The 67,555-nt window shown below is 42.3% G+C and overlaps 4 protein-coding genes across 4 annotated transcripts; 3 read left to right on the top strand and 1 right to left on the bottom strand.

Annotated features, from left to right (window-relative positions):
* The first annotated feature begins 4,071 nt into the window (after positions 1-4,071).
* LOC127762028 (uncharacterized) lies at positions 4,072-4,591 on the top strand. The gene is made up of 3 exons (XM_052286372.1): positions 4,072-4,123; positions 4,221-4,333; positions 4,412-4,591. The coding sequence occupies exons 1-3, from the start codon at positions 4,072-4,074 to the stop codon at positions 4,589-4,591; spliced, it is 345 nt and encodes a 114-aa protein (XP_052142332.1).
* Positions 4,592-36,590: 31,999 nt separating this feature from the next.
* On the top strand, positions 36,591-40,535 carry LOC127763315 (trihelix transcription factor GT-2-like). Its single transcript, XM_052287970.1, has 4 exons — positions 36,591-36,792; positions 37,065-37,454; positions 38,649-39,924; positions 40,001-40,535. Exons 2-4 carry the CDS (start codon positions 37,087-37,089, stop codon positions 40,244-40,246), a joined length of 1,890 nt encoding a protein of 629 aa, XP_052143930.1. The 5' UTR covers positions 36,591-36,792; positions 37,065-37,086; the 3' UTR covers positions 40,247-40,535.
* Positions 40,536-47,226: 6,691 nt separating this feature from the next.
* On the top strand, positions 47,227-48,961 carry LOC127763316 (salt tolerance receptor-like cytoplasmic kinase 1). The gene is made up of 2 exons (XM_052287971.1): positions 47,227-47,927; positions 48,037-48,961. Exons 1-2 carry the CDS (start codon positions 47,537-47,539, stop codon positions 48,735-48,737), a joined length of 1,092 nt encoding a protein of 363 aa, XP_052143931.1. The 5' UTR covers positions 47,227-47,536; the 3' UTR covers positions 48,738-48,961.
* Positions 48,962-53,846: 4,885 nt separating this feature from the next.
* On the bottom strand, positions 53,847-59,586 carry LOC127764536 (aldehyde dehydrogenase family 3 member F1-like). Its single transcript, XM_052289425.1, has 10 exons — positions 59,202-59,586; positions 59,014-59,082; positions 58,811-58,907; positions 55,689-55,895; positions 55,432-55,556; positions 55,231-55,335; positions 54,967-55,127; positions 54,801-54,891; positions 54,558-54,707; positions 53,847-54,472 (listed from the first exon to the last, which is right to left on the bottom strand). Exons 1-10 carry the CDS (start codon positions 59,433-59,435, stop codon positions 54,236-54,238), a joined length of 1,476 nt encoding a protein of 491 aa, XP_052145385.1. The 5' UTR covers positions 59,436-59,586; the 3' UTR covers positions 53,847-54,235.
* Between the last annotated feature and the right edge of the window lie 7,969 nt (positions 59,587-67,555).

Below are 67,555 nucleotides of genomic sequence, written 5' to 3'. Positions count from 1 at the left end.
TAGTTCGATGAATCTGGACATAAAATGTGATACATTCTAGTACAATGAATCTGGATACACATCTGGTACGAGATTGATTTATTTTAGAACGGAGAGAGTATCCTAGTAGGCAGGAATCTTTTATTCTAGTATGAATGACGTAGTTGTCGACGGGTGATACCTGCAGTCCGTATTCTGATGGTATAGGGGTACGTTGGTACGAGGATCTACACGATACGACATCAAGCACACGGGACACAAGGATTATACTGGTTTAGGTCCCTCGTGAGGTAATAGACCTAACCTATTTTATATGGGATTATGGAGAAAACCACGGAGATTACAACAGAGAACAATAGTACCCCGAGATTACCGAAGATCCATGTCGAGAACGGCTCGACGAGATCCACCGGCCAGTTGGCTTCGAATCCTCTGGATTGCTTCTACTATGGCAGGCGTCTTGCGCTAAGATTCGATACCCTGCACCCCTCTAGGGGTCATGTATTTATACCACAGGTTACCTTATTCTCCAAGTAGAATTCGAAGATACATTTTTATGTAAGAAATCATAAATCCCCTATCTTCCCCAAATAGGACCCTAACACCTTTTATTCGGGGAGACGGATTCCTTGCGCATCGGCTATTTTCGTTGATCTGGAGGCAACCTTCTCGTGTACTTGAGGATATACCGTATTCGTATACCTCACAACCTCAAGAATAGGAGGTATATCTTATACATAACCCTGACAGTAGTACTTACATAATTTTGGACTAGATATTTGTACTAAATATAAAAGATGGTAGTGGGGGTGGTGCTGTCACCATCACTACCACCCAACTATCATGCGAGATCTACGAGTTGTGAGGCAAAAACTTTGCTTGTTTCTGAACCCTCACATGCCATGGACTTCGTCGAAAGAAAAAAAAATGATAATATAATATTATGGAGCTTAATATTTTTTGAAATGATAACAAAATTAGCATCATACCAATATATTAGACAAGGAAAAAAAACCTGCTGCAAGCAATATGCTAGTTTTGCAAACTTTGTTTTAGTTGATATTTTTATTAGAGGAAGTTGGGAGGGTCTCCCATCACCTTGTTTAATTTTTACTTCTAATAACTATTTTTAGTTGTGCCCTTTGGTAAAAGCCAGAAATATAATCCATTTTTATTATTAAAAAAATTGGACTGTTGTCTTTTGGATGGGCTAGGCTGTTCATTTCGGCCTGTTTGGTAAGCGATCATCCAATTATAGTTTGGGCCTTCAGTCTCACAGCTATTCATTTCGGCCCTTCCCTTGTTACAGGCTCCGCTACCCTCGCATTCTCTCCTCGGAATAAGTCCACTTTGACTCCCTTAAAAGTGACCGGAATCTAATCCATAACTCTAAACCGTAAAACCGGATATCTCGACCCCCGAACTATTGAAACCGGTACAATTTGACTCCCTTGGTGGTTTTAGAGGGTGGTTTCGCTGATGTGGCGGTGTTGACCTAGTCTGTACGTTGACGTGGCGCTTAGGTGGCATTTGAATTAAAAATGTATACGTGGGACCCGTTTGTCATTCACATGCATAAAAAATTGTGAGACTGTTAACAGCGAAATTTGGTAAAGCCCCGAGGTTATCATCAGCCTAGAGCCAGTATCGGCTTCAGAGTTTTGGAATCGGCCGATGGAAGTCATCAAGTCGCCATAGTCGGATTCTTGCTATATTCGGTTAAGGAAATCAATCTATTAAATGAGCTTATCCAGAAGTGACCGAGTTTAAGGAGGATGCGGCATAGCAATTTATCTATTAATTAGGAATAGTCTATTAGTTTTCTTTTTATCTTTAGGAAAGTATGTTCAGTGTCCGATTAGGACTTTATGTTTTCCTTTTATCTTTAGAAAAGTTTCTTTCTTGTCCTACAAGGACTAGTATCTACTCATGGGTATAAATATGTCAGTGTTGTGGAAAACGAAATACGGGTGTTGGACGGACGAGGTGCCATCAAGCGATTAATCGAAATACGGATGATTAAACGGAATTGTACGGATTTTTGGCGTTCGCACTAAGATGTACATAATTGATGTTAATGGCAACGGTGGAGACAAAACGCATCATCTTAATAAAAAAGTATTTGTATAAATCTCTAACTATATTTTGAAAATACCATTTATTAGTTCAATAGATATCAATACTGATGGTTAGTACCGCAATAGCATTGGGCTTGTTAGTCAAAATACTGCAGCTGAGCTGCAATTTGCAAGTTTATGTTAGTTCAATAAGCAGACATCTGATTTGATGATAAATAACCCATTAATCATGCCATACTACTGCATAATTACTCTGAAATGGTAATGCAGCTCCGACTTGATGATACGGTACGGTCTGGCTACCGTTTCCGTTTTGACGGCCGATTAAACGGTTGTGCCGGCCGACTTCCACAACACTAAAATATGTACACCGGTCATTGTAATCTATCATCACGATCAATACAATTCGGCGCATCGCCAACTTTTACCTTTTCTACTTTATTTTATCGATCGGCGGAACTTGGCACCTGACGCGGGGCTGTATCGGTGTTCGATCTCCGGCTAAGGGGTAAGTCCAATGTTCCGTCGGTCCAGGCAATTGTATCGTCTACGTCGGCGTCGTTCAAGGCTGCATCAGGATATTTGACCTCTTGGATTACTCTGGTTTGGATAATATATTTGCCTGGCTATTTATCATATGTCTATGTTAATCTAGTCCTAGCATCTCAATTTAGCTCTATCGGCTGTCTCTCGCTTTAGGTTTCTGCCAGTATCGGCTAAATTGCCTTGCTAGATTAGATTAGCCTAGGCATCTACCACCCTGAAAATCAGTCATCGGCTTGATTGTCTAGATATTATGTTTCTTTTCATACTTAGTGTTGCATCAGTTAAGTTTGATCTACTAAGTTGTGCTTAGAACCATAATCTCTGGCCTGCTTCTTGATTGCCAATAAGGGTTTCATCGTGGTTTTAGCCGGTGAGTTATTTGGACGTTGCATCGGCTCATAAGTATTGCATATACATATAAGTTGGATTTAGCCGATGACAACAAAGGTTTCACTGTTTAATCTAATCTTGTGGATTTCATGACATCAGACCTTCAGCCGATGTATGCTTTAACCTTCGGATCGATGCTTATTTATCATATCATTATTTGCCGATTGGTTTATACTGGATTATATTGTTATTTCATTACATCGTCATCAGCCGATTGCCTTTATATCATTATCTACATTGGACATATAGCCGATTTCTTAAACTCTATCGCTATCGGCTGGTATCGGCATCGGCTATTATCGCCTATCGGCTGGAACTACTCCATCGGCTTATCAGCCGATCGGCTGTTTTGATCTACTATTTACATATCTTGTCAGTTGCAGGATCAAACTGACTGGCACGCCCGCATCTCACTAAGATTTGGACCTGCACATGAGCTAAGCAGATCTCCCAGGCCGATGTGTTCAATTTTTCGTCAACAGAGACCCACCGACATGTGGGCCCCACGTGTCATCCTCTCTCTCTTTCTTCTTCCTCCCCTCTTCCTCCCTTCTCTCTTTCTTTTTCTCTCTTCTCTCCCCTTCGGCTGGCCGCGGGGAGCACGAGCTGGAGTGGCGGCGGGCGGAAGCTGAAGCGGCGACGGCGGCGGAACTGCAGCAATTTGCTCTGGATGAACCTGGCCGACAACCAATTGACCGGCAGGATTCCGCCGGAGATGGCAGAGATAGGGAGAAACCCTGCTCCGACTTTCAAGAAGAATCGGAAGGATGTCAGCGTGCTCGCACGCCTCCCCGCGCACCCCGCCGCCGCATGGGGCAGCTTCCATGCCACACACTCCAGCGCCCGCCCGCCAGCCCTCTCGCCTGCCGCCGCCGCCGTCGCTCCGGCTCCCGCCCACTTTCGCCGCCCCTGCCCGTCGATTGCTCCACGAGAGAGAAGGTGAAGAGAAAAGGGGGAGACATCAGCTAAGACACCGATTCCACAAATCCCCCGTGGCCGTGATCTGTTCAAGGATTCACAGCTTCTCTTACGCGTCGTCTTGCTGTCCGGCGCCGCAAAGGGTACATGACTTACAGTCATGGCGGCAGCGGCGCTCTGCTTTGTCACCCTCCCCGCCTTCTGTTTCTTGGGTCAGTTACTCTGAATCTCTGATCAAGATTGTCTTTGTCGACAACACATACTACGTCTTGCTATAACTTGCTTTGATCCTTTACATTGATGGAACAGCGCCGGCGGCGTTGATGTTGGGGTACTACCACGGCTCGCCGGAGCTAGTCGTCGTCGGCTCAGGTTGCTCGAGGCTCGTGGAGACGAACTCGTTCATTGTGCAGGACATCAAGGTGATCATCCTCCCGTAGCTCGGTTCTGCACAAGCTCAGTCAGGAAGAGTGTTTTAATGTGTGCACTCGCTCTTGCAGGCGAGGACGGAGGGAGGGTCGCTGGAGAATGGGTTGGTGCTCTACGGGATGTCGGTCGCTCCGCCTCTCGGCATCCCAGCTGCTTGGTTGGAGGCTCGCCGCGCCGTCGTACCAGCCAATTCCCACATGTCAAATTTTTTTTTTTGTGAATCACATATGAGTCCTAAATATATTTTTTAAAATTCTAATACCACGTAAGCGCCACGTGGGACGAAAAGTATGTCAACATTACCACGTCAGCGCCACATCAGCAAAACCACCCTCCAAAACCGCTGAGGGAGTCAAATTACACTAGTTTTAATAGTTTGGGGAGTCGTCCTATCCGGTTTCATGGTCGAAGGTTACGGATTAGATTCGGGTCACTTTTAAGGAAGTCAAAATGGACTTATTCCTCTCTCTCCTCTTGTGTTTCGACGACAAACCGGCCCAGAGACATGCGTGGAGTTCCGCTGAAAAAATATTAAAATAAAAAACTGGCACACCAACATCAACACGAGAGCTGTCTGATGCAACAAATAACTGCAGAGAGGAGAAAAAAAAAAAGGCTGAGCTGCCAAGAAAGAAAACAACCGAACAGCAAATCACCACTTGCACCTATCTTCGTTTTCTTCAGAATCACACTGAGGCTGAGTTCGGATGGGGGAGATGGGAACCTAACTCCTGCGCACGGAAAACGGAGCGGTCCATTAACACGTGATTAATTAAGTATTAGCTAATTTTTTTATAAAAAAATAGATTAATTTGATTTTTTTAAGTAACTTTCTTATATAAACTTTTTTTTTTTGCAAAAAATACACCGTTTAACAGTTTGAAAAGCGTGCGCGTGGAAAACGAGGGAGAGGGGATGGGAAAAGGTGCATGCGAACACAGCCTGAGTGAAGCTACTGCCAACGCTTGTTTCTATTCATATCGTTCATGTTCTACATGACGCCACTACATATACACCTTCAGCTAATTCTGAGTTCTGACTGTAGATCAAACATGGTCATGGACCATATGGTTTCTGGCTTTCAACCCTCCTGGTCGACCAGGATACCGATCACTAGTGATCAGGGCATACAGTTAATAACTTTGTCATCAACACCAGCAGCTGATTTCAACATCACCGGCAGAACAGTCGTCAGCTTGGCTTCTGGCAGTAGCCATCTTCCCATGGAAAAAGCAGTGGGCCTGAACCTGAATCTCCCATCGGCACAAGCGACGGGCTAGCCAAAGTAGAGCAGCATCAGATAAGCACAAACTAGTCAGGCACATTATCTATTCCAAAAGGTTCTTCATATTCTCCATTCCCCGGCCCCTCCCCAAAGCACAGGAACACTACAGTATTGGCCATAGAGGCTTGCAGCAGGTACTGCTGAAATGAAAGCCTGAAAGGGACACAAACAAATTTTCTCAAGGGCTGCAAGGAGCTGTCAGCTGTGTGCCTGTGTACCTGTAGGAATTCCTTGGATTTTTTTTAAGAATTACATGGTACAATACATACACTCACCCCTATGAGCGCATGTACACAAACTCTATTCCTATGATCATCTTCGAAGACTGAGCCGGTAAATCCTGAAGATCGACGAAGTCACCACAGACGTTTCGCTGTCAACGGGTACGTTGAACCTGCTGCTTCTTGGTGCACCCTAATACGTACTCAAGAATACTGTACAAGACCGAAATATTAAAGGACAGAATGAAAATTGTTTCTTTTATGCGGTACAGTAGCATTGATTCTGCTTTTACGTGTAAGAAGACATTGCCGTGTCGTGAAAATCAAGTATGTCGCGCTCTTCGTACATGTCGTATGCCGTTCGGTTCGCATACACAAAAAACTTCTACTGCGTACTTTTTATTGCAGATAAGATTGGACATTGCATATTCGGTGATATGCTAGTGTCATCTCATCACTCGTCATATCATGTTCTTTGCCTTTGTTTCACTGATCATATATCATGTTCTAAAAAAAAACATCATGTTTATACCAACAATCTGCCCAACCCCGCACGAGAGATCAAGAAAGAGAGAACACCCTTGTAACCGGTCTCGTTCGGATTATAGAATATAAAAAACATACGATAGAATAAGTATAGGAATAGAATAGGAATCTAAACGTAAAAGAAAGAAATGGAAAAACAAATGAATAAAAGAGTTGAGGACATTTGGACCACAGAAAGTTGATTGCTTAGGATTTGTATGTATGAAGGAAAAAAAAGAGTTTGAGGTCGTTTGATTTTTCATGTACTTATCTTATGAAATCAGCATCAAAGGCCAAGTTTAGTTACCAACTTTTTCTTCAAACTTTTAACTTTTCCATCACATCAAAACTTTCCTACACATATAAACTTCCAACTTTTTTCTTCCAACTTCCAATGTTAGTCAAACTTCTAATTTTGACGTGGAGCTAAACATAGCTAAAGAAACTTTTCTTTGGATTTCCTATAACCATTTTTCATGATTCGAACGATAGGAAATGATGAAAAAAATCCCATGCTAGTGTTCATCCGAAAATCATGTGAAGATTCTCTAATCTGAATAAGCCCGCCTGGTGAAGTAAGCTATCTAAATGTTCTTAAGGCACAGGTATTAAAGCTACTGCATTTTCTGAACTAAAGATGATTTCTGAATCTACGTACTTGCAGTTAGCTCAGTGGTGTGGATACAATTCCCTCACTTTATTTATGTTCTTTGGACCCATCCTACCAATGTGTGTCCATAAACTGGCATAAATAGGGGAAGACATTGAATAGAGCTTGCATCTTTCTTTCCATCAAGTACTTCACATATGAAGGACAACATGAACCATCGCTATGCTTAGCTCATTCGGTTTTGGTGCACCCAACTATTTCTTGCCCCAAGTTACTTCGCACAAGACAATTACAGCATAATTCCAATGGCGTGCACTTGTCTGTCAAGCTAAACTGCTTACAAATTACTGTTAGTTGCCAGTGCTATATTGCACCCCAAAACAATTAAAATGTCTTTCATTTCGAATATAATGAATGAAAGTTGCAAGTTGGTATTCCAATATGGACAGTAACGCGCCGTTTCAGATGACTCATTACACATGCAAGATGCAAAGATGTTCCATAAGAAACGAATTGTATATATGCAACACATTATCATGGCTAACTATTCGAAGTCTATATCTTTGAAGTCTTATTTGTACTGATAGGAACATTTTCCTCAGTTTTGCTACTCCTATTTCACAACATAAAAGTATACTTGATGATGTTTTCTTCCAATGAACCGACACTTAGACAATATGAAGTTTCATTGGATGTAACAAGAAAAAAAAATTACAGAACTACAACTAGGAGGTTATAGTCCAGAAAAGAAAAAAAAACACCTCCACTACGCACTGACGCCTTCCCACACTACTGAGAAAAGGGCTAGTATAGTAACAAACCGACTACCGCTAAGAATGGTTGATCAATGCTAGACCAACAAGAAACTACAGCTGTACCCCATAACGCCTAAAAGTAAACTTGATTAACTTGTTAACATTATGCAGTACAAACATACGTACCTTCGTTGTCTTGTAGTTTTTTTTTCTAAGACAGCTATAAATAGGTCATGACGAGACAAATCTTACAGGCATGTACTGATCATGCACTTCTGGCAATTCAGACATAATCGTGAACAGTAAACCTGTGACATCTGTTATATACATATATGAAACCACGCCATTGCTTGTCTCCTCTTCCAAGAAAAATTCACCATTACCTGCCATATGACACATGAATTGGTTCTATCCCGACCCCGAAACAAACACAAGACCTGTGAAAGAGGAGTACTCCCAGCTAGCACAGCCTACTTTTACTAGTGTACTACACGAAGTAGAAAAAAAAGATAGACTAATTGTATGCCAGCTCAGGATCCTCATTTCCACATTGGTGGATTAATTATTAGCAACTATACATATAGTTCCAATGCAACATTGTGAGAACACCGAATTTATATTAATTAGCCTGCCAGGTTATATTCATGTTGAGTATACTTAGCTCAATGCTCATCAGAACATATATATCTCAGTAAATGATTATATGTATATACGCATGAAGGTTCCATCATAATGCACACTATCTTCTATATATGCAGAATCCTAGGCTACCTCCTAGATAGCTAAAGAATATAAATTACTTGTACATTGAGGATTCAGCTTGTGTTACACTGCTAGCTATTCAGAAAGCAGCATTAACATTTGGTCCCTAGCTTTTTTTTGTCTCCAATCACCGTGGTATACATTCATAGAATGTTTCAGAACTTGATTGGAATAGCACATGCAAGGAGATAAAATTGCAAACTTACCGCTGTCTACTCGCTAGACAAGATGATCAGTCGCATGTGTCCTGTATTAATGGATGAAGAAACAAAAGGGAGAAGACAACTACCAAAACGAATGAACAAATATAGATCATGGATGGTATTTATGATATTACCTGTAATGCTTTATAGCATTTGTCCTTCTGAATTGAAAGAACAAATCTGCACAGATAATATATATAGACAGAGGTTTTATGTGCATCAAGGAAGAAATTAAATGTATGAGTAAAAGCTGTATATGTTCCTCATGAACTTCTTCCACACTTGAACAATAAACACATCAAAAACTTCTCTGAAATCACGAGTTAATACCTTGAGAGTTTCGCTTGTGCGTCGTATATGTAAACTTAGGGAACAAGAAACAGTTGTTAGATCAACAATTTATCAAAAGTAGTACTTTTGATAACTGTACGTGTCTATGATACAACTACATACAGTACAATTGAATGAAACATATTAAACTGTACATATAGTTTGACCAACGAAATCAATAGGTGGATGCAAAGTGATGGAATCAAAGGAAGATAGTAAGTCCCCTCCATGTAAAAAGCAAACTTTTCCCCTTTGTTTCTCCTACCAGATTAGATATCATATCAAAAAGCAAACAGGAATTAAAGAGAGACCGCAACTACAAGATAGATGCCCATATTTTAGAGAAGAAAAAGGAGAAAGCTTTCAGGCATCTGTGTGTCAAAAAGTTCATGATTACACCAATCTGCATGCCATACTACACGAAAACCAACACAAGGAGCGAGAAATTCGCCGGGATAATCATACCCTAATGATTCCTGCGCACGCCCAAACCAAGAAATCGCCCAAGAAAAGAATCGTTTGATGTCCAATCAGAGACTCACCAAAATCTCGGGTATGCATGCGGTCCAAGAACCGCGGAGATCGATCGATCGATCGACGAGACATAAATAAATATGGGAGCTTTACTTGAGGGGAATGAAGCCTGGTCCGAGATCAGTCTCTACAGATCAAACCTGATCGATCAGAGGTTTCTCCATGCACCTCGAGCCAGACAACATTCCCCTCAAAGTGAAAAAGCTTCCTCTCTCTTTCTCTTCCTTGTTTCTTTCTCCCTTTTTGCAGTGATTCTTTCTCTCATCCTTCTCCTGTTCCTCTCCCTTGTTTCAAGGGGGGAGAGAACTCCTGGGATGGGGAGGACGATGACGGTCTGTTTGGTATCTTAAAGAGGTAGAGAGATAGAGAGAGAGAGAGAGAGGAGAGAGAAAAGGCGGAGAGAACAGAGAAGATTGGGGTTATCATAGGTGAAATCATTGCATTTTTTTGAGGTCATATTTGGGAAGGGCAACAGATTCACAGGGGGAAAAAGTTGATGAAACACACATCTTCAACTGATGACGTACTACGTAGCTGTACAGGGACGCAAGTACTGACACAGTTAAGTGTACTGAAAAAAAGTGTTGATTCATAGTTCTAATTAATCTTATTAACATGGGAACATTATGTGGTTTAAGACTTTAAGTATCTCTATATGGGGCTCAAGTCTCAATCTTTTGGTGTAACCCTTGCTCATCCACTTTTTTTCTTTCTCTTTTTTTTTTTTTTGCTTCACTGTGCACCACAGATGACAAAGGTGTAAAGAAGAATGGGAGATGGAAAGCTATAAAATTCTTAATGGAATAAGCTAGAGGGGACCAGTTGAGCGTTGGCCATCATTTGAGACATCCATTTAATTGACATTTGTCCTTTTTCCTAAAAGCCAATTTGTCTTGCCTCCAATCAGTACGTGCAGTACTTCTCGCCTTACATTTGACCTCATAATGTGTAGGTACTGTACTACTTATCTAGGAAAATTATAATGCCATAAAATGCATCTTGAGCAAAAGAAATTCTAACTGTATTCATATAACAATCTGAATGTAAAAGGGTATGTAGCCTAGTGGTTGCACTGACCTGAGTAGCATCCTAAAGTCCTGAGTTTAAATCTTTATAGGAGCGAATTTTAGATTGGGTTATTTGAGGGCTAGTTCCCTGTTCGATAGGCTAAATTCCTATTAAAAATTATTCGGTTGGATATAGAGGCCAAAAAAAAATATAACAATCTGAATATATAGTCTCAAACATATTGTCGACCGTTTGACTTTTTGACTGCACCGATCTTACAATGACAAGTAAAAGATATAAGGTGATGTTTCTATGCTACTAGAGTATCACAGACACACTTTTCAAGCTACTAATTAAATGATGAGTTTTTTTTAAAAAAAAACTTTCTTCATCAGCATTTCTTAATGTTTTTTTAATATCTCAACCTTTTAATATTTATTTTTTGTGCCTTTTAAATAATTGTTATAAAGTCATAATAGTCTACCATACATTATATGCCCTCACTTTAGAGCAGGAGTAGGGATGAAATTGGTTCGAATAGTTTCTGTCCGTCCGGACCATTTTTTGGATTCGGATAGTTTCGGTCGGAACTATCCGGAAATTCTCGGATTCGGAAATGAATTCATATAACAATCTGAATATATAGTCTCAAACATATTGTCGACCGTTTGACTTTTTGACTGCACCGATCTTACAACGACAAGTAAAAGATATAAGGTGATGTTTCTATGCTACGAGAGTATCACAGACACATTTTTCAAGCTACTAATTAAATGATGAGTTTTTTTTAAAAAAAAAACTTTCTTCATCAGCATTTCTTAATGTTTTTTTAATATCTCAACCTTTTAATATTTATTTTTTTGTGCCTTTTAAATAATTGTTATAAAGTCATAATAGTCTACCATACATTATATGCCCTCACTTTAGAGCAGGAGTAGGGATGAAATTGGTTCGAATAGTTTCCGTCCGTCCGGACCATTTTTTGGATTTGGATAGTTTCGGTCGGAACTATCCGGAAATTCTCGGATTCGGAAACGAATTCAGATTTTTTTCTCGGAAACGAAAACGAATACAGTAAGGGTGCTATCCGTCGGAATCGGAAAACGGTCGGAAACTATCCGGAATTTTTTTTCGGATATCCGCAGACATTGAGCAAATTTTAGAAAAAACACGTATATATACATAACTTTTTCATATAGAATCAGACGAAGACAAACTTTATATCAAAATTGTAGAGCTTGATGAGATCTACAACTTTATTATTGACTATTTTATTATTTGAGGTCATTTAAGGGTCTAAATATTCATTATAATATACCATATTAATTTTTACAAAATCTCAGATCTACAATTCAAACGACATCTGATGGAGATGTGTTCCATATCAAAGTTGTAGAGCTCAACGGGATCTACCGCTTTGTAGTTTATAACAATTGTATTTGAAAGCATTTAAATCATAAAACAAATATTACAAGTTTCGAAGATGTGAAGTAAAATAAATAACATCTCCAATTTATACAATGGCAAGTAAGTTATACATCTAGTAAAAGGTCTTGAGAATAGAAAATGATAATCATATTTGCATATGGATCTCTTAGAGGAACAACCATGAAAATCGATTTTCACATGCGGTTGTGAGATCATCTACAAAATTGACAATATAAATATTGGAGATGTTGAACTAAAATAATAAGTGATATCTCTTCCTTATCAAGAAACTCAATTTGAGGGGCTTTTTATATACCGGTAAATATTCGCTACCGTATTCGTTCCGTCTCGTATTCGCTCCGTATCTGTATTCAATAATATTCGATTTTATTTTCGTATCCAAATTTTCGATTCCGATTCCGATTCCGAAAAAAAAATGAAAACGAATATGATAAAGCTGGTTTCTGTCCGTTTCCGATCCGTTTTCATCCCTAAACAGGAGTGCAATTTTTCTGAAATTTAAAGAAAAAATATTTTACACCTTGTGAAGTTACCAAGAGAATTTGTATTTTTTTATTATATAATCTGGCTCCACGGATACTAAAATTTAAAAATTTGGTTTCTCATCACTACTTAAAAAAACTGTTTTTACTGGCAGCCAAAATGGGTTTTCGCTGGAGGCCGGCTATACTGCCAACAACCAAAGGCAAGTGAAAATAATTCATTTGTGCTGGCGGGCAGTCGGCTCGCTAGCGGCCACGCTAATACAGCGTGCCAGTGAAAATCATTTTCATTGGCGGCCAAGCTAAGACGACCACCAGTGAAAATAGGATTTCGCTGGCGGCAATGTTAAGATACTCGCCAACGAAAACATTTTTTTCGAGCAAAAAAAAATTCCAATAAAAAATCCCTAATCCCCAATCGTCGGATGCCGTCATCGAGCTGCGTCGGCGAAGGAGGGAGCTTGTTGCAGACGTCACCGTGGCTGCTGTGGTTGCCATCGTCGTCGCCAGCCGAGCCACAGTCGCCGCTCACCGAGCCACGGTCGTCAGGTGACCCCGACCCGCTGCATCGTCGGAGAGGCAAGGGGGTTGGAGGATCCGTCGTCGTCGCGACCGGATCCGCCGCCTGCGCTGCTCCCGTGGCCATCCGGTGGCCGGTCGATGCAGATCCATGGCGGTGTCTCAAAAAGGAAGGAGGCTGTCCACCATCTGGACTGAAGAGGGAGGAGGCCGACCACCACCGTCTGCACGCGCCTCTTCTATGACTGGATCCGCTATTCGGCGGCCAGATCCGCCCCCCGGGCCAAATCGATGCGGCTCCACGGCGGTGGCTCAACGAGGAAGGAGGTCGTTCACCGTCGCCGTCTCTGCCTTGGCTGCCGAGAGGAGGAGGAGAGGCGTGGGGGGAGAGGGGCTAGGGTGAGGAGGAAAGGCGCGGGGAGAAAGGAGGTGAGGAGGAGTTGGGGAGACGGGGAGAGGTGGGGTTGAAATTTTAATATAGCAATTTTTTTTTGCAGGCGGCGGCCATTAGCAGCCGCGAGCGAAAATCATATTAAAATATCTCTATTTTTGTAAGCGGATTCTTAAGTGATCACCAGCGAAAATTGATTTTTGCTGGATGTTGGTAACGGAATCCCTCTCATTTATTTTCACAAGTGTATTTTTATAAAACCCACCAGTAAAAATGAAAGGGTGATGCTATGAAAAATTATTTTTTAAGTAGTGCATGGTAGATTTTAAGGACCGTACAATTTCTTGTTAAAAAAGGCATAAGATCAATCTTCTTTTTTTTTGCAAAAGAAGAAATTAAGTAGGTGGCACAATAAGAACAACCATGTGGTGCAGAATACTTTTGGCCTTGTTTAGTTGGAGAAAAATTTTGAGTTTGATTGTCCCATCGGATATACGGACACGTATTTGAAGTATTAAACGTAGTCTAATAACAAAGTAAATTACAGATTCTGCTAGGAAATTGCGAGACGAATTTATTAAGCCTAATTAATCCATCATTAGCAAATATTTACTGTAGCACCACATTGTCAAATCATGACGCAATTAGGCTTAAAAGATTCGTCTCGCAATTTACACGTAAACTGTGTAATTGGTTGCGTTAGGGAGGAGGGGTTCCCAACCCCTCCTCCCTCACGCAAAACGGAGCACACATTATTGCATGATTAATTAAGTATTAGCTAATTTTTTTAAAAAAATGGATTAATTTGATTTTTTAAGCAACTTTCGTGTAGAAACTTTTTGTAAAAAAACACGCCGTTCAGTAGTTTGAAAAGCGTGCGTGTAGAAAACGAGAGAGAGGGGTTGGGAAACTGAAGGAAAGTACACAGAATGTACACGCATGCCCTCCACAAAACTTATCAGCTTAAACATGCATTTCAACAAATTAATCCGCCGTCCTGACAGCGACGATAGCTAGCATTGGGAGGCCATAAATTGAAGTACAACAGTATAGCACGAGCACAACTGCACCGAATCTTAGGGAACCTATCTTGCTGAACACAAAAGAAAGTATTAGTACCTTTGTTCCTAAATAAGTGGTACATTTCTATCCCATGAAACCAAATTAGCAGGGAATATAAATGGTATATATGTCCCCAATTAAATAAGGATGGTCATAAACGTAGTTGGTTGGGATAAGATGAAAAAAAAATTTAACATTCTTTTACGAAAGTACGCAAAACAAGTAAAGGTTGCTAGTTACCCCGTACAGCTGAACGGAAAAACACGACGCGGGGGGGGGGGGGGGGGGGGGGGGGGGTGGTGTCACTGGCTACAGAAGTAGCTGCGGAGTACCGCAACATTCGCCAATCGTCAAAGAGATGCTTCTTTTGCCATTGCCTTTGAAATGTCAACCCAATTCGTGAAATTTAAACAAGAAATGTTTGATGGGACACATATAGTAATTTGAACGTGTATTTATTTTAGGATAAAACTAGAGTGTTAGAAATATATTTATATAGGGACAGAGAGTATAAAAACAGACAATGACATCTTAAAAAAACTTCGGTTACTACTCTGTCTTAAATATGAAGAACAGATAAATATCAAGAACACATAAAAACTTCGGTGGTACGTTTCATGGCCGGGAGCCGGACGGTGGTAGGTGGTTCGTGTGGGATTCCGAATTCGGAATCAGCTACAGTCACTTATTACTTACTTTCTCCTGCCGTAAGAATCAATCTTTCTTCATTCCATAAAAACCGAAAATAGTAAATAATGAAATATGTTTTATTGTTATGAATTTATTTAGATTCGTAGAACTAAAATGAATTATATCTATAACTAATATAAATATTCGTATTTTTTCGGTCGTCACACCTAATTTTTGTCCGTTTTTCGTCCATACACAATCCTATTTGGTTAGCAATAGCGATAGAAAAATTAAAAAAAAAACCACCGCCGCCGGAGAAGAGAGGCGGCGGAGGGAGCGCCGCTGCCGGATCCGCCCGCGGTGGCCACCACCGCCGACGGATCCACCCTCGGACGAAGCTGACGCCGTCGTCGCCCGTCGACGCCGTCGTCGCCGCCGTCACCATCGACGCCGACGGGGAGAGGGAGAGGGAGAGGAGGAGGGACGGCCGTCGCCACCGTCTCCGCCACACCCCGCCGTCGCTGCGCCGTGCCGGCGAGACGGGAAGGAGAGCCGCCGCTGCCACCGCCGCTAGCGTGGGGAAGGGCACCGCCGCCGCTCGCCGTGTGGGAAGCCGCGGCCGCTAGCGTGGGGGAAGCCGCCGCCGCAGCCCTCCATCACCGCTGCCGCAGCCTGCTGTCGCCGCGCCGTGCCAGCGAGAAGGGAGGGAGAAGGGAAGGGAAGCAGCGCCGGTGGTGGGAGAGACGACCGGCTGGGGGGAGGCGGAGAGGCGGGAGATAGGGAGAGGGAGCGGCGCCGCCGGAGGGGAGGGGAGGGGAAGCTCCGGCGGCGCTGGTGGGGAGAGGGGGAGGGGGGAGAGGCGGCGTCGGGAGTGGGGAGGCGGCTAAGCGGCTGGGGAGGAGGGGGAGGGGGTGGGGGAGGGTTATGGTTAGGGTTTTCATAAGGCCGTGGGCCAACCGACAAGGGACGAAAAAAAAGTCTACTTTAGGTCCCTCGGGCCGAAGAAAAATAGAAGAAGTTAATTTGTGGTACTTCATTTTTTCAAAGCATTATAACAATTATAGTTATTATAGTTATTGAATATGTTTAATTCGAAGCAAACCTAAAAAGAAGTAGTTTCTTTCCTTTTTAGTTAAATAATTGTTAAATAATGTTTGTATTATTAAAATTAGCAATTAAGCTCTGAAAATTCCAATAAAATTTTAAAGAGTGTAACTAGTCATGGAGAATTTTTTAAAAATAAATTTAACCATGTCATTTTGTTTCTCACACTTGCTTTACTTGTAAATTTATTTGATCATATACATACCTACTTAAAAATACCAAATATTTCAGCGAATTTGTATTTTAGTTAATTGCATATTTTTCTGATCTGTACGCTTCCTGTTGCAACGCACGGGCACTATTGCTAAACCAAACAACACTTTTAATCAATATACACACTCCGTAATCACCCGGTGCAACGTATGGGTACTTTTGCTAGTTCTATATTAGATTTGTTTTTAATGGGGCGGAAATAGTACGCATTTTAATAGATGCAAATCGGATCGACCAGGTTGTATACGGCACAATAATAGTGCTGTAATAAAAGTAACACATTATGATTTTTGGACCGTTGAAGATGGTAAAAGAAAGCGCATTGTGCAGTTACAAAAATGACTGCACCGGAGTCCGGATATGAATTTGTGTGGGTGTGCACGGGCCTAGCCGCCTACTCCCTCGGTAAAAAAAAAAAAAAAGACAAACTATGGGTTTTCGTGTCCAATTTTGACTGTCCGTCTTATATGAATTTTGTTTATAATTTATATTTTCATTATTGTTAGATGATAAAACATGATTAATATTTTATACGTGACTTGTCTTTTTAATTTTTTTATAAGTTTTTCAAATAAGATGGACGGTCAAACGTTGGACACAGAAATCAAGTTTTTTTTTTTTTTTTTTTTTACGGAGGGAGAGGGAGTAGCTACTAGCTGGTCGGTCGATTTCCCTGCGTGGCTGTGGCTGTGGCTGTGGCCGCTTTCGCTGGCGCGCCTGTGCCGTGCATGCATTCATCATCGGGTTTCGTTTCGGAGACGAACAAATTGGAGGGGACGTGACGAGGTCAGGTTTGTCCCGCGCACAGCATGGGCGTACGTCACCGCGTCAGGAGTCAGGACCCCCCCGCCCCGCGCGGGTCTTCTGCGCCTTCCCGTCCCGGCTCGGCTCCCGCCTCCCGGCCCGCGCGTCTCACGGGGGAAAACCGGAAAAACCCCGTGCGATCCTCGCGAAAACCACGCGGTGGCCACAGGGAGGGAGGGGGGCGGCGCTGGAGAGCATCGTGTCTCCCTTCGTCAACCGGACCGGTGGGGGTGGTGGCCGGACAAAGCGGCAGCACGTAAACGTCGCGTCGGCCCAACTGTTTCCCATGGTTGTGCGGGCCTTAAATAAAAATAACCCGCGACTCGCCCAGGGCCCCGGATGGCCTTCAACTTCTATTACGAAGTGAATTGGCTGTTTTTACCGCGATAGTTTCTTTTCCTTCCTTGTGGCTGCGGTAACAATAACAAGTCCAATAAAAACTCCTGGAGCACTTCTCGTGTCTCTGGAGTCTGAACTCCCGTCTGTAGAAACCGAATTACTCTACCGTCATCTGTAAAACTAGGGTCCGTCTAAGGCCCGGTTATAGATGGCAAAAAAAAAAAAAGTATCACGTCGGATATACGGACATACATTCGAATTATTAAACGTTAACTAATAACAAAACAAATTATATATTCCGTCAGAAAACAACGAGACAAATTTATTAAACCCAATTAATCCGCCATTAGCAAATATTTATTATAGCACCATATTGTTAAATCACAGTATAATTAGTTTTAAAAGATCCATCTCACAATTTACACGCAAACTGTGTAATTAGTATTTTTTCACATTTAATACTCTATGCATGTGTCCAAACATTCGATGTGATGGGTGAAAAGTTTTTGTTTTCGGAACTAAATAAGGCCTAAGTCTACCAAATTATTACTCCCTCCGTCCCAGTATATAAGAAGTTTTAGTGTTGGACATGATTATTGAGAAAGTAGGTACAAATGAGTGGTGGAGAGTTGTGATTGGATGAGTAGTGGAGGTAGGTGGGAAAAGTGAATGGTGGAGGGTTGTGATTGGTTAAGAAAATAATTTTGGTAAAGAAGTTGTTATATTTAGGATAAATTCTGAGAGCCAAAAGTTGTTATATTTTAAAACGGAGGGAGTAAGATCTTTTTACTGTGTTTTCTTATACTTCGAGGTCTTGCTCCATGGATATCACAGTTGGAGACATACCGGAGTAGTTAGTGATATCATAAACTTTGGACAGACTATGTGGGTGTCGATTGCTCGAGCGATTTGGCTGGAGTAAAGGCAGGCTCTGCCTATGCCAGTATATACCCTTTCCGTAAAAAAAAAATCATGTGTGTCTAGATTTATTGTTAAGATTATTTTTTAATCAACTGGTATGCTCTAATATCAAAATAAACAATGACGCATTGTAATCTTCCATTTATTACTACCTACAAGTTGACAATTGATGTTTTAACTCGTCCGGTAGCATCTGTACTACTGTATATCTATCACGATGACCAAGTGACAAGTTCCTGAAAATGACGTGCAAGATGGACGCCATCATGTTAAAGTAAAAGGGTCACACGTACATCCACTTGCCGATTCCGATTAGCCTCGCCTTCCTACTTCGAGGCTCGAGCAAGCCAATTACTACCATGCATTTTAGCCCTTCCCTTAACCGCTTCCATGCATTGCATGTTATGCCTATGACCACCAAAGAGCCTTTTCTTTCCTCTCGCTGCAGCATGCACGCAACAAATAAAAACGTCTAGTTTGATGACATTCTAAAAGGTGACAGGGCGACAGTGAGAGTGGCACTCTACTATAAAAACGATTTTTAGCGACGTTGACCTTTTATTCTTTTAGACGAGTATAACCCTCATAGACAAATGTCCATCTATAAAAATATAAATCAGGGTGTATTTTCGTCATCCGCCTGCGAAAATCAATTTTTCCAGGCGGACCACTTAAGAGTCCGCATGCGAAAATATATATAGTCCACGTGCAAAAATGTCAAAAAAAAAATCTTCATCTTATCTCTCCTACACCACCATCCTTATCTTCTCCTCCACCCCTCCGCACCACTCATTTCCCCATCTCCTCTCTCTCCCTCTCCTCTCCATCACGCGCGGGTGAGCAGCGGCCGGCGTTGGCGCCGAGTAGGAGCGGCAGGATAGGGCGGCCGCGGCGGCGGCTCTGCTCCTCGTCACCTTCGAGCGGCGGTGGCGGCTCCGACAAGCCGGCGGCGACGAACATCGACGGCGCCGACAAGCTATGACGACGGCGGCTCCCCTCCTCACCTCCTCGGGCGCCGAATCCACCGCCGACTCTCCTCCTCGCCGCCGGCCGGTCTCGGGGAGGGGAGGATCGGGAAGGCGGCGGCGACGAGGAGAGGCCGCGATGACGACGCCACCTATGGGTAGGGGGAGGAGACGCGTGACGACTGCCGCGACGACGACGGCGCTAACGCACCGACGACGAAGACGACTGCCGCGATGACGGCACCGCTTGTGGAAGCCGGCGGACGGAGGAGAGGCGCCAGCTCGGCTCTTCCCTCTCAAAGAAGTTCGTCGGCGATGACAACGTCGTTGTTTTTTTTTTAAGTTTATATGTTGATTGATGTTAACTTGCAAGGTGATGATGTGAATTCGAATCCAATGCTTTTTCGTTGATGTATGGATCTTTGTGATTGGATTTTGTATTCTGGATGAGATTTGTGAGAATATGTGATTTATGATTTTAAACCTATTGAGGGGGGTGGGGCTGGTGGGAAATTTTTTTTTGCGCGGCGAATATTTTTGCAGGTGGGGCTACTGTAGCGCATGGAAAGATCTTAACTGCCGTCTGTAAAAATGATTTTCGCCGGCGGTGCTTTTGGTCCGGCTATAAAAATTGTAGATTTTTACAATCGTTTAGGTACAGGCGGAACGCTAGCCCGTCTGGGAAGATGTTTTTGGCCGGCTTGCAATTACTTTTTTTTAAGTAGTGGCAGTGGAACATACAGTAGCTGACCGCCTGTAAAAATTGTAGATTTTTATAATCGTTTAGGTACAGGCGGAACGCTAGCCCGTCTGGGAAGATGTTTTTGGCCGACCTGCAATTACCTTTTTTTAGGTAGTGGCAGTGGAACATACAGTAGCTGTCAACGGTGGCAGATGTTGAAGGGAGCTGCTGGTACCAGAGAATTCGAGGGAGTTAGGGGTAGGGATGAAAACGGATCGGAAACGGACGAAAACTAGCTTTATCATATTCGTTTTCAAGGGAGTTAGGGGTAGGGATGAAAACGGATCGGAAACGGACGAAAATTAGCTTTATCATATTCATTTCATATTTTTTTTCGGAATCGGAATCAGAATCGAAAACTCGGATACGGAAATGAAATCGAATATTATCGAATACAAATACGGAGCGAATACGAGACGGAACGAATACGGTAGAAAATATTTACCGGTATATAAAAAACCCCTCAAATTGAGTTTCTTGATCAAGGAAGAGATATCGCTTATTATTTTAGTTCAACATCTCCAACATTTATATCATCAATTTTGTAGACGGTCCCACAACCGTATGTGAAAATCGATTTTCATGGTTGTTCCTCTAAATGATCTATATGCAAATATGATTATCATTTTCTATTCCCAAGACCTTTTTACTAGATGTATAACTTACTTACCATTATATAAATTGGAGATGTTATTTATTTTACTTCACATATTCGAAACTTGTAATATTTGTATTATTGTTTAAATGCTTTCAAATACAAATGTTATAAACTACAAAGTGGTAGATCCCGTTGAGCTCTACAAGTTTGATGTGGAACACATCTCCATCAGATATCGTTTGAATTGTAGATCTGAGATTTTGTAAAAATTAATATGGTATATTATAATGAATATTTAGACCCTTAAATGACCTCAAATAATAAAATAGTCAATAATAAAGTTGTAGATCTCATCGAGCTCTACAATGTTGATATAAAGTTTGTCTTCATCTGATTCCGTATGAAAAAGTTATGTATATATACGTGTTTTTTCTAAAGTTTGCTCAATGTATGCGGATATCCGAAAAAAATTCCGGATAGTTTCCGACCGTTTTCCGATTCCAACAGATAGTACCCATACTGTATTCGTTTTCGTTTCCGAGAAAAAAATATCCGAATTCGTTTCCGAATCCGAGAATTTCCGGATAATTCCGACCAAAACTATCCGAATCCGAAAAATAGTCTGGACGGACGGAAACTATCCGAACCAGTTTCATCCTATCTGGGGGCAAGGCAAATGGCCAAATGCTGACTGGCTGACCGGACGCACGAGAGAATGGGAGTTTCGACCTGCTGTATCTCGTTTGCCTACTGTCATACTATAGTACTACTGTGCAAGGTAGTGAGTTACAAATCTTCAACAGTGTCAACAAGAGTGGTTTTAAGAGGCATCATGCCAAGTAGAGAGCACACATACGTGCTTGATGTAAATTTTCTACAGAAGCAGAATGCAAACGATAATTGGACGGACCCTGCTTATTGGCTAAGGACTCTTTCGAAAAGAAAATATAGAAATAGAAAAAACGTAGAAATAAAATGTCATACTCATTGGATTCCTACATGATTCTAAAACAAGAAAAGTTTCAAAAAACAGTCATTTGGTTAGCACACAGAAAAATATAGGAATTCTATACATAAAGGCCCCCTTTCAATCGAAGGAAAAACTATAGGAATTTTAGAGGATTTTATTCTATAGGAAATAATCCTATAGGGTCCTTTGAAACAAATGATTTTTTCCTATCAATTCCTTTGAAATTCCTATGGAATGGATCTTAAGGGTCCCTTTGATTTGGAGGAAAAATATAGGAATTTTAGAGGATTTCAATCCCATAGGAAAATTTCATATGAAGCCCTTTGAAACAAAGTATTGAATCCTATCCAATCCTTTGAAATTCATATGGAATGGACAATTTTATAGAGATTTTGGAGGAAATTTAGCAAGAGCTTCAACCTCTTGCTAACTTTACTTTGAGTCTATCTCTCTCATCCAATTCCTGTGTTTTTCCTGTGGTTCAATCAAACGGTCATTCCTGTGTTTTTCCTGCGTTTTGCAATCCTCTGTTTTACATTTACATTCCTATCAAAATCCTACGTTTTCCTATTCCTACGTTTTCTCAATCCTACAATTCAAAGGGGCTATTATTAGAGCAATTTTGAAGAAAAATAAGCATGACCTTATAGTTTTCCTCTTCATGTATATAAGATTCCTGTGTTTTTCTTGTGCGCTAATCAAACGATAATTTGGAGACTTTCCTGTGTTTTAAAATCCATTTGGAATTCAATAAGTGTGTCATTCTATTTCTATGTTTTTTTTCCTATTCCTCTGTTTTTTCAATCATGTGATTTAATGGGGCCTGAAGAGGAAAATATGAGCTGAGACCTCATACTTATTTTTCTCTAAAATTGCTCTATAATGGTTCATTCCATTGGAATTTCACAAGAATGGGTAAAAACAATCCTTTGTTTCAGAGGGTTCCATATGATTATTTTCCATAGGATAAATCCTATGATTTATTCTTTGTTTCAAAGGGGACGTAGGTCTGATTGTTCGGAGTTCACCAGGTGAACCAAGATTTCTTTCGAACAAAATCAGGAAGTGAAAACAAGACAAATGTTAATTCAGAAGCATTGCAGCAGGTCACAACATCACTGTTTGGCACGTAAACCCAACTGACATGTCCCAAAAGCACAGCGTTGAAAGAGAGCCTCATCGTTTGCTCTACAAAGAATCAACCGGTGTTAAATTTTAAATTTTAAAAAATAAATTTAGAGTAAATGTATTTTCAATGCCGTCCATTTTTAAAGTTGGTACTTTCAACTTGCTAAAAAAATATAATATAAAATTATTCTTTATCACTAATAAACCATTTTAATATATAATAAGTTCTTGACGGAGCTGTCACATGTGCCCATATATATTGGGCATGTTCGGCTGTCTGTCTGCGGTGGCCGCATGTGTGGGCAGTACTGTTGATGCTAGCTGCACCGCAGCCGCAGCACAAACAGCCGTACAACCCGATTACTCCATGGTACAGTGGCGGGTACCCAGTCAATATTAAGATCTAACTCATGTTCTTTAATTTGCAATCAGCTGGTTACAAGACCATGGACCTACTTTCACTCCTGAAACTTCCGGTTTTGATCTTGGAGGACTACCACCCCAGATATGATTATACCTAAGTCAATATAGCTATCACTCAATCTACCAAGGATCCTATCCACCTATACTTCAAATAAAATTTTCTCTTAAACTACTCATCCAATCTACGATCCGATTACATCGTTGTATTCGTAACAATTAAATCTTTATAACAAGATCTCACATGATTATATTTTGATGAAAAAACATAAATTATTTTTATAATATATCTAAATTATTTTTAGATTTCACTAAATTACTTTTTAGACATATAAAAGTAAATTCAATAAAGGCTAAAGGTAATTTACATATATTATAAAAGTAACTTATAACAAAAAGAAAGTAATTTTAATGTATGCCTTTATTTTATTGGACGTGACTATATAGGTAGTGGTAACTGGTTTGTATTCTATCTAGTGTCTCCTTTCAACTTGAAAAATACAATAGTATGTATCTTTTTTTAATCTCTTTAATAACTTATATATTTTAAATTACATATTGTTTTTAAGATCTATTTGCATCATTGTACTCCACTCAAAATATGTGACAAAACGAGATTCATATCGAATATATTCAAACATTTTATTAATTTAAAAGTAATTTATTACATGTTAGAAAGTAACTTCCATTTAAAGTTATTAGGAAGTAACTATTACATCTTATACATGTTTAATTCTTATTAGTTATTTCATCAATGTTATTTACAATCCAACAAAGATTTTATCTTCTTGTCTCATTCAACACGAAAAACAAAATGAAAGGAAAAAAAATAATCGGTGATTAAACAGATTTATAAAGAATTACTTCTAAACCATGCAAAAGTTACTTCCAATTAACATTGAAGTTACTTTTAAAAATTGTTAAATTTACTTGTATTGATATGTACTGATTAAATTTAATTTCTAGATAAAGTCATATTTTTGTCTCCACAACGACTTTACTTCTAATGTCGTGACAAAGTTACTTCCATTTTATTTTAAGTTACTTTTATAATATATGTAAATTACTTTTAGACTTTATTGAATTACTTTTATATGACTAAGAAATAATTTAGTCAAATCTAAAAGTAACTTATATATATATATATATATATATATATATATATATATATATATATATATATATATATATATATATATATATAATTTGTTTGGTGCACCATGATGTCCGGGCACCATTGTTGAAATTAAGTATATACCCAATTCAAATGAGTATGAAACTTTTTCAATTATTTAGGTATTAACATTAACTACTTTACTAACTAGATCAAAGCAAGTTTGAACTAAATTTGAACTTGTTTTTGTTAGATTTTGATTCTAGGTATATAGCATCCATATATATAATTAGTTAGGTATGTAATCATAGATTGTGAAATAAAGTTAAATTTGAGTTGTTTTTTTGATAAGTATAGGTATGAATCGAATTCTTATAACTAGTTATATACTCACAATTTGAAAATTTTGATATATATATATATATATATATATATATATATATATATATATGTGTGTGTGTGTGTGTGTGTGTGTGTGTGTGTGAGAGAGAGAGAGAGATAGAAGTAACTTACATATATAATAAAAGTAATTTATAAATATAAATATTTTTTCATCGTAATATAATCATGTAAGTTCTTATTGTGAAGATTTAATTGTAACGAACATAATGGTGTAATCGGATTGTAAATCGGATAAGTAATTTGAGAGAAAACTTTATTTGAAGAGGAAAAAGACATACATGTCTATTAAAAAAAAGGTATGCATGTTGTAGACTTCTCCACGTGCATGAGACGGTTCGGGCGTCGCTTGTTAAGGCAAAAATTCTCCACGTGCATGAGACGGTTCGAGCGTCGCTTGTTAAGGAAAAACGAGATACCTCTCCAAATGGATTTTACTAATAAATAAATTAAATTAACGTCAAGAAACAGTGAAACACCACTATCTCACCACTGACATTGGGCTAATTAATCACCATCGTGTCAAGCCCAGCTGCTCAGGGAACGTCGTGTGAGCTCTAAATCAAAACACACCACAGGAATATAGTACTCCGTAGAACAGAAAGCATCAAAGCACCGAGGACACGTACCTGCATCTAACTGAGGACACCGGCGCGGCCGAGTTCCCGAGGACTCCCGTGGCCTATGAGTGGAGCTGCAGCGGCGGGTTCGCGCGACGGGTCGTGAATCGTCGCCGTCAGGGGCGAGTTGGGCGCCGTCGATGGCGACCCGAGCTAGGCCTCTGTGCAAGAACGCCTTAGTGGGCTTTGTCCATTACGGACCATGTAAAGCCTAGTGTATGCTCGTGTATATGCGGCCCATTTGATAGGCTATCTGCGGCCCGTTGTCCCCAACACTGCCGGAGAGGACTGAGTTGGGTCAACCTAGGTGTACCGGTTGTTATGCGGAAAAAGTACACCAGAGGTCCCTCATCTTATCACCGAATTATAAAATCATCTCTCAACCTAAAAACCAGATATATAACATCCCTTAACTTATAAAACCGGGTCACTCTAAGTCCCTAGGCGGGTTTTACCCTGGTTTTATCCTACGTGGTAGCCGAGTCCGCGTGGGACCCATGTGGGTCCCATATGTCAACGACTACTTCCTTTTCTCTCTCTACCTCTCTTCCTCTCTCTTCTTGGCAACCGGCCGCGCGGAAGGACTGAGGAGCGCGGCTGACGACAGGCGGGGAGAGGAGCGGAGGGGGAGATGGACGCGGCGGCGGTGCCACCGGCGAGGGTGAGGCGACGGCCTCGCCCTCGCCTCGCTCTCCGCTCTGCTTGACGGGAGGCGACTCCAGCTCGGCCACGCGTCCCCCTGGGTGCTGCGCCCTCCACCGCTCCCAACCCGGCGGCGGCGGCTCTCATTGGCGGGATGCTGAGTCGAGAGCTGCTACTGATTGACAAGAAAGAATCAACTAGCGTCTCGCATGTTACTCGCCAAGTTTCAGTACGCAGCGAGGTGACGAACAATAATCAACTCGATTTGATCGAGCTTCGCTCCCAGCTGATCCCATGGGGGACTGTTTCGGCTCCGAGGAGGCTGAAGTTGCTGCGACCGTGAGGGCACCAACATAAGGCCACCATGGACGCTGGCAAGGTATTCAAATGCTTGTGGCATTTCTTCTCCCTTGGTTCTTGACAACATATTCTGATCAAATTTCAAACCTCGCAGCAGAAGCAGCCGCTCCAGCAAATAGGCATAGTCCCATCATGGCACTGCCCAACGTGTTTGCTTCCATGAGCAGCGCCACCGGGCATCACGTCGGAAGGTCGAGCTCGTCCATGAGCAGCATCACCAAGTAGCAGCAGTAGCAGCAACAATATGCCCCTGGGAGCAGCCGGCGGTGCAGTCATCTGCGTCGCCGGGGCGCTCTACCCGGAGCCGGAGGGGAGGATCCTGGAGATCCCCAACCTCTGAATCTTCACGTTCGCGGAGCTCAGGGCGGCGACGAGGAACTTCAAGCCGGACAGCGTACTCGGCGAGGGTGGGTTTGGGCGAGTGCTGGAGTTGCTTCTCGTCAAGCAGAGCGGAGAGCAAGGCGACGGCGAGGCCATCGCCGGTGGCGCCGCCGCCGCATCCGTCTCCACCTCCGCTCCTCTCCCCGCTCGTCGTCAGCCGCGCTCCTCAGTCCTCCCGCACGGCCGGTTGCCAAGAAGAGAGCGAGGAAGAGAGGTAGAGAAGAAGAGAGAGGAAAGAGGTAGAGAGAGAGAGGGGAAAGAAAGTAGTCATTGACATATGGGATGTGGGTCCCACGCTGACTCAGTTGCCACGTAGAACAATACCGGGTTCAAAACCGTCTAAGGACCTAAAGTGATCCGGTTTTATAAGTTAAGGGATACTATATTTCTGGTTTTTGGGTTGAGGGATGATTTTGTAACTCGGTGACAGGATGAGGGACCTCCGGTGTACTTTTTCCTTGTTATGCCAATAGCAGCGCCGGGCAGCTAAGTTTGTATGGAAGAATTGTTGCGCCGCTGGATACCGATGAAAACAGAGCTGGGCCACCGTCCAAGTACGCCTGCCAGTTACCATTATGGGCCTATGGTCGGTAAATTATGAGGCCCGTTTTATGGGCTCTTTTGCATAACAGTCCCCATTTGTTCTAGATCGTAACAATCGATAGCTGTTCATAGTTTTACATGGTACTCCATCCGTTCCACGTTTTACTTTTGTCATGAATAATTGTATAAACCATCTTAATCATTACTCTTGTTTTAATTTTTTTCCTCCAAAAGGCAATTTGTCGTAAATGTCCACCCACCGAAACTTCTCCTCATACGTGACGTGAATAGTTGAGTCAGTCCATTTCCACCAAGCTCTCTCTAGTATGTGCCAAGGTTTAATGCTCTGGCCTCTACATGGCATGCTCTGGCATGTCTGTACTACATGCCAGGCATGTCTATTGTCTAGGCCTTCTGTTACGGCCTACGACGGGCCAAATTGGGCCCTCCTGAAGTTCACTCCCGATCTGATCCTGTAACTGCATATGCAGCTGCCCTTGCTGCGTCTTCAGACTCTTCAGAGTTCAGTGTACGCGGGCGCGTCCGGCCACGCACGCCGGAGATAGTCTCAAGTCCGCGACACAACGACGAAACCAGTGGTGGTGGTGGACTGGCGCGCGATTGCCGATCGACGCACGCCGGCACGCGACGCGAGCCTCGCGCGGGACGACACAGCCGGTACGTGAGCGGGAGGGGGACCTCACACAGTCTGATCGATCGACGGATGCGCGCGGCAGCAGCAATAGCACGTGAGGCTCTAGCGTTTTACCGTTTTACCGCGCCGGGGAGGGGGGAGAGTGATCAGTCACGCCCAGCGTGTGCAACAATTTATGTCACGTATTTAACTCGCTGTCGATCTGCGACCGATGATTGGGTCTGCAGCTCTGAGCTCTGTACATCGTGGAGTATCTGATGCCGAGAGGAGATCGACAGGAGAGACAACAAGCATACGGGTGAATGGTATGGCCAGTGCTTTTCAGTTACGTTTGCTTATTTGTTTTTGGAAAACAACACGAGACGGTGTCTTTTCATTAAATATAGCCGGAGAAAAATACAGCCCCCTAGAGGCAAGAAAAGGGAAAACACTCTATACGCTATGTGAGGCAAAAATGTCACGTAAGCGCTTTGCTCCTGTCATTGCCCATGTTCGCGCCTCTTCCTTAATTTTGGTAAAAAGTAAAGACGATTTGGCCTCGTTATGCTCGAAGGTTTGTTGGTTCCTCTCCTTTCAGATCTCCCAAACGACAAGGAGGATGATAGTGTGCAATCCCTTTTTTGGAACTCCCGTTGTGTTTGCTAGAGCTTCCAACCAGTCTTTTACGGTCTGGGTCACCTCCTATTGTCTAGGGCCAAATTGATAAACCACCTAGACAGCTACCATGCTTAGAGGTGGACGGAAAGCTTATATCTCGTTAGCTCGCTCGACTCGTGACAAGCTCGGCTCGACTCCGCTCGGCTCGTTTTATTTTCCTAACGAGCCGAGCTAGCCTTTTAGCTCGTTAGAGATAACGAGCCAGGTCGAGCTGGCTCGCGAGCCGCTCGCGAGGCGTAACGAGCTTTCGTAACCAGCAGAAGCAAGCAGCCCACAAAGGTCACAAGCCCGGTAGGCCCATTAGACTAGAGCAAACCCTAATACTGATGTCTCTCGAGTCTCGATCTCTCCTCACTCCATCGCTCTGCCGCCACAAACATCACGTCGCGTGGGATGCTCCAGTCACCCGCGCCGCTCTCCCCCAGCGCTCGAGTCTCGATGTTGTTGTCCGCCCGCAGCGCCTGACGGCCTCCAGCGCTCGACGTCGCCGCCCGCCTGCAGTGCCCGACGGCCCCAGCGCTCGACGTCGCCGCCCGCCCGCTATGCCCGACGCTGCCGCTCGCCCCTAGCATTCCTCCTCGTGGTCCAAGTGCCGGCGTAGGTCGAACTCGTCTCATCCACCGTCGAGCTCCTCCCCATGGTCGCCGGCGATCTCGAGCTCGTTTCCTTCACCATCAAGCTCCTCCCTGTGGTTGCAGTGCCGGCGATCTCAAGCTCGTCCAATCCACTATTGAGCTTCTCCCGTGGTCGCTGGCAAGCTCTCCCCATGGTCGCGGCACCGGCGAGGTTGAGCTTCTCCCTGTGGTCGCCAGCTAATTTCTCTCTTGTCCCCAAAACTCACGAGCTAAACGAGCTAGCTCGAGCTTGCAGACAAGCTGAGCCGACATAGGTTTCTAGCTTGTTAGGATAACGAGCCGAGCCGAGCTAGCTTGTTATCCTAACGAGTTAGACCGAGCCGAGCCAGCTCGACATCCACCCCTAACCATGCTCCATATTCTTTTTGTGTATCCGCAACTGACAACGAGATGTAGAACCGTTTCGCCTTCTTTATGGCAGAGGGGGCACAACCCATTATTTTGCCATCCACTAATCGCGAGCCAGTCGAAGGTCCAAACCCTGTTTTGGATGACTAGCCTATACATGGAATTTGCATTTCCCCGGCACCCAAACTTTCCAAATGAGCGAGTCGAAAATTGTGTTTGGTGCCCCAAGGCACTGTGGTTGGTACGCCGACGACGGCGAGTATTGGACTGTTGTGTGGGACATCCAACTAAGTGAGGATGCTTATTTGTTTTTGTTTTCGATGAGTTTGCTTGAAATTTGATGGATCGAAAACAAGCATGCAGCGGCTGATGCAGTTCAAAAACAATAATAGGCCAGATATACTTGATAAAGATAAGCTAATATATTGCAAAAACATATAACTATTTATCATTTTTTTAATGTGTCGTTTAATAATGTCACCATATGTTAATGATATATGGGCGCTTATAGGTCTAGGTGAGAAATTGCTAGGTACTACTCGAAGTTATAAATTAGGTACTGTCTTCGGCCTTTGTCTCCTTTTGACCTTTGGCCAGAAGACATTGTAGCCTCCTCTTTTGATAACGGGATAAGCCCGAAGAAGTCCTCTATAAATTGGGTCGCATTTGAAAAGGGAAGTTTAGAGCCGCATAATCTTTTTTTATAGTGGCTAGTTATTAAAAAAAATATGTTTTTTTGGCAACGAAAATGTTGTTCTTTGATTAAATTTGCAAAGTGAACATTGTTTCATCAGGCTTGTCATGAAAAATATTTGCAGTAAGCTAGTAAGCACTAGACTCCTTTGGAACACAGGAATAAGAAAAAACATAGGAGTAGATTGCCACATGTTGTGCAATATTATAGAATTTCAAATCAGAGAGACAATAGAAGTTGATGCCTTTGGATGGTGCATAGGTATTGAAACACAGGAATTTTACAAGAAGTTCTATATGGAAGAGAGAGGGAGAGAGAGTAGGAGGAAGAGAGAATGTGTATTGGATTTATCATAGGAAAAATACAGCATGATGTATGAGCTCAGTTCTTATGAAATGGGTGTGTAGGGAAGCAATCTGTAGGAATTTTGCAATCATATTCCTTTGTTCTAAATGGTGTCATTGGAAAATTTTCCTACGGATTTAATTCCTCCTAAATCCATATGAATTTTCTTCATTCCAAAGGAGCCTTAAATTTTATTTTTCAATAGCATATCAATTTGAAAATGGTGGTAAAATTGGATATAGGAGACCATACCGTAACAGTAAAGTTGGGTCACATGGTAATTTGTTCTCGAACACAATAGTGTAGTAGATCTTGTGGAAGTTACACTAGCGATCACATGCGTTGTGTTGTGTGTAAATTCGCTTCGAACCGAGCGGGACAGCGTTAGGACAGTCGATCCTTTCCTGAAACTTTGGAGCCCAGAATTTCTAGATCGCCGGATGCAATCTAGCATTGCATAAAGAAATGAACAGAAAGAAGAGAGAGAGAGAGAGAGAGAGAGAGAGAGAGAGAGAGAGAGAGAGAGAGAGAGAGAGAGAGAGAGAGAGAGAGAGAGAGATATGCATCTGTTCTGGGGGCCATGCAGGCTAAGCTTGGACCAGCAGCGTGGAGTGCCCGAGCTCCAAATCTGCGATGGAAAATGATCGAGGTGGTCCCGGAGCCCACCACTACATACTCTGCCAGTGCTCTCACCTTGTCATCTTCTTCCGGAGCCCCAGGACTACTCACATATTTATGCTCTCTCTTCAAAGTAAGCGGGGGCATCCACCACCATGCGTCCTCTCGATCGATACATTGCTTCGGACTGGGCACAGGTCTTTCTAAAAGAAGCAGCAGATCATCACTGGATCGACAGGCTCGTTACAGTCGCGCAGGCGACGTACGAGTACGAGAGCTGAGCTCCTCTTGCCGCTGGCTTTGGCCGGCCGGCCGGCACGACGAGGCCACGGCAGGTGTGCGACGCAGGGCTAGCAGCAGCAGCAGGCCCTGCACGGGATCGGCAATCCCGAGCAGCAGCTACGTGCTGCTGCCAGCGATTGCAGAGCAGAGCGCCCGGTACTTGTGCCCATTCACTGCACCACTGCGCGTCTGCGCCATTGCCGCTAGCACTGTTGCTTTGCCCCCCACCTCACTCACCCTGTCGCTAGCGACGGGCGGGCGGCAGGCGCTGCCTCTGCTGCAGCCTGCTTGCTCGTACGTAGTATGTACTGAGTGCTGCCGCCGCTGTGTGCCGTTTCCTTGGATCACGCGACCGTGGCAGTGTCAACCGATCACGCCGTCGCGTCTCGCGTCGTCGTCGATCGAGAATTCGAGATCGAGAACTCTCGGATTCCCTCCCCTTGGGATCCCTGTGTTGTTTGTACTCCGCATCGCTAGCTCCCGCGCGCGCCTCGGTGTGAGCGGCAGATCGAAACGAGTTGTACACTTGTACTGAAACGGCCGGGGATGTCGTCGTTAACCAGAAGAGGGTGGAGCGTGGCGCGAGCCAAAATTAACACAGTAACACGGCAGTACGGCACAAAGAGGCTTGGACAGCCGCTTCGATCGGTAGCTGACCTTTAGGGGGTGTTTGGGAGAGAGGGGCTAAACTCCCAAACACCCCCCTTATATACAAGGAACGTGCACGAGAACGACTTTTGTTGTGAGCAGAGCTTATCCATTCCTGGTGTTGTTGTGCTGCAGGTACTTTATTCACTACTATGGTCAGTGACGAATCAGGTACAAAAGTACATGGGTGAAGAATGTGGATCTTGGTATTTCTTGACAAACTACTCTCTCTGGATTGATAATACTTATCGTTATCGTTTTAGTAAGTACGATGTCAAACTTTAAAATTATAAATAATTTTCAAAATATCCGTCTTACAAATATAGAGGCAATAGTATAGATTGGTCTTAAAAAGTACCTCAACAAAAGCGTACATTTGTTCATATTTCTATATATATTATAATAGAAAATAGCAGTCAAAGATATTCTTTGGAGGTCGTGTTTTTGTTCAAAACGATAAGTATTATCAACTCAGAGAAAGTAGTTTATTTCAAAAGAATGTCTATTGTTTCCAACTAGAGACTCTGCCAATGCCAGGATTCTTATGCAATTTCACTTCTTCAATTCCAAAAGAAAAGAAAGAAAGAAAAAGGGAGTAGCATCAGATTGACCTTAGAAATTGAAACTATATATAAGATGCATTTGTCATGTGATTGCTCCACCAAATTAGAGTGTATTTGGTGACTGGTACTGTTCATCTGATGCCCCCGGGAGGGTCAAGGACAGTTTTGATCTAAACTAAAAACTTTGAGGGATACATGAAACAATTAATTAGTTTAGTACTTTATGAAACACTACATACCAAATTTAGACGTTGGACGAATTTGAGGAAGATCGAATGAGCTATTGACAAAACAGAACTAAGGGATCAACATTTACATATTAATCCCTTCAAAATATAAGGATATATTTGTTTGTTCCAAGTCAAACTATTATAAGTTTTATTAAATTTACAGAAAAGAACAATAATACTTACGATATCGAACAAGCATTATTAGATCCTGATGAGATGCATTTTCATAGTTTACTTCTTTCATGTGGTAGATGTTAATACTCTCCTCTATAAAATTTGGTCAAAATTAGAATAATTTGACTTAGGACAAGCCCCATAATACCTTATATTTTGGGACGAAGAGAGTACTATTTACTACGTAGCTCAAGACCATCTTGTGCCATTTCTTCTTGAAGTATTAGGTTTCTACTAGTTGCCAATCCACGACAATAACAGGTTACTAGTATAAGTAATATAATTTGCATGGTCATGTTAAATATGTTGGTTATATTTTTAATTATAGCTGATAGACTAAAAGAGTATCCATTAAAAAAATAACAAAAGAACAAAAGAACAGTATTACACATCACTCACTACTTGTTATTATTTGTTTTGTATTTTAGAATTAAATAAAATACTAAATTCAGAATCCATCCTAATATATCTTATATGTGTTGTTTACATTTTTATTTAATATTTGAGAAGTTTGGAATCAATAATTATCTAATTGTATTCATGTTGGAGTTTCAACTTAGTATTCAAAATTAGTAAACAAAGTTGTACTTCATTTGGACTTTGAACGTTAGTCTTTCACGTTTCAATATTCCCAAAATCTAGAATTAATTAGTAGTTTCTAACCGGTGTTGACCAGTATTATTTTATCTAAGCCTAAGTAAAAAATTGAAGAGTCCATGATATCTTTTTTTTTGGCAATAGAAACCTTAAAAATGATTATTGGGTTGTGACTGCATGATCCATCTAATCAATGATTAGAGCTTAATGGTTAACATTAGTACATATATGGATTTATATTAGGATGTAAATGTTAAAAAAAATGTAGTCCATTGTTTTCATACGAAAACAAATTATTTTTTCAATGCTGGTAAGAAAGTTTTTATACAAAAAAAATAAATACAAAAATAAAATGGGCGGGAACTAAAATCATAAATGACATTACTTACAGCAAATATATACAGTACAACTTATCAATTAGTTGGTGATTAAGTATGAAAAAACACGAGATAAGCATTAGCATCAGACCACCAACAAACTTATGCATATACATTAAAAAAGAACTCTATCGATCTGCTCGCCTCAACCAAACAAAGCTTATGTCATTATCCATATATGCTCCGTTTTACCTTCACAAGAGATTCTATGAGAGGTTATGGTGAAATGAATTTGTGGTAGTCTTTGGTTAGTGAAGTTCAAAGTGTGACTGTTGGAGTGTGTTTAATTCTTTATCTATAAATGATAGTACTTTTTACAGGCCTAACAATTGCCTAAACATTCTCTTTATAAAATAATTTGACATACTCCCTCCGTCCCAAAATAAGTTCATTTTTCACGCATATCACATATACCAATAAAAAAAAACTAGAATTACCCCTACTCTACCAAATTTCAATACAACTATTTTTCATTTTATCTACTCCCAATACAATTATTCCTTACTTTTAAAAACTTCGATGCAATGATTACTCTAAAAAAGAAGTTATTTTGGGATAAATGAAAGGAGCTAAAAAATAAACTTATACGGGACTAAGGGAGTATCTTTGTTTTATTTTTTTTTACCGCTTCACACCCTTCACCTTTAACTTATAGAATCAGAAGTGGAGAAAGCAAAACATTTATATATGCTGAAATGTAAAAGTGATCCCTTCATCCTCCCCTCCCCTGGCCACAAAATGTACAATTGAGTCTACTCCCTTCATCCTAGGACTACAGAGGTAGAATGCCATTGTTGATTATGCTTTAATGATATCATGTTTGTCATGCATTGTCATAATGTGAATATGATCAATTATACCAGCTAATTTAGCGTTGTAAAAGGTATTGTATATTGTCGTATATTCTCAGCTCACAAAGTTGACTACCAAGCGTCAGCGTCACCATTTTTGAACGAATGCAAGGGACTTACTTAAATACGTTTACTTTTGGACTCATGTATTTATTTTTGGAGATGGTACATGTCATGCCCTATAATGAAATTTATGTTGGATATATCAAATTGTCTACATGATGCATATCCTTCTTATTACTTGAAGTTAAACATGTTTATGTTAGGTGATAGATAGATAGATAGATAGATAGATAGATAGATATTGTACCAGTACACTACTCTTCTATCTCCAAGATGTCTGAAATGCATCATTCACAAAAGAAGTGTGAAATATACCCAATGAACTAAACATAAACATATTTTATTTGTTGTAATTTAGTACATGTTTCCAACATATCTCTTACAACAATTTCATATTGTCGCGACCAAAATTTCATATTGTTCAAACCTATACCAATCCCTCCCCCCCCCCCACCCCCCCCCCCCAAAAAAAAAAACTTCAACCAAAATTTCTTCTTCTCATTTTGTTACATTTACTATTTCATATTGTCGTGACGCATGGCCGGTCAATTATCTAGCTAGGTTGATGTCATCAAAGATATTGTATTTATTGTCGTATATATCTTCTCACCTCACAAATTTGACTACCAATCATCACCATTGATGAATGGACGCAAGGGGCTAACAATAATATTTCCACATGCGTAAGACCCTATAATAACATTTGGACAAGAATAACTAGTGAACTAAAATTTAAACTTGTTTGTGTTGGTTAAATAAATATATACAATATAACATTGCACGACATCGTGTATAGTCTAACATTTGTGAAAAGTATCCCGGGAAAGAAGATGCAACATTATTTTCCACAGGATTAGAAAAATATTCATGTTGAAACACAGACATGGAGCACTCCGTATTTCCAATATGTGTAATTATGGAACAAATCCGATAGTTTTGAAACTAGAAGATGCAATGCTTGCTCCATCTCTAACATTTATACGAGAGATAGATACGGCGTATATACTCACCATCTATACGGCATCCGTAAACAAACTGATAGACTAAATCATAAAAAAAGGGTCCATTTGGGGATTAAAATATGGAGATGTCGTGAGGTGGACATATGATGCATTCGCTATCTCTAACATTTATCGAAGAAATCAACATAGATCATTCATACTATCTCTAATATTTATGGAACTAGATACATATATTTACTTCTGTTTAAGTCAAACAATACTATGTCACGAGATAGATGGATACGACGCATTCCGTATCTCTAACATTTATGAAACGAAACGGATGCACTAAAGTGTAAATAGCTTTCTTCCCATGGTTAAATGTGAATATGGCGAGGGAGGGATTTGGTACCATCTCCCAGTCTCTCAACATTTATTGAGCCAATCTGATGGACTAAAATGTGAATAACATTTTTCCTTTTGGAACCTGGACATGTTTTTGCTGGATGGGTGTATAAATCTTGGAGGGGCTAGTGTAGTGTACACATGTACCAGACCCCCCTCTTCTCTGTAGACTGTAGGGGCTCTTGGCTTTCTCTGCCTGCCTCTCCTCTCCCACCCTCTCTTTTGCCCCTTTCCAGTTGTCCATGCCCCCATCTTTTTCACCACCGTCTCTCCTCTTCCTCCTCCCCTAGGTACAGTCCCCCCCGGTTTGCAATTTCCGTCATCTCCGTCGTCCAAAGTTGTAAGTTTTACTCTCTCTCCCTTACCACCACCACACTCTCTCTTGGTTGGAAACGGAGGCCAAGATAGATGGGCGTAGAGGCAAGAATTGTCCCCAATTCAGCGCCCAAATCGCTCTCGTAGGGTGTGCTAGTTGGTGGTACGCGAGTAGCAGCAGCAGCAGCAGTGCTTGCTTGTGGAGTGGCAAGGCAGCACTGCAGTTCCTGGCTTTTGTGCATCGCCTATCCCTGTCTTGTGTGTGCGTAGATCAACTGAATTTTGTGTTTTGCGCAGGGAAGGAAAGGTGGTGGTGGCCATGCAGCACCCCCAGGGTGCCGGCGACCCGCCGTATGGCGTCGTCCCCGCGCCGCCGACCATGGCCGCCGCGTTCGACCTGCCTCCGGTGACCACGCCGGCGCCCGCCGCTCCAAGTGACGTCCTGCTGCCGACGCAGCCGCAGGTGTCGGGTCCCGAAGAATTCCCCGCTGCCGCCGTCAACTCCAACGACGACGACATGATGATGGTCGACGACGTCGTCGTCGCCGGCGGCGTCGGCGGGAGCGGGAGCACCGGCAACCGGTGGCCGCGGGAGGAGACGCTGGCGCTCATCAGGATCCGGTCGGAGATGGACGTCGCCTTCCGCAACGCCACCCTCAAGGCGCCCGTCTGGGAGGAGCTCTCCAGGTACGGAACTCAACTCAACTCAACCCAACCCGCGCGGTAATTTTTTCCCCCCCTCGCGCGCTGTCGGCCGCCGTCCTCTCCGGAATGCTGCTGTTCTCGCTAACGGAATTCACCATCACCCCGTAGTAGCAAGCACCGCGTCCCGTGAAACGACGGCGAGTTTACTGATCCTTTTGCCATCTTTTTTACCGCGCGCCCGTCTCCTAGCTAGCATAGCACCATCTTTCTCGGCTCTTTTGGCGTAATGCTAGCTAGTAGCTCTTCGGTTTCTGTGGCAAAGATTGGGGTCCTGCTGGTAATATGGTAGGTGCAGGGACGATACAGGTATCTCGGCGTATGGCGCCACAGCGTGGGCGTTTCGTCTCGTGGAGTGCAGGCGGCTGCTGCTGCTGGCAACGACACAGTCACACATACACACACACACAGACATAGCAGTAGCTGCAGCCTGCGAGGTGGCAGCTGCACCTGTGTTTTTCTATTCGTTTCTAAACTTCGATGCACTCCAGTTTTTGGGAAAAAGAAGGAAGGAAGCCTTTTGCTCCCATCCCGACGCCGCTATAGTTTAATTCTTTTTCCACCCTTTTTCTGACTCTCCCCACTCTCACGACGCCATCAACTTGACATCATCACTTCTCCTCTGAGTTTCTGACTTCCGAGTCCTCATCTTCAGAGTACAACTACTAGTAGGAGGAGGAGGTACTCTCTCCGTCCTAAAAAACACTTAATCTAGTATTTGAATTAGACGTTTTCTAGTACAATATATCTAGATATACTCCTGTCCAAACTTGTTGTACTATAAAACGTTCCATCCAATACTAGATTAGTTTTTTTAGGACGGAGGGAAGTTTTTTTAGGACGGAGGGAGTACTTGCTGAATTCTAATTCAACGCCGCCAACTCTAGTCTCTTTCATGGAAAGACGAAAAAGAATGTCAAGTCTTGACTCATCCATGTACGTATGCGTATGCCACTACGATCGATAGGTGAAAGATGCTACTACTATACCTCCGTGCGTACCACATACTGTATGTAGATTGTAGTCGTTGCCACTTCGTACATGCTTTCATTGTTGTTGTCGTGCCTTACTACGTTTCAGCGTCATGGTTGAGGCGTGAAAGCAAAGGAGCAATTAACTGACAAGAGCCAGCGCGGCGTGTGTGCGCGATTTCTCTCTCCTTTTTTTTGTTTTTGGCAGGAGGCTTGCGGAATTGGGGTACCAGAGGAGCGGCAAGAAGTGCAAGGAGAAGTTCGAGAACGTGGACAAGTACTACAAGCGCACCAAGGAAGGGCGCACCGGGCGGCAAGACGGGAAGAGCTACCGCTTCTTCTCGCAGCTCGAGGCGCTCCACGCCGCGGCGCCGCCGCCGCCGCCGCAGCAACGGCAGGGCATGCCGGTGGAGGACCCGCAGCCGCTGGCGATGGCGAGGATGATGTTGCCCGGGGCGGCGGACCTCGGGTTCTTGTCGATGTCGTCGGAGTCTGAGTCGGACGATGAGTCCGACGAGGAGGAGGAGGAGGAGGAGGAGGCGGTGGCGCCGGGCGGCGGCGGTCGGGAGGGGCTTGGCGATGATGGTGACGGTGATGGCGAAGGGGGCAGCAGCACCAGGAAGCTGATGGCGATGTTCGAAGGGATGATGAGGCAGGTGACGGAGAAGCAGGACGCGATGCAGCGGGTGTTCCTGGAGACGCTGGAGAAGTGGGAGGCGGAGCGCACCGAGCGGGAGGAGGCGTGGCGGCGGAAGGAGGTCGCCCGGATCAACCGCGAGCGGGAGCAGCTCTCCAAGGAGCGCGCCGCGGCGGCGTCCCGCGACGCCGCGCTGATCGCGTTCCTCCAGCGCGTCGGTGGCGCCGGCGGGGAGCCCGTGAGGCTCTCCCCTTCGTCCGCCGGCGCCACCCGCCACGACGCGGCCGCGGCGGGGCTGCAGCTGGTGCCCGTGCCGGCGCCGAGAGCGAAGGCGGAGGACGCCTGGGCGGCAGCAGGAGGAGACGGCAGCGGGACGACGGCGCCGTCGCGGTGGCCCAAGGAGGAGGTGCAGGCGCTCATCGACCTGCGCATGGAGAAGGAGGAGCAGTACAACGACATGGGACCCAAGGGCCCGCTGTGGGAGGAGATCGCCGCCGGCATGCAGAGGATCGGCTACAACCGGAGCGCCAAGCGGTGTAAGGAGAAGTGGGAGAACATCAACAAGTACTTCAAGAAGGTGAAGGAGAGCAACAAGCGGCGCCCCGAGGACTCCAAGACCTGCCCTTACTTCCACCAGCTCGACGCCATCTACCGCAAGAAGCACTTCGCTGGCAGAGGCGGCGGCGGCGGCGGCGTCACGATCGCCGCCTCCCACTCCAGCCTCGCCATCGTCACCGTCTCCGAGCAGGACAACCCGAGCCAGCGTGAGCTCGAGGGGAAGAGCAGCAACGACGTCGGCAACGTGCAGCTGGCGGTGCCCCTCCTTGTCCACAACGCCCCAGACAAGGTAAATCACCTGATCCAAGTTAGTCTCAGTTTCAAGTTGATTGCACGGGAGCTAATCAAATTTGTTTCTTGTACAGAAGGTGGAAGGCTCCGAAGGCGAACCAAATGTCACAGCAGCAGCGGAGGAGACGGACAGCGACGAGATGGGTGGAGAATACACCGACGATGGCGACGACGACGACAAAATGCAGTACAAAATAGAGTTCCAGAAGCCAACTGCAGGCGGCGGCGGCGACGGCAACGACGCAGCCGTGCCGGCGACAACTGCGGCAGCGACGAGTTCAGCCCCAACCAGCAACACCAGCTTCCTTGCGGTTCAGTAGGTGGCAGTGCGCGCAGAGTGAGGGGGCTAAAGAAAGCCAGGCAGGCATCACCGTCTTCTTTTTCAGTTCAAGAGGGTCACAATTGCCCTATTATACTTTTTCAGTTGTTTTGCTGTGATGTTGGCAACATCCCGTATACCATTTGTTGATTTCTTTCTGTGGTAACTAGCAAACTATCAAAAAAAAAAACATGAACCAAATTAGGTTCACAGACAGAGGGGTTGTTGAGAAGAATACCAGCATAACAGGTTTTATAGGTCATGATATGATTTTGCGTATGCTTTTCACATTTTTGCATTGGTTATTAGCAGTCTGAAATATGTGCTTTGCATTCCCGTATTACTAGTTCCATTCAAGAAAGTGAATATTCCTATGACGCAGTTGACACTCACAACTATGCAGTACCCATACCATACATACAGGTTGGTGTGTCTCAGTGGCAGGTACAATACGAAATAGGATCGTCTATCGTAGCATGTGGCTACGGCGGAGGACAGTAGTAGGGGTGCATTATGCATATCATCTAATGCCTTATTCATCACAATGCATGGTCCAGATCAAAGTGCTACAGTACATATTTCTCTCAATATACAGTACGCTCTCTAAATATGAAATATAAAGCGTAATTGTTTTCTGATAAATCAACATTTTTTTAACTAATAATTGAGCTAACAATATAGTTTGTGTTTAGTATTATTAGATTCACATTTAAAATTATTTTCACATGATGTTAATTTTGTTGTTCTTGACAATATATTATGAAATAATCAATAGTCAAACTATAAGTGGAAACCGTGTAAAAAGCTAATGCGTTTTATATTTTGAAACGAATGGAGTAGTTCACAGTACTGCTGCACCTATCTGTAACATGTTAGGGCCCCTTTGTTTTAATGGAAAAGCAGAGGAATTTTGGAAAAAATCATTCCTAGAGATTTTTTTTTCCTACTTCGAAACAAACTAAGTACACTATTGAATCTTACAATACAAGTATTAGAAATCTCATAGAAAGTTTTCTTTAGGTCTTTGTCTTTTCTTAAATTCTAGAGTTTTCCTGCGGTATAATGAAATGATCATTAGTACATTTTGCCTATGTTTTGCAATACTTTATTTTACAGTTGCATTACTATACTGTAATTTCTCCATTTCTTTGTTTTCCTCGCTCCCCTGTTTTAAGGGGGGGGGGGGGGGGTTTACCATTTAGTGGATTGATTTACTAGAAACCACACGCAGCTATAATAATCTCTACATTACTGCAAAGGCTGATACGTGCATAGTGAAATAGGTGGTTAGATCTTTTTTTTTTCTTTAGAAGTAGGAGTAGGTGGTTAGATCGATCAATGCTTAAAAAGGGACCATTTCAAAACATCTAGCATGACAGACAGCTTTTCACATAGGCCTAGTCATCGCTTCACGGGAATTCCACATGAAAACCGTAGGATTCTGGTTACTATAGGATTCGGCACTGTAGTGTCCTTTGATTATCAGGATTGAGATACAATAAAGCTGAAGGAAATTTTCCTATGGGATCATTTCCCGGGAGAAATTAGAAAAAAAAAAACACTCCAACCATTTTTTTCCCCATTATGCGTGCATAGGATCAAGGATTTAAATCTCTAGAAAAGCAATAGCTAAGATATCCTAATTTTGCCACTACAGAATCTCGAACGCTAATAGCTGGTCTTAACGGGAGATAGCCGCTAAATTAACTTGAGTTAGCGCCTTAGCAACAGCTAAACCTTGATGATGGCCTGGAATTTGCTGCGGGCTAAGGCTGGCCCTTATCCCTCTCTCATGTGAAGGTGTAAGCCCTAAGTCCCCCTCTCTCTCTCCGTCTATCTCCCCCTCCTCTCCTCGATAGAGAAATAGGCAATGGCGGCGATTGCGGCTTGCGTCGACGGTGATGGCTGTGGCTGCGCCCGGTGGTGGCGACGGTGGTGCCTAAAGGCGGCGGCTGAGGCTGTACCCAATGGCGGCGACGGCGGCGCCCGGAGGCGGCGGTTGCGGCTGCAACCGTAGGTGACGACTCCGGCGGCTGCGGCTGTGCTCGGAGGCGGTGGCTATGGCTGCACCCGGAGGCGGTGGCGGCATCAGCGGCGGCTGCGGCTACACCCGGAGGATGCGCCGGAGTTGGTGGCGGCGGTTGTGCCAAGAGGTTGCAGTGGTCCCTCCCCAGTCCCCACAATTCTTTGTTCTTTGATTCTTTCCCAAGCAGTGATGACGGCAATGTCTCACGGAGGCTGCAACAGTGGCGGCTGCATCCTGATTCCTGACTCCACAGAGGCCCACTCCTCTCCGCCAAGCAAGACATGCAAGATTTTTTTTATTCCTATGATGAACTGTTTATTCTACTGTGATGAACTGTTTATTCTAAGACTCATGTTCAATTTTTGCAAAATAACTAAATAGCTTAGCTACAGCTATAGCCCACTATAGCTGATTGTAGGTGATGAAAACTCTAGCAGCTAAAGGGCTTAGGTGGAGATTTAAATCCTTCCACGGGATCGAGGTAAATGAGAAGCCAAATACAAAGACGACATACTGACGAGAGAAAGTAAGAGTTTGTTCATATTTGGTGCCAAAATGAACCTTATCAAAATTTGACAATATACCAAAATTTTGGTAGAATTGGCTTAATAATGTTGCCAAAATTCCATATACATTGTCAATATTTGATAATAAACTAAATGTAGCCACATAATTATCAATTTTACTAAATAATGGTATGGTTGAAAATATCATCAATTTTAACAGGCCCTAAATGACAAGCAAAATCAACATGGCAGCTATTTTACAGTTCCTAAAATTTCTTTTGCTATGAAATTTCTGTACTGCTATACCTTTCAAAACAACTATCACAATTTTCTTACTATATTTTATAATCCTTTGTTTTGCAGTTGTCTTTTTATGTGTTTTTTTTCTGTTTCTATGTTTTTTTGTTATGATCTTTTTTCTATGTATGGCTAGCTAATGTTTCGAGTGTATCCCTTCTTGCAAAATACCAGCATAGCAGGAAATGGAAAGATTTGCTGAACTAGCTATTTTTTGGCGTCTAGTACACAGCTTACACTTACACAACTACATGATTTTGTACCTATGATTTGCTCAAGTTGGGGTGGCCGGGCCATTACTTGTACTCCTGGTTCTGCCGTTGCCCATTCGAGCCATAATCCGACACCACCTTGATAGAGCTGAACCCACCACTATTTTTAATAACACAATCGCTTCAAGCACATGGTTTTTAATAGATAACCGGAACAGGGAGAGGATCACGTTTCTTCGTCTCTGTCAAGAGACTAAAAAAGATGAATTTGACGAATTTCCTTTGTATCAGGATTGCTATATACCATTCGATAGAAAAATGAGAGTAAAATCTTACTATATGTTGATGCATGTTCTGTGGTCCAAAATTGTTCGAGTTGAAAAAAAAATGAATCAAACTTGATTTAGTTTGTTTCCACATTTTCTTTTAAAAAAAAGGCACAACATGCATGATCTCCATCAGCTTTTTGGCCATTCATCCAAGCTACAGTTGCTGCAGTGGCTTGCGACGGAACGAAACAACTCTGGGCGCCACCAGAGTTTTGGACCGGATAACGCTCCAATCTCTCTATCCTCTCCTCCGACGCAACAAATTAAACCGTGAACAAGTACGCACCAATCGCATGACCCTTGCTTTCCTTTTCTTGTCACGTCAAGGCCATAACTATGTGTTTCCATGCGCACACCAATCATGGGTTAAATCGGCAACCGCGCGCGAGTTGCTGCACGAACGCGCACCGGACGTGGTAGCTGTTCATGCACTACCAGCGCTACACCCCCACAAACATAACAATTAATTGGATGTTAAAAGCCCGTTTCTTAGAGGACGCTCTGTCCGGTTAAAGTTTTGGTTCGTCGGAGCAGGTGATTGGCAAAGGCTCTGATTTTGTACTACGTCGAATTCTCCTGGCTCTGACCGGATAGCAGGGCGTGCATGCAGGTGTTATAAAGGAAAAGGTCTACTGTACGTAATCATTCCCCCAATCGTAAAATCAGACACAAAATATTTTCTAACTTTTAAAATCAGTATAAACGGTTCCTTAACAATGTTGAGAGCTGTCAAAGTTCCACATACGTTTGGCGGGGTTGGGGTACGCACTGGTGAGCTCAAAGAGTAGGGAGACAACTCGGAGCCACTCGTTGGCAAGGGAGTCGCCGAAGAGGAGCGCACCAAGAAGGTGAAGGCTTCACTCTGGGCGATGGCCCCACCATCTCTGATCTGATCCCAATCTGGTCCTCCCTACCATCATCGACGACCCCTCCGCAGTGTGGCTGCCTCCTCCCCAACACCAACATCTATGGAACAAGGACTCCGATGACATTGACTTCAATACCACATTGGCCCAAACCATACCACCCCATGCCTTCTACTCAGCCGCCGTTGTGGCTAGCCCCGGCGGTAGCACCAGTGCAAGTGGTGCCGAGGAGCGACGACTCCTATTCCAACAGTTGTGGACGAAGAAGGATGATATTGTGATCCTCCATGGAATTCACGATGCAACGCAAGACGACGTTCGCGTCGCACCAATACAACACAGACCCCTTCTACGAGGAGATGCGCGATGGCTGCCACCCCTTTCTCCACCTACGACCGTCCTAGATAAAGATTGGTAAGAGGGAGAGGTGGGGAGAGATGTGAAAGAGATAGGAGAGAGGAGAGGTTGGAGGTAGACGACATGAGCTCTTGACATATGGGTCTAACTTTTTTTTTCTAACTGTAAGTGCTACGTAGACATCACGTAGGATGAAATCTAGTCAACATGCCATCTCAGCTTAAGCCGATCTTAATTGTGCCTTGGGACTACTTTGTACTGGTTTTGGAAAATAAAGAGTGTGTTGTACACCGTTTCACGGCTAAGGAGTGACATTAAAACTCGACCCTTAGGTAAGAGATGTAAAGTAGACTTTTTTCTTGTTAATTTGTTATAAATGGTACTCATATTTGGCCCATTCATGGGAAGCATTGGGCTAGAAACTAGAATCTGATGGCCCAGCTGTAACGTGTTCAACGGTATCGTGTCCCGTCCTAAGACTTGAGAAAGAAAGGCCCAATTATTCAGGAAGGCCCAGAGGGCTGAATCAGTTGTGTTCCGTACATACAGCACGTATTGGGAGGACTTGAGGCCCATATATTTTCCAGCAGGCCGAAAACCCGAAGTGCGTAAGAAGCAGTGCAGCATTTTCATCTGGATACAGCTGGAATGCTGGATACAGTAGACTATTCACGATCACAAATTAAAATGCTGGATATTTTATAAGTGAAATACTTCTGAATATCATTGTATTCCATATGATAGCTGCATACGACATTCACACCATGTCACTATCCTATCGGTGAGTGTATATATATCTTGTCGTACCGCGCGTTTCTCTCACAACACGTTCATCGATCTATTTGGGCTGTGATTAGTTCCACGCCAAAATTAGAAGTTTGAAGAAAAAAATTGAAAGTTTAAGTGTGTAGGAAAGTTTTGATTTAAGTTGGGAACTAAACTCGGCCTTGTTCTATTCTTTGTGTTTAGTTTTGAACTCCTCTTGCATGCGCCAGTTATCTCTTGTTGAGACTAGTATCTAGCTAGCTTGAGAGGTCTCACAAAGTCTCGAGGTCTCAAGTTAGGGCTCCTTCTCATCAGCTCTGAGCAAGAAGCTTCCAAAGTTGAAGTCTTTTCCATCATCGCACCAACAACATTCTTATGTCAAAGTAGTACCACGGTTCGTTAGTTGGGTCAGGTAAGGTTAGACCCCGACGAACCATCCTGTGTTCATGTGACGCCTGGTTAATCAGCTGCTCCCCCCGGTCAACATCTCAACCGCGTACTCGCGTAGCCCCCTGCTGTCCCCACATGCATGTACGTGGTTAATCAGTTTGCGTTGCGTGTTCATGCACGCGAATGCATGCCGATTATTGTCTCCAAACTGGACTAGACGAGTAGTACTAGTAGTAAAATTTCACGGAGCCAGTACACTGAATTCGTAGCCACGCGTTGAATTTTACTCGTAAGATCAGTGTGCTGCATACTCCTTTGGGAAACCGGTGAAAAACCCCGTTGAAATGGTGGGCATTCTGAGTATAGGAACCGATCTGAGGGCCCCTTTGAATCGAAGGATTTAGAAAACGTAAGAATAAAAAAAACGTAAGATTTTGATAGGAATGTAAGTGTAAAATAGAGGATTGCAAAACACAGGAAAAACACAGGAATGACCGTTTGATTGAACCATAGGAAAAACATAGGAATTGGATGAGAGAGATAGACTCAAAGGAAAGTTAGCAAGAGGTTGAAGCTCTTGCTAAATTTCCTCCAAAATCTCTATAGGATTGTTCATTCTATAGGAATTTCAAAGGATTGAATAGGATGTAATCCTTTGTTTCAAAGGGCTTCATAGGAAATTTTCCTATAGGATTGAAATTCTCTAAAATTTCTATGTATTTCCTCCAAATCAAAGGAGCCCTGAAGGAATCTCACTCGGTAGCTACCATGTGACTGCATGCGTGAGCAAATGGTATTTACATTTTGTTATCTCTGTGGCGCGGTAAGTAAGCACGCGCACGGCGCACACGCTGTCGAAAGTGAAAAATGGCTTGGCACTAGATCGCTCACAAGAAGCCGGACATTTCCGTTTGGGATGTTACTTGCCCTCGGATACCATCCATCCACTAGCCAGCCAGAAATGTTTTAGTATGAACAAAGGCCATGACCTGGAGGAGATAAAAGGCGCTCTCATCAGTCTCTGACAAAAAGGCGAGAAAATGTCTTCGACTTGTGCCTGCCGGTAGGACGTCACATTCCACGCATCCATATCTAGCTAGTGCGTCCCCGCAAAGCGGCTTTCGTCCAAAAAGAAAAGAAAGAAAAAAGTTTTAGTGGTACGAGTAAAATACTTGTCCGAATTTAAGCACACCCATGACCACGCGGTGCTGCACCCTCAACGTTCCGGTAATCCTATTGGCGCACAGGTTTAGAACGAGACGCATGACGATATCAATCACCCACCCACCTAAAAAAAAAGTGGCCCGATCGATCGAGCTCGCATTTCTTTATGCACAATGATTAGTTGAGGTCCACTCGAGGGGAGAGGTGCGATGCAAAACCTCGCGGTATATAGCAACGGCGCCACTAGGCTCCGGCTGATCTAGGTCCCCGTTGCGCTTGCACCACCTGCTCTCCATCGCGATCGTAAGCGAAGCCGGTATCAAGAGGGCGTGTACTCGTGACATCGTGTGTGTGCGTGTGCGCGAGCGCGCGCTGCAAGATGTTGGACAGGTGCGGCCTCTTGGCGTTTGCCCGCTGCTGCTGCGTGGGAGGCGGCGAGATGGAGAGCGATGCACGCGTGTCGGACGAGCCGGGCTGCGGCGGCGGCGGCGGCGCGGGGTCGGTGGTGGAGAAGGGCGGCGGGGTGGTGGCGAGGCGGTTCGGGTGGGCGGAGATCGAGTCGGTCACGGGCGGATTCTCGTCCCGGGTGATCGGGCAGGGCGGGTTCAGCACCGTGTACCTCGCGTCGCTCACCTCCTCCCGCCTCGGCGCCGTCAAGGTGCAGCGCAGCAGCGAGCGCCTCCACCGCGCCTTCTGCCAGGAGCGCGACGTGCTCCTCTCCCTCCGCCACCCCCACGTCGTCCGCCTCCTCGGCTACTGCGACGAACGAGGTAAACACGAAATCACTCGTCACCTCATCGACGAACTCTATCTACGAAATCTCCAACTCGTTTTGAGTTAATGCGGCGGCGGCTGACATGAACTTGTTTCTGTGTGCAGATGAGGGTGTATTGGTGTTCGAGTACGCACCGAACGGCGACCTCCACGAGAGGCTCCACCACCGGAGCGGCGGGAAGAGCCGGACGGTGCTGCCGTGGGCGCGGCGCATGGCCGTCGCGTTCCAGGTGGCGATGGCGCTGGAATACCTCCACGAGAGCCGGGACCCCGCCGTCATCCACGGCGACATCAAGTCCTCGAACGTGCTGCTCGACGCCAACCACGACGCCAAGCTCTGCGACTTCGGCTTCGCGCACGTCGGGTTCTCGGCCGCGGTCCGCCCGCCGTCCGGCGCCACCAGGGCGTCGGGCCGCCCCGTCATGGGCTCCCCGGGATACGCGGACCCGCACTTCCTCCGCTCCGGCGTGGCCACCAAGAAGAGCGACGTGTACAGCTTCGGCGTGCTGCTGCTCGAGCTCGTCACCGGGCGGGAGGCCATCTGCGCCCAGACGGGGCACCGGCTCACCGCCGCCGTGGGGCCCTCGATCGGCGAGGGCAAGCTGGCCGACGTGGTGGACCGGAGGTTGGGAGGTGACTACGACGTCGAGGAGGCCGCCACCGTGGCGGCGCTGGCGCTGCGGTGCGTCAGCGACGGCACCGGGCTCCGCCCGTCCATGGCGGAGGTGGTGCGCGAGCTGCAGGAGAAGACGACGGCGTTGATCTCAGCCGTCGGATCCAAACCAAGCGATAAGATGGTTTCATGAGTTACCCGTCGAAAGGCTGTAAATAGCATGTTAGGGAGGCTCCAAAAGTTCATTTTTTTTACCTTATCTCATCATCATCCGTGGATTAGTTGAAACTTTGGGATCAAGTAGAAAAATTTTGTGATGTCATGCATGGATGCGGTTATTGTAGGTATGTAGTGGCCCATTAACAAGGGATCTTGTACATGTTGTTGAAAAGATATACATGATTTACCTAATCTAAACATGTGATCTTGTGAGTACTTTGAGACGGATTATTGATAAGAAAGTCAAACTGGCATTCAGCAACGAGGAATTGAACAGATCTTCCTAGCCGCTAAGTCTATACTATTGCACGCATGTGAACAAGGTTAATTTAAGAGAACAAGCCGCCACACTGCAGAACAGCAGAAGTTTACTTGGCTAGAGCAAATATTGGAAAAAAAAACAAAATCTCAAAGCAAAGCAAATTCCACTATCCATGCTGCCATGGAATATAAGTTTGAGCCAATGAGTAAATGTACTCCCTCAAATTTCATATTATAAATCGTTTTGATTTTTTCTCTAATTAAACTTCTTTATATTTGACCGAGTTTATGGATAAATTTGGCAACATCTATAAAATCAAATTAGTTTTATTAAATATAACATTAAATATATTTCGATAATATGTTTATTTTGTATTGAAAATATTACTATATTTTCCTATAAATTTGATCAAATCTAAAAAAGTTTTACTAGAAAAATTCAAAACAACTTATAATATAAAACAGAGGAAATAGATGATATATTTCTACATTAACGGGAAACTGCTATAGTCTCTTGAGGAGTATCCCCTCGTTTTGTCAACACCATCTAAATAGTTAAAAAAAACATTGTCAATATTCATACAACATATATACCACTCGACAAAATCTTAAGATTACAATTAATTCACATGTCAAAAAATAGAAAAAGACAAATTGAACATATGAACAATACCAGTACTATTTACATATTGATTTATCCTTTTTATTTTCCTACTAGTGTATATTGAGTTTGAACTCAATTTTTAGTAGAGTAATTTTTGTAGATAATAGATGTTACTACTCTCTACATTGTTTTTATTCTTGAATTTTTCACAATAATTTACATTAAATTTAATTAAAAAGGTATACGAGGGAATATCCTCAAGAGATTATATCCATTCCCCTACTTCAACATGTACAAAATCCTGTTATCCCCCCGCCCCCCTCTAGATAATGCGTTATTTCCCCCCTTTAGAAAACAAAATATTGCACCTAGAAACATTGTACGCTCGTAAAATCCCAAATTGAAAAATGAACATCATCTATATATACCGCTTCATTTCACATGGCAGAGGAGGTGCATGCAGAGCCATTTCTTTTTACCAAATTACCAGTTCATAAATCATAAGCCTTCCCGTAGTGTTCTTGATTACACTGTTTTTCCTAATCAGTTTTCTATGCATCCCCCAGATCCCCTCCCATACACCTGCACGTTTTCCAACAGGAGAAAACGAAATACAGATCTCTGCAAGGCCAACATGTGGAGCGCGCTGCTTCAAAACGAGGCATGAACCTGACCAGGTCATATGGAACCTTGGAAAGAAAACGCACGAAGAAGATGGCGTCGATATATATTATTGGTCGCTGCTGTTGACACCCCAACTGAACAGCTAGGCTAGATCAGGGACGACGACGGCCCTGAAATGAAAACGACTTTTATCGTTCAGAAAAGCCTTCGAGAAAGACTACAGGCGAGGGCGAGCAAATCATAAATGTGTCCTATATATGTAACTGTTAACAAATCGTCCCCGGTCCATTTGGTCACCTACTGTAGTGACGTTAATTATAATAAGCTGCAAGTTGTATGCATGATTAGCGTTGCATATACAGTACAGCTGAATGAATGTAGGGGAGCCGTGCAACTAATGCAACGATATGTCCGAGTGTACATCACTCATTCCCCCTAATTTTGCTTAAGAAAAATCATTACCGTTCGCGCTGCCTTATTATTAACTAGTTTGCTTTACGAGATGCCGAGTGCTCCTTCTGTCTCAGAGAAAATCAATTTCTAAATATGAATTCAGATGAGTTGATTTTGGAAGTTCTTTTTTTAACGGGAGAAGTATTACCTTAATTCTCAAGTACTACATGTCATCCTAAAATACTTGCAGTCAAACCTTAAAATCTTAAAAACAATTAACATAAAACATAAGGATTTAACATAGGAAATTGGTATTAATATATTTATCATGAAAAAAACTTTCATACAGTTATATTTTTAATATAGCTTTTATATACATGTAATTAGAAAAAGTAGCGACGCATGCGGTGACTTTGTCAATCTCAGGATTTGCCGGCCCAGTCTTCGAAGATGATCATACGGGTAGGGTTTGTGTGCTGCGTTTATAGGAGTGAATGCGCGTGCGTTGTGAGTGTCTGTGTTATACTGTGTAATTCTAAAAAAAGAAGAAGAAAAAGTAGCAATGAAACATGTGTATTTGAGATTGTTTCGATGAATACCTCACAAAAACTGGCCATGTTGATATATCACAGTGTCATTAAATCTGAACATTTTATAACTCCCAACTAACTAAATTAAGTGGTTGAGATATTTATTAATAAGAAGTTTGTAAGAACTTTTAAGTAGAGTAAGAACTTTTAAGTAGAGATGTACCAAGAGGTATCATCATTTTTAGCAAAAATTTTAGTACACAAAGTACTGAGAGAGATACTAAATTTTACACTAACAAAATATGATATCTCCAGGTACGTTCTCTGGGTCGTAAATTTGCTATTTTAAGTATGTGCAGCATGGCTCATGTCAAAATTTGGGTACAATTTATTTTTTTTTAAGAGAGAAGGATAGAGTTATCCTTTCGTCCTGTGTAAATTGCAGCCAGCATCCAAAATTTTACGGACCCATCGTTTCGCTTATTCAGGGGAATAAGCGAACGGCATATTTGTAAATGAAAAATAATTTGTGAATAAAACTTTTATATATGTGTTCTTAGCAATCTAAAAGTAATGGCTGAAAAATAAATTTCGATGAAAAAAACCTAAAATCAACTCCAAATTTAAAGTCGAAAATTTAAATTTTCGCTGATAAGTATAAGCGAAAAGATTATACTACATACTCTAACTCAGTATCCCAAATTGATTATTTAATTATAACTACTTTATGTTATTTTAATTAATATATAAATTAAACATCAGATAATTAATATGTATAGTATTTTTTTAGTAATTTGTATTCTAGGTTCCCTACGGGATAACCCACTTGCAGTCTGCAGTTGAGGGTCCTGGAACATTACAGCGGGGCAGTAGGGTTCATTGAGACACGGGATATGTAGCTGCAATTGTTGCATCTACTGCCCAGTGCGTTCCGCGAGGCTGGCTGGACAAAGCCTGATCATAAAATACTCAAAGACAGCGTGGTTTCAGAGCAGCAAAGCTGGTGATTTTTAGCATTTTGCTCGCCCCCAAAATCCCCACTCACATGCAGTCCAGAATCCAGATCGCTTAATTCTGGAGGGTGCAAAAGTCTCCCTGAAGCTCTCTGTTCGTCAGCGACGGATCAACCGGAAAACTGATGCTCGCAACGTGATTCAGGAGTAGGCATAAGGCATTATTCTTGATCGCTTGGCATTAGCGTTTAGGCAAGCTGTTATCCTGCTCGCTTACACCAGGCTGGGTGCAGTCTGAACTCTGAAATCCTCGTTCGTTTGCGGTTGTGCTCTGCTCCTGCCACATGGGGGAATTGATAGATCTCTGTCTGTGCTTGGTTTGATTAGTTATTAACGGATAACGTGTTGCATCATTGATCATTCTTTATGCGAATAGTAAACTGTGGAAATATTGTGCAATTATTGTTGAAAATGGCAACGCCCAAAACCTACTTTGCATGACTATTCAAAACTCTCGAGGGGATGTCCCCTCGTTGTTTGCATGTCACCTAAATGATGATAAAAAAATTAAAAAAATTTAAGAAGATGTATTAATATATGATATATCACTCCACAAACATGCAAGTTCAAATTTAACTTATACATCTCACAACGAAAAAAACAAATTAAACTACAGCTAGTTAACGTATATTCACAGTCAATTTTGTTTTTTTCATTGCGACTTGTAGAAGTTGAATTTTAATTTGCATGTTTGTGGAGTGATATATCACATGCTAATACATCTTCTCATTTTTTTTAAATTTTTTTATAACCATTTAGATAACATGCAAACAATCATCCCCTCGAGAGTTTAAAATCCACTCCCCCAGTGCCAATTGTACTGATGACAGCCTCACAGGGCCGGCACCATCTCATTCTTCAGTGAATGTATGGATGGAGCCCTTGTGTGAAGGTACATCCAATGTATACAAAATTGTGCGGTTTACCGTATGAGGTAACCTTTTCAGTTTTTAAACCATGTTATATTTTGCTGCATGCGATTAATTTAGTGTCAGCTAAAAACTTAAAAAATATATTAGTATGATTTTTTAAAAATTAGTTTAGAAAACGTGTGCGTAAAAAAGAGAGGGTAGAAGGTAAAAACTTGTAGTTGCAAACACAGCCTTAATCTCCCTCCAATATTCCAAGTGAAGTACTAGCATTTTTGTGTATGCTTTAGATAAATTCACATAGCATATACCCCCTTGGTCCAAACCTAGGCCTCAAAAGGAATTTTATTATAGGATTTGAACGTTTTAAAACAATCTTTCTCAATAGCTTACCTAAACAAGGTCCATTATTTGGTTAATCTTGCGTTGACTGAGTAAAACATGTATTTACGGAAGTTTTCACCAGCTCAGCGTATTTACTGTTGCGTGGTTCAACCCAAAAGCTTAAACTGAAGAGAAAAGGTGGACAATTCACTTATATTCCAACACTTTCCCTCAAGCGAGACTCCCTCAAATCTCTAGCGTTCACTTTATATTCCAACACTCCCCCTCAAGTCTCTAGCGTGGAATAGAAGCGGGTTGTAACTTTTATTTAATTGCGCGCCAGACAAGATTCGAACTCGATATCTCTGGCTCTGATACCATATTGAGTTGCATGAACCGACCAGTTCAACTCAAAAGCTTAAGCTGATGAGGAAAGATGAGCAATTCACTTTATATACCAACATCTTCAAAAGCTATTTTTTTTACTTGTATTAAACACTTAACCTGCTAGACAATGCTAGGATTGGCCTTGCTGAGGATCCAAAGCACCCTTAAACTCTTTACATATCTTCTTTTATGTATAACATGTCGGAGCACCCTATTTCCACTAGTCATTTTTTTTTAAAAAAAATAAAACAATCCCTCCCTTTCTTTCCAAAGAGTACAATAAATAAGAGTATAGAACGTGACAATACAATATGCAACTGAAGTATAGTGATACATTATCACATCACACAAGGTAGAACCGTATATAATCCACGTGTTTAGCTGTAGTATATTACTACTACTATATAGTAGTAGCTTCTTTCTCTGCTTACTTCTTCACCGCCGAAATCTTTCTTCGGCTGGCTTCTTCATCTCCTAAAGCCGAGCAGGTTGAAGAACAGCAAGAAGTAGTTATAGCTGAAGACGTGCCTCAGCGTCCCGATCTTGCTCTCATCCCATGGTGGGTATCTGAACATGAACTCGATCAGAAAGCTTCTCTTGAACACCGCCTTCTTGTGGCTGAACAGCTCGAATGAGTACTTGCCGTGGTACTGTCCGAATCCGCTATGGCCAACTCCGCCGAAAGGGACGCTTTCAAGAGCGTACTACAACATGACAGTGGTAAAAAACGATGAGAATTTTACTGCGGTACAGTTTTAGCTCTGAAACGGGGTGTGTGGCCGTGCATACCTGCACAACTGCGTCGTTGAATGTGACACTCCCGGACGACGTTTCCTCTACGATCCGGCGTTTCAGCCTCTCGTTGTTGGTGAAGGCGTACATCGCAATCGGTTTCGGCTTGGACTTCAAATACGCGATGCAATCCTCGATCTTCTTTACCTGCAAACGGATGATCAAATTGGTTCAGTCGTAGGTTGCAGATGTATGTGAAATCATCCACCCAGAAACTATGCAATCGTTGTCAGTGCGTACCGTGATGATTGGGAGAATCGGGCCAAATACCTCCTCCGTCATGACATCAGAATCAGCAGGAGGATTTAGCAGTAAGGTTGGCTCAATATTCCTGCAAGCAATTGGGATGAAATCGTGCGGGACCAATTGTGTGCAGACGCTTGGCCAACAGGTTTTCAGAACTTACAGTTTCTTGGGGTCCATGTAACCACCGTGCACTACAGAAGCTGCCACCCTATTATCCTCCAGATAGCCACTCAACCTCTCAAAATGTTTTGCGTTCAGGATACGGGCCATGCCACCCGGTTTGGCCATGAACCTCTTAAGAGTTGATTTCAGTAGCTCAATCTACAGATAACAGAAAAAAAATGTGCAAGAAGAGACATTGTAAGTCACGGTGTTTGTATGGCAAGAAGTTTTACAGCGTAGGATTTAGAATGATGAACCAGACCAGAATCGGTGCAAATCTCTCCTCGACGATTACGTGATCGATGGCGATGCAAGCCTGACCAGCACAAGTCGACCATTTCGCTCCGATTATGCGGTTCACCGCAATCTGTGTCATTGGTGTACGGGACACTGTCAACCTGTCCTACAGTGTGACTGTATACTGCAGCGAAACTGAATATTGATGAGAAATTGAGGATTCTACCTGCCTATCCCTCTTACTGTCCAGCCAATCAACGATGCATGGGCATTTCGAACCCAGTTCAAGTGCAACCGGGGTCAAGTGTTTGACTGCTTTAGCCATGATAATGCGTCCTATTCTGGCACTCCCTGATCAAACCCAAGAAACGACCATTAGATATGCATTGAGAACAACTAGATTTACATAACTTTTCCGTCTGAAAAATGGTGAGAAGAGAAACAAATTAGAGGTGATTTTGCAGGCAATGGAATTTGTACTACCGGTGAAAAGAACCTTGTCCCATCTGTGCTCCATGAGTTCCTCTCCAACATTGGGGCCTCCCAGGACGACCTTCACTGCCCTGCTGTCCAGATACCTCGGGATGTTGGCGGCGAGGAACGCGGCGGTGGACGGCGCGAGCTCGGAGGGCTTCAGAACAACGGCGTTGCCGGCCGCTATGGCGCCGGAGAGTGGCTCCAACGCTAAGCCTGCGGACAGAGCGTACGGACACACGGAGAATGGCCAGATTTAGTGCAGTGGGCATGATTCCATTAATTTAGTTTGGTGACACTGGTGACGGAATATCCTTAAATTAAATACAGTACAATTAAGCGTTACTACATCCGTTTATAATTTTTACATTATAAGTCGTTTGATTTTTTTTAGTCAAATTTTATTAAGTTTAACTAAGTTTATAAAAAAATTAGTAACATCTAAAATATATAATTAGTTTCATTAAATCTAATATTACATATATTTTGATAATATGTTTATCTTGGGTTAAAAAATACTATTATATTTTTTCACAAATTTAATCAAACTTAAAGAAGTTTGACTAGAGAAAAAACCAAACGACTTATAATATGAAATGGAGGGACTACATACTTTTATTTGCGGGGGTTATCATATTTATGTTCAACACCTCGAGAAGCAGGAGCAATCACATTAATTTTTTTAACTACCCAACTAACTGCAATAATGTGTATTGTTCTATTGAATCTATATTTGGATCATATAGTTTTTTTTAAAAAAAACAAAGCTTTAAAGAATCTGAACCATATTGCATTATTTCCACCCTTTTTTTCTCTTGTAAATTTAAGTAGGCGAGGTACTACTTTCTCTGGACGAGGGAAATATGAAATAGACAATAAACCGTTAATTTGTCTCCACGAGGCCTCGATTGGATGGGTTTAGTCCTGGTCCAATCCACCCATCCATGTGGATGAGCTAGGACGGAGGCCCACCCAAACAAATCCTAAGGAGTAAAGACCCTGACACAGTAACACCCCAGTTGAAATGCATAGTTTTTATTTGTAATCCTAAATTTGAAATTGAGGTCCAATTCGAAATGTTGAATTCTTACATATTTTCTATACAGAGTACTACATTCATTTACAACAGAAACTTTCTTTCTTTAAAAATTTTATTAGAATTCAAGAGGTATTGTTTGATTTGCGCAAAAAAAGAAGTAGTTGAGACCCATCTACATTTTGAATCATTTAGTATATGAAGCTTCAAAAGTGTTTATGAAGCTACTCCTTCCGTCCTAAAATATAAGCATTTTTGAACTTTGATACGGTCTCTAAGATACTACTTTGACCAACAATATCTATAAAAGTAAAATGTTTTAAATAAAAATAGTTACATATTATGATAGTTTGTTTAATGATAAATCTAGGTAACATCAAATTTACATGATTGATCTTTTATATTTTTTTTGCTATTAATAGTTAAAGTTGAAAATGTTTGATTTATCACTATGCTAAAAATGCTTATATTTTAGGACAGATGGAGTACATGCGTCAACCAAGTCAACCAAAAAACTTGAGCTAATGAGAGAGAGCCAACGGTTCACTTCAAAACTCCACATGAATCCTGTGGATGTTGTACCTTAGAGCAGGTACAATACCAGGCTATATGCCAGCTATAAACACATATCAAGGAGATAAAAAAAGAGAGATGAGCAGTGGGCTACAAATTTGTTGCCAGCTGCAGCACGGGCTCCTAGACAAAATGTATGTATGGCAGGTGGGACTATGTGCTAATAGTGTAGTATACGTTTATATGTTACTATTGTATGAATTGGCTATTAAATTAACTACAGATGATTTGGAGCTAGCAGTTGGTTGTACTATTAAACTTGCTCTTATAATACATGGAATGGAAGAGCTTTAAGTTTTTCATTTAATCACATCAGCTATCATATGAATTTCATGCCTGACTCTAATACCATATTAACGTGCATCATGGACTATTAGCCAACTCGCTTAAAAACTTAAGTTCATGAGAAAGTACGAGCAATTCAATTCAACTAACTTCATTAGCCAAGCATTTATAAAACTTTCTACTCCATCCGTCTTAAAATATATAGTAACAATTTAGAATGGGATTAAACTTATCCTAAAACAACGAATTTATCATACGGTATGTCCAAATTCATGGTTTAGGATAAGTCTAATATTATCATAGGTTGTTATATTTTAGGATGAGAAAAATAGTATAAATTTTGTTTTTCTACAATATATCTGCATTTAGGGTAACCATGGAGTGCATTCCATTTCCCAGCTGTCAGATCAGGGGCATGAACGTCTAAACATTTGACCTACAGTAACCGTCACAGCTTTATCTACGTACTCCTTCCGTCCAAAAAAAAAAAAAGACAAACATTGGTTTCTTGTCCAACTTTTGACCGTTCGTTTTATTTGAAAAAGTTATAAAAAAAATTAAAAAGATAAGTCACGCATAAAATATTAATTATGTTTTATCATCTAACAACAATAAAAATACTAATTATAAAAAAAATTTATATAAAACGGACAGTCAAACGTTAGCACAGGAATTCACGGTTTGCTTTTTTGGAACGGAGGGAGTAATCTTCTGGGACAGTGCTGTGATGAACAGTGTTACAGATTTCTGGACCACATCAATACATCATCTTGTGAACACCCAAGGGTGATGAGTGCAACTGATAACAACCCCGTGTGATACCAAATTGTCTCAATTGCCCGTATGAGTCGGTTAGATATATATCAAATCAATCTACATAGTATTGTGACCCGTGATTAACCTGTATCGAAATAACGTGATTTGTCGTTACAACCACGCACGTTCCTGTCGATACAGAGTTGTCTTCACTGCTTCGTAATGTGTTCTGGTAGGTTGAGTGGAGTGTAATAATAACTTAATCCACGAGGCAATTAATACCGTGAGATGATGCATATCCAACATGATAACAACGTGCCAGTCCCTGATTTTTGGGCGGGCAAGTGGGCAAGGGAGTTTATTTGTGATTTAACAGACACCTTTTGCCCATTATGGCAAAATATAACTCTAGAGAACTTGCTACCGGGAGATTTCTGCTTCTTCTAGAACAGAACAGAGTATAGGGTTTATTTCACTTCACCTAGTGGCAGATTCCAGCAGGAGAAAACGAGCACGACACCGAGCGGCTCCGGCACCACCATCGCGGTCGCAGGGAATGCAACCAACGGCGATTCCGCCTACAGCAAACAAAAGCACAGCGTATGAGGCCACAGCCATGGTAACAAGAGCTAGTACCTGTCTGAAATGCATGCAGATGTAACACTGCACGAGCTTACTGCTCACCCTCTCCGGAGCCGCCCATTTCTTGAGGTTTTGCAGCGTGTACTTGATCGACTTGACAAGAATCCCAAGCTGAAGACGGTACATACAAAAACCATATACCAGCTTATAAACCAAATGCAGAGAGACCAAAGCATGCATGCATGGGACGGATTAGTAAACGTGTCGGCGGTGACTCGCTCGATCGTCACCTCGTCTCGGAACGACTCGCCGCGGTGCTTGCCGAGGTCGTCGTGGAGGACGGCGAAGATCTCCTCCTCCTTGTCGGTGAGGAGCCTGATGAGCGCCTTGAGCTGCGACTGCCTCCACTCCAGGTCCTTGGTCCTCCCGCTCTCGTACACCTCCCTCAGCCCGCTCACCATGCCGCCCAACACGACTGCGGGCTTCGGCTTCTCTCCCATGGCGGCTACCATTGCCGGGGCCATGCGCTCGCTCTCGCTTGCTTTTCTAGCTCGCTCGCTCGTGCACGTCGTGAACTCGTGGTGGGGGTCTAGTGTTTGGTTTCTCTCGGCTGGCGCGTGTGTTGTTGTTACACGGCGAGAGAATTATTGCAGGCGATTTGGCCTGATCAGTGTGGCGCACGGCATGGTGGGGTTAAATAGTGCACGAGCTGACGGGCGGGGCGCTGGGCGTGGCAGACAGGCAGTTGCGTCGCGATGCGCCGTCGCTCGTCACGTACCGGTGGGGCGGGCAGAGCCAGAGGGGAGGAGGGATAAAGTGGCGCTCGTTGATCGATTGCTAGCTGTTGCGGATGACACGGGTACAGTTGGGACTTGGGACCTGTTTGCCTTTGTTCCGATCCCTATCTTGGATCGTCAGCGTTACGGAGTTAAAGTTAAAATGTGAAGTGAAAGAGTACCGGCCTTCATTCGTCCTAAATCAAATGCAGCTATATACTAATTCAAATTTTGAGACGGATAGAGTAGCAGTCTTTATAATAGTGGAAGCATTTGTTTCAAGGGTTTATTGGAACCATATCACCCTAATTTTATAAAATTTAAGAGATGCCACTCGTATCTCAATGACATGTAGACCCCACATGAGTCAATGACACGTGAGTCAGGGTGACATATCACAAATTTTGTAAAATTTGTGTGGCATGGTTCAAATTTTCCCTTGTTTTAGGTTTTCAAAGGTTAATTTATGAGTTCTACAACCAGTAATAAATGTGGTACTTTGAATAGGTAACTGCAGAAGTTCAAAAATAAATGTATTTTTTAATTTCTTTTCAGGGACTAAAAGGGAGTCTGTTGGTAAAGAGAGCGCTAGAGTATAAATGGATCAATCATTCTTTGTCTTCACTTTATATTTTTATAGGTTGATCGCCTAGTATAACAATAGTATATTGTTTTGACGTAAATATGTAACACAATAAATTAGTGAACTATAAATGCATTTCTAAAGAATAGTGAACAAACTAGAAGTCCACCGACCTAACATGTAGTTATGTACTCCCTTCGTCACATTTTAAGCGTAGCCATAAGTTTACGTGTTCAACTTTAATCGTCCGTCTTATTTGAAATTTTTTTATGATTAGTATTTTTATTGTTATTAGATGATAAACATAGTACTTTATGCGTGACTTATATTTTTCAATTTTTTTTAAAAAATTAAATAAGACATAGATTAAAGTTAGACACGAAAACTCACGATTGTATCTTTACAGAGAGAAATGATCTTTTATACTATAAGATACTAGGATGCAGCCCGACAGCAGGCAAACACTAAACTTACCTACACCGGATTGAGATCCAGACTGGACTGCATGTATTGTAAGCCGTTCATTTTGATGATCAAAAGCTCAGATTCATTACGATAGTACCTGTTCTTTTAACCCCACTGCTACTGTACTGAAACAACAGTATATAAACAATATTTATACTACAACAGTTTTACTGCATTACAAAGCTAATATATACCGTTTAATTTCAATCCAACGCAACATATACATTTGGTACCCTTTTATTGTGGAACAAAAGTGTGCGATCGTATTTTACTTTTTCATTGTGGATCAAGACACTATAAAAAACACATTTTTTCTAACGTAGGGGTCTTTTTTTCGCAGACGGACATGATTCTTATAGCCAAATGACCGTCTAAAAAAATATAAATCAGGGTGAAGTTCGCTGTCCGCCTGCGAAAATCCCACTTAAGCGGCGCCTGCGAAAATCATTTTCACAGGTGGACTACTTAAGCGGCGCCTGCGAAAATAGATTTTCGCATGCGAACCTTTTGTGGTCCGACAGCAAAAATCGTACCTACCAAAAAAAACCCACCCTTATCTTCTCCTCCCACCCCCACCACTCAACTCTCTCTCTCTCCCTCTCCCTCCACTGACTCAGTCTCCTCTCCTCTCCTCTCCCTCACTGACTCTCCTCTCCTATCATCTCCGACGGCGCGGCGGGGCCGACGACGGACGCGACACGCGCGGGGCGGCGCGGGGCGCGCGGCCGGCGGCGTCCCCCCTCGCCCCCTCCCTCCTAGATCTGGCCGGAGGAGGGAGGGGGGAGGCCGGCGGGGACGACGGCGGCGACGGCGTGCACGGTGCGGCGCGGGTCGGCCGGCGGCGTTTGCCCTCCCTCCCTCCCTCGCAGATCTGGCCGGGGGAGGGAGGGGGGAGGCCGACGGCGGCAACGACGGCATGGAGCAGCGGCAGCGACGACGACGGCGGCAGCGGCGATGACGACGACGGCGGCGGTGGTGGCTCCCCTCCCCTCCCCTCTCAGATCCGGCTGGGGGAGGGGGGCGGCGGCGAGGCGCGTGGCGGCGGCGGTGCGGCGATTTTTTTTGTTCGTTTTTTTTGCATTTTCGCAGGCGGGGCGTTGCCCCGACTACGAAAATCATTGATTTTCACAGTCGTTGTGTTGCAGGCGGACCTCCCTCCCGCCTGCGAAAATTAGTTTTGGCCGCTTGGGAAAATTGGTTTTCTAGTAGTGAGAGAATTGTCCTGCACAACATATAAAGAAACTTGGCATCATAATTAAGGATACAGCCCACGAGCTAGGAATTCAACCCACGACCTTAAGGTTGAAACCACGTAACCCTTATCCAATCCCTATATTAGCAAGTGCATATCTACATTTTACATTTAGATCCTTTTTGCAAATGATCATAACATCATATAATTTGATACTCATAGCAGTGTATTGTAGTATCCTTCATCAACCCATGGCACATAGGTGGTGGTGTTTGAATCTCATGAAGATTAAGATTAAGTGTTTCACGCAAAACGATGTTGTAATAATATGTGATTAATTGAGTTTTAATTATTATAAACTTAAAAAATAGATTAATATGATATTTTAGAGTAACTTTAATATAAAAAGTTTTCGCACGAAATACACCTTTTAGCAGTTTGAAAAACGTGATACAAGTATCCAAAATTTAATCCTCTCTTTACAGAGGAATCGAACGTGCCACGAGTATAGTAGCGTAGTATAGCTACTATACTACCTATCTAGGGGTACACGCGCGCAGAATAGGTGAGAGCGGCAACGTGCGTCAACTAGGAGAAAATAGACAATGATCTATCGGTAAAGTGATATTTCATCTTTCGAGTAGGCATCCACTTATTTCTTACATAAACGTTTTGACTGTAGTCAAAATCAAACTATTTTAAGTTTAATTAAGTTTGTAGAAAAAAGTAGTAACATTTTCAACCCAAGATAAATTTATTATGAAAATATATTCAATAATTTGATGAAACTAATTTAGTATCTATTATATTATTAAAACAACCTGGAAATGAGGCACCACGTTCGCTGTGGGGGCTAGAAATTCCCATATTAATCGGAGAAAAAGAAAAGAAGAGTCCAAATAGAAATACAATCTAAAAAAGCTGAAATTCGGAATTAAAAGTAAGCAATATTGAAAGAGGAGTCCGTATAGGAACCCAATACGAGATTAATCAAATTCGGAATAAAAATAAAATAAAATCCTGAATTAGCAAAAAAAAGGAGAAGAGTTCGAGTAGGAATACAATTTTAAAATAACTGAAATTCGGAATTAAAAATAAGAAATATTGAAAGAAGAGTACATACAGGAATCCAATACGAGATTAATTAAAATTCAGGATAAAAAATAAAATCAAAAAAATCAAAATTAGAAAAAGGAAAAGAAAAGAAGAGTTTAAATAGGAATACAATTTAAAATTAATTAAAACTAGGAATTAAATATAAGCAATATTGAAATAAGAGTAAATATAAGAACCAATAGTAGATTAATTAAATTCGGAATAAAAATAAAATAAAATCTGAAATTAGAAAAAGAAAAGTAAAATTTCAACTAGGAATATAATTTATAAATAACTAAAATTGTTGATAAAAATAAAGACTATGGAAAGAAAATACCATCTAAAACACATGATGAGATTAATTAAGTCACACATCTATATAGGAGCAGAGTGGTGGCGGTTCATGGGACATCTAAAAACTATTAATAAAACACCAAACAAAATCCTAATGACGATTAAAACGAAGGACGATGGGCAAGTCGTGAATCATCGGTCAAGATAGTTGGTGGGGCTTCTAGAAAGTAAAAAAATAAACCCCAATGATAATCATATTTGATTTTTAAAATCTCAATTACAATAAAAATAAGAGGCAGCTGGCGGGTCGTATAGGAGTACAATGGCATAGCCACTGATGGTTGTGGGTCTTCTAGAAAATAAAAAATGAATTCCAACGATAGTTATGTTTGAGATTTACAATCCCAATGGCAATAAAGAGTATGCGGCGGATGGGTCTTAGAGGAGTATATTGGCAGCGTTTGATAGGATTTCTATTATGAAAAAAAATGAAACCCAATGGGACAATAAACTCTAAAAACTATAAGATCCAATTTTTAAAGGTTCGGTCTTCTAAAAATAAAAAATAAACCCCAATGATAATCATGTTTGATTTTAAAATCTCAATGACAATAAAGAAGGGCGGCAGCGGGCGAGCCGTAGAGGAGTACAGCGACAAAGTCGCTGATGTTTTGGCGGAACTTCTATAAAATAAAAAAATGATCCTAAACAATAATTATAATATATTTTAAATAATAATGACAATAAAAAGAAGATGCAATGGACGGTCGTAGAGGAGTATAATGACAGCGTTTGACGGGACTTCTAGAAATTATAAAAAAGAAGTCCAACAGGACAATAAAGTCCAAAAAGTTTTTAGATCTAATTTTTAAAGGTTATAAGAAGAATGAATAGAAACAGTGGTAGATTGAGCTATATAATAACGAATAATATGATAGAAGTAAAGGGTGCTGATGTGATTTTCAAAAACTATGAATTTTGAAACACGAGGATAATAAGGTTTGGCCTTTCAAAATCTTAAGACATCGAGATAACTATTTAATAAATTTTAAGTGAAATCATATTAAAAAATATATAATTTTATATGGGTGCTAGCCGCGCAATTGCGCGGGCCACCCAGCTAGTTATAAATATTTATATATTTGTTTATAAGCTTAGTCAAACTTGAAACAGTTTGACTTCGATCAAAGTCAAAACGTCTTATAACCTGAAACGGAGGGGTATCACCTAAAGAGTGATCCGAAAAAAATTGATAAAAAGAAAGACAAGATAAATTAATATGAGATATATTACTTCACAATCAAGTTCGATTTCTACAAGTTATAACAAAAATACAAATACAACTATATATGTATATAAACTATTTTAGTTTATTTTGTTCTTTTTTTCACAACTTGTTGAAGTCGGATTTAATTTTAAATGTTTCTGAAGTGATATATCTCATATTAATATATATTTTTATTGTTTTTATAATAACTATTTAGGTGCTATAAAAAATGAGAGGATGTCCTCTCAACCGACGAAAATCAAATTCGGCTGGACTACGTTCTGTGATGATCAGGCTTCAGCTGTACATGATAATCAAAACAATTATCTAAACTGGCGTAGTGTCCCTGTTGTCGGGGCTAGGATCTACGTATTGATTATGCAGTTCGATCAACGCCTCAACTGTTTGATGTGCAGTTCAAATTCATTGGCAGTTCATTACTCGATGCAGATGGCGCCGTACGTAGCTGATGGATGGCTCTCTTTAACGATGGTTTTTAGAAGCCCCCATAATGAACGTCAACCACCGTCAACCAGACGATTAATTTGTCCCGGTTCTTAGCTACTGCCTGAGGTGAACGCCGACGTACACATGCAAAACGTTGCGACCCAATCCGTATATATAACGGGGGATGTGTACTGGTGTCAAAACTGATCAAAGAGGCATACGTTGGGTCGGATTTGGTTCCTGTGCAGTCCTTAGTATGACTGCAACTTAAGGCAGTCATACTATAGCTGTAGGATGCAAATCCAAAGGCCCAAATTTGATAAGACATTGTTCATGCAAAAAATCTAGCAAAGACATATTATAGGAAGCCTACTGTATCATTTAATCTAGACCTTCTATTGAGAAATTGAATGGATAAGATCTTGTGCAGTCCCTAACGTGCAGCTGTAGTTGGGACTACATCTAATCCCAATCGGGTTGGGTCAATCAGGCATTAATTTCTGCCAAATCAGCAGATGCAGAGATTGCACGAGCACCAGAGGCAGTGACGTCGTTCCTACAGTATTATGGAGTACTTTTGCAGATGGGATATTAACGTTCGTCTATATCACCTCAACTATCAACCAGATAAAGTTATATCGTAATTGCGATGTTTAGAATTAGTTAGAATTAGGATCATTTGCTCTTATGTTTAGCTGAGGATATTAATGGATATATAATTTGTGCGGTTTGGGCGCCAACTGGAATGACCAACAAACATCTTAACTTCATAACTGTACCGACGTAGGTAGCCATCTGCACCGGCTCGTTGACTTGCAGGGATAGCCTTCCGGCCATCTCCAATCCTCCATGTAATCTGGTATCCATAACAATGAATACAGATGTGGTAAGAGAGTTAAGGAGGAGAGAAACAAAAAGATGAAGAAATCGTTTCTCATGTAAGAAACCATCTCTACACAAGAATCAAGAATAAGAATCATGAATAAAAATAAAGGGATCGGATATGTGGATAAAATGATAGAGAAGAGAGGTAATTGGATGAGTACTTAATTTGAAAACATCATCAATTGGATATATAGTTTATATACCTAGTATCTACTCTGTCTTAAAATATAACAACTTTTTAGTTGGATGTGATATATCCTAATACTACGAATCTGGACATGCGATATGTGTCCAGATTCGTAGTACTAGGATATGTCCCATCTAACTAAAAGTTGATATATTTTGAGACGAAGGGAGTATATAACATGATAAGTACGGAAACTAATTGATGGTTTCTAGGTGAGTGATGACCTCCTAGGTAACAATTACAAAGTACTTGACATTAGCTTTTACTCCCTCGGTTCCAATCCATACAATTGGTTGCTGCTAAGTTAATTCAATATTGTTAAGTTTGATTAAGTTTATAAAAAAATATAGTGACATCAATAATATTAAATTAGTTTTATTGAATCCATTATTGAATATATTTTTATGATATATTTGTTTTATGTTAAAAATTTTGCCATATTTTTTTTATAAATTTGGTCAAATTTGTAGAAGTATGAATTAGTATAATTCCAAAGCAACTTATAATATAGATGGGAGTAGTTTTAAAGATAATGATGATAATTCGTTTAAAATATTTTACCTTCTCGTATCTTTCCTAAATATGAGTTGTTTTATAGTTTTTTTTGGCACTTTTTCATGATTTCTTTCTTACTACCTCTATCCCAAAATATTTATAATTCACTACTATAAAAATCGTTTTTCTGTACGAGGGGGTCGGTAGGTTCCATGCGGGCCGCTTGTGGCGGCGCCTACAAAAACCGCCCCCCCGGGGGCGGGTCGATTAGCCGCATGCGTAGATCCATTATCGCATGCGGCTGCTTTAAGATAGCCGCATGCGATAATAGGTCTATTTTCGCATGCGGCCGTCTTAAGGGGCCGCATGTATTAGGGCATGCGGCTCCTTAAGACGGCCGCATGCGAAAATAGGCCCATTATCGCATGCGGCTGTCCTAAGCAGTCGCATGCGATAATGGATCTTCGCATGCGGCTGGCTTAAGGGACCGCATGCGATGATCGGCCATATATGCTCGTCCAGGCCCGAGCTTGACCATTTGAAAACGAAGCTTTCTCTCTCCTAAAGCAAGCACCAATTAGGGGGGGAGGTTTTCAACTCGAAATTTTTGCTTGAACTCTATACGAAAGGTGAAGAACTCTCTATCCTCCTTCATTTGGCTCCATTTTTGTTATATTTCGTTGGTGGAAAGTGGAGTTTTTTTAATATTTTGACAAGGTTTGTTCTAACTATTTTTTGCAAAATCTAGCTTCAAAATATATGTTTTGATGGGCAAATTTTGCATGTAATCACTTGTACATACTAGTTACATGTATTGTTGTAATTTTTTTTGGGAGACAAATGCATTTAAACTTTTGTATGAAATACCCGCGGTCTATTTTTTTATCTGTAACTTTTTTGCCTTTATATAATTAGATGGATCGGTCATCATGGATGTATGAGATGCGAAGAACGCAGC

The sequence above is a fragment of the Oryza glaberrima genome, chromosome 2 (assembly GCF_000147395.1).
Source record: "Oryza glaberrima chromosome 2, OglaRS2, whole genome shotgun sequence".
NCBI classification, from domain to species: Eukaryota; Viridiplantae; Streptophyta; class Magnoliopsida; order Poales; family Poaceae; genus Oryza; species Oryza glaberrima.
The sequence above is the reverse complement of the archived record's forward strand: the minus strand, read 5'-3'. Positions and strand labels throughout refer to the sequence as shown.

Excerpts from the sequence above, each read along its gene's own strand:
- LOC127762028 (XM_052286372.1), top strand. The coding sequence starts at position 4,072 with ATGGCGGCAGCGGCGCTCTGCTTTGTCACCCTCCCCGCCTTCTGTTTC. Across the intron at positions 4,124-4,220 it reads CCCCGCCTTCTGTTTCTTGG|CGCCGGCGGCGTTGATGTTG; the intron begins GTCAGTTACTCT and ends TTGATGGAACAG. Across the intron at positions 4,334-4,411 it reads TCATTGTGCAGGACATCAAG|GCGAGGACGGAGGGAGGGTC; the intron begins GTGATCATCCTC and ends TCGCTCTTGCAG.
- LOC127763315 (XM_052287970.1), top strand. The coding sequence starts at position 37,087 with ATGCAGCACCCCCAGGGTGCCGGCGACCCGCCGTATGGCGTCGTCCCC. Across the intron at positions 37,455-38,648 it reads GTCTGGGAGGAGCTCTCCAG|GAGGCTTGCGGAATTGGGGT; the intron begins GTACGGAACTCA and ends TGTTTTTGGCAG. Across the intron at positions 39,925-40,000 it reads TCCACAACGCCCCAGACAAG|AAGGTGGAAGGCTCCGAAGG; the intron begins GTAAATCACCTG and ends TTTCTTGTACAG.
- LOC127763316 (XM_052287971.1), top strand. The coding sequence starts at position 47,537 with ATGTTGGACAGGTGCGGCCTCTTGGCGTTTGCCCGCTGCTGCTGCGTG. Across the intron at positions 47,928-48,036 it reads CGGCTACTGCGACGAACGAG|ATGAGGGTGTATTGGTGTTC; the intron begins GTAAACACGAAA and ends TTCTGTGTGCAG.
- LOC127764536 (XM_052289425.1), bottom strand. The coding sequence starts at position 59,435 with ATGGCCCCGGCAATGGTAGCCGCCATGGGAGAGAAGCCGAAGCCCGCA. Across the intron at positions 58,908-59,013 it reads AATGGGCGGCTCCGGAGAGG|GCGGAATCGCCGTTGGTTGC; the intron begins GTGAGCAGTAAG and ends TGTTTGCTGTAG. Across the intron at positions 55,336-55,431 it reads ACAGTAAGAGGGATAGGCAG|ATTGCGGTGAACCGCATAAT; the intron begins GTAGAATCCTCA and ends CCAATGACACAG.